At 41.3% G+C, this 62,991-nt stretch overlaps 1 protein-coding gene across 3 annotated transcripts; it reads left to right on the forward strand.

Moving 5' to 3' along the window:
* Positions 1-16,608: 16,608 nt before the first annotated feature.
* Positions 16,609-54,993, forward strand: ALG14 (ALG14 UDP-N-acetylglucosaminyltransferase subunit). Of its 3 annotated transcripts, none has more exons than XM_030573093.1 (4): positions 16,609-17,632; positions 19,373-19,524; positions 27,117-27,239; positions 47,810-54,993. In XM_030573093.1, the coding sequence occupies exons 1-4, from the start codon at positions 17,497-17,499 to the stop codon at positions 48,038-48,040; spliced, it is 642 nt and encodes a 213-aa protein (XP_030428953.1). In that variant the 5' UTR covers positions 16,609-17,496; the 3' UTR covers positions 48,041-54,993. The 3 variants fall into 3 exon arrangements, with proteins under 3 accessions (XP_030428953.1, XP_030428954.1, XP_030428955.1); XM_030573094.1 differs by having other exon boundaries at positions 19,451-19,524; XM_030573095.1 differs by lacking the exon at positions 47,810-54,993 and adding an exon at positions 33,648-35,108.
* The last annotated feature ends 7,998 nt before the right edge of the window (positions 54,994-62,991 follow it).

A 62,991-nucleotide genomic window follows, 5' to 3' on the forward strand; every position in this document is an offset into this window, starting at 1 on the left:
GATCGCTGTATGGGGAGACAAATCTGTTCTATCACAGCTCCGTTACAGAAGACGAAATGAGAAAGCATTTGAAAAAATCTCCAGGCTATGATAGACAGAGGCCTGTGTGACAGTGCTGTGTGACAAGCATAATGGAAAGCCAAAGAATCAAATGGACGCTCATGGAGGGAGGGAGGGGGTACTGAGGACTCCAGCTATCCCACAATCCCCGCAGTCTCCGAAAAGCATCTGCACTCTTGGAAGAGCTCCCAATGCCTGTAAGGTCAAACACATTGTCCGGGGTGTTTCAGGGTATATGTTGTCAATTTACACACACACCCCCGTGAAAGAAAAGGGAAAAAAATCGTTTCTTGACATGTTTCAATGTCACCCTATGTCTACTGCATGCTGCTGGTAGACACGGTGCTGTGGCAATGAATAGCAGCATCCTCTCCTCTCCCCTCCCCGGTGGCAGATGGTACAATATGACTGCTATCTATCAGCAGCAGCAGCCCATGAGTGCTCCTGGCTGGCCTCAGGTGAGGTCGGCCAGGGGAGCCTGGGTAAAAATAGGAATGACTCCCGGTCATTCCTGGTAGATGGTACAGAACAGCTGGTAACCGTCCTCATCATAGCAACTGGGGGCTGATTCCATCAGCCCCCTCCCCCCTTTCATGTCTAAAGGAAAGATTCTGTACTGCCTGGACTATCATAGCAATGGGATGCTGGGCTCCTCTCCCCCCCCACCATTTAATGTCCTGCCTGGAATATCATAGCAACTGGAGACTGCCTCCGCCTCATTTTATCTCACTAAAAAGTCAGTGTTTCTTATTCCTGCATTCTTTATTACTTCATCACACAAATTGGGGACATTGCCACGATAGCCCAGAAAGGTTGGGGGAGAAGGGAATCAACAGGTGGGGTAGTTGCAGGGGCACCCTCCGTGAATGGCATGAAGCTCATCATTTCTGCAGGATCTGACATGGAGCAGCTGTGCTCTCTGGTTCTCTGATACACTGGTTCTCTAGTACACTTGCCCCATATTCTAGGCAGGACTGACTCCATTTTTAGATAAACCATAAAGGAAGGATTGACTCGGGACTCATTCCCATTTTTGTCTTTGCGCCCCCAGCCAACCTCAGCTAAGGCCAGCCAGGAGCACCCATGACAGCAGCAGATGGTACAGAATGACTGATAACCGTCATCTCATTCCCAATTTACAATGGCACAGCAGACGGTACAGAACGACTGGTAACCATCTCTGCTACCTTGCAATGGCAAATGAATGCTGCTGTGTAGCACTGCAGTACCACCTCTGTCAGCAGCATCCAGTACACATACGGTGACAGTGACAAAAGGCAAAATGGGCTCCATGGTTGCCATGCTATGGCGTCTGCCAGGGCAATCCAGGGGAAAGGGGCGCGAAATGATTGTCTGCCGTTTCTTTCACGGAGGAAGGAATGAGTGACGACATTTACCCAGAATCACCTGCCCACACTGTTTTGCACCATCATGCATTGGGATCTCAACCCAGAATTCTAATGGGCAGGGGAGACTGCAGGAACCATGGGATAGCTACTGGATAGCTACCCACAGTGCAACGCTCCGGAAATCAACACTAGCCTCAGTACATGGAAGCACACAGCCGAATTAATGTGCTTAGAGTGGCCACGTGCACTTGACTTTATACAATCTGTTTTACAAAACCGATTTATGTAAAATCGGAATAATCCCGTAGTGTAGACATACCCTAAGATCATTTTTTAAGTTGTCACTCTTTATTAAGGGATATGTATGTAAAATCTTGTTCTTTCCTCCCTCCATATTCCCTACTCTTATGTTACTTTGTGTGCTCTTCCCTCAGACTGTGTGACATATGTAAATCAGAAACCTCACACTCCACTTTCCCTATTCTGCCTCTTTATACAATGCCCTTAGTCTCAAGACAGAAAACAAGTTATTTTCCTCTTTTAGAGGCGCATCTTTACAGGCATTAAAGAGGCAAAACAACCATTGAAGTCGGTATGAGTTTTACCTGAGTAAGGACTGCATGATGGAATCATGAAGTACTTCCAGGAAGAAACATACTACAGAAGTGCTAAGATAATTTTTTCTTCACTATTCCAACAGAGAGCAGCCCATCTACATTATTCAGCAGAAGACCACCAAACCCTCAACATTTCCTTCACCATACTCCTGCCCCTCCTCAAAGCTGTAAAGGCTGCCTTCTTTCTATATAAAGAACTGGTCTTCAGAATTCTGGAAGGCTTTGAAGTGACAGTTAAGACTGTAACTGTCATTGTCAGATCTGAAAGCTATTCAGGTTGTCTGTGGGCCCTACGTCACTAAGGAGAAGGCTTTCCAGGTCAGGTTTCTACCTCCTGGAAGTTGTAGACTGTCAGGATAGCCATAGTCCTGTCATTCAGGAGTTACAGACCTAGAAAACAGCAAGGGCATGAAAGATTGGACTTAATTCCAGCCTCTAGATCCTTCTCCCAGCTGAATGTGATTTTCAGTGTGGCACTACGTATGTTAAACGTTTGGGCCAAATTCTACTCTCATATGATCACCTGCAATTTCCATTAAAGACAGTGGGGAAGATTTGGCCATTAGTGGAAAACCATTCTATGCATTTGCAGTACACATTTTTCAAAGCTTTGTTATTTCATAACCAAAATTCTTCATCTCTGATACACTGCTCCTCAGTGAGGTTTTAAATCCATATCAAGTTGCTGTGTTAAAAAGTAGGGCATTTGTGAGTCTTCAACTGCATTTGAAATGGTTCCAGTTATGAAAAAAGCTTTTTCATGTTCATCTTACTGAGAAACAATCTAACAGAATTTTACCCAGCTTTCCACACAACATGCAAAATCACTTTTGGTCCAAGAACAAGAATGAGATGTTTCATTCTAGAGAGAATTTTTTCAATAAAACTATAATAATAAAAAACAAAGGCTTATAATGAGTGGGGTGCTATAGTTCACAGGGTCCAAATTTGTTGTCTGCCTAAGTAGAGTTCCTGGATCTCATTGTCAGCAACAGGAACCACTTCCCAAAAATCAGTAGGGCATGCAGGCAGAAATTTCATGAGGATGGAAAAGCACAGAAAAGGTTGAACATGAGTCTCCCGCCACAATGGTGTGGATCTGAAGTAACTCCAATGAAGCCAATGGAGTTACACTGGTGTAAGTGAAAAGAGAACCACACTCATAGTTTGGAAGCTGCTTAGGCCCCCAGTGGAGTCCAATCATAAATCTCTGGCAGGTAACTGTGGCAGCTAATATCACAGTAGCAGTGGATCCAGATAAACCAAGGGACAAAGGAAGAAGAGATGGCATGGGAAGGAGCTGAATTTGATATTGGTTGTAAATCCCATGTTGGTGGAGGCAGCAGAGGGAAGGAGGAGAAGAAAAAAAAGGGGGAGGTCTTAAAAAAGACCTCTGTAGAAAAAAATCCAACCTCCATGCCTTTTTTATATGGCTCATCTGCTTCGGATAGACTCCCAGTTAATGGTTGCCAAACTTCTTCTCTCCTCCAAAAGTCTAAATATTCTCCAGCTCCATAGACCTGAATGCTTCATGACATGATCTCATTCTGTGCTCTACCAAGTCTGACTTTAGGTTACAAAGTCTGTAGAAATATTAATCTTTTGTTTTTAGCACAGTTCACCTAGACCAGTGGCTCTCAAGCTTCCAGACTACTGTCCCCATTTCAGAAGTCTGATTTGTCTCGCATATCCCCAAACTACGTGCTTACAAATAAGATGTAAAAATACAAAAGTGTCACAGAACACTCTTACTGAAAAACTGCTTACTTTCTCATTTTACTGTATAATTATCAAATAAATAATTTAGAATATAAATATTATGCTTACATTTCAGTGTATAGAGCAGTATAAACAAGTCATTGTCTGTATGAAATTGGCTTGTACTGACTTTGCTAGTATTTTTTAATGTAGCCTGGTGTAAAACTGGGCAAATATTTAGATGAGCTGATGTACCCCTGGGAGTACGCAGTGGTCTTCCAGGGAACATGTACCCCTGGTTGAGAACCACTCATGTAGACCATGTATATGTATGGTGCTACATAATAATATAATAAGCATTTCAGTGTCCAGAGAGCTACACCATTCATGACTTTGTTCCTTCTTCACTGCATTTTCTCCCCTCCCCTCCCTTGATTTCTCATTTTTGATCAGACAAGTGGGGCTCTCCTGTGCTTCTGCCACCTTCCATTGCCTGAAATCATGTTTCTGGTATCAATGCTTCCTGTCAGTAAGTGACCAAAAGTGCTGTTTCTGGCAAGATGTACTCTTGGTCCTTAACCTTTTTCTCTGTCTCAGTGTCACCCCTTCATAGACTCACAGACTCATAGATTTTAAGACCTAAAGGGATAATTATGGTAATCTAGTCTGACATCCTGCAGGCCACAGAACTTCACCTGTCAACTCCTGCAACAGACCCTTTGGCTGAGTTACTGGAATCCTCAAATCTTGATGTAAATACTTGAAGTTACAGAGAATCCACCATTTACTCTAGTTCAAATCAGCAAGTGACCCATGCCACATGCTGCAGAGGAAGGCAAAAAAAGACCCAGGATCTCTGCCAATCTGTTCTGGGAGGAAATTTATTCCTGACCCCAAATATGGCAACCAGTTACACCCTGACATGTGGGCAAGACCCACCAGGCAGACACCTGGGAACTCAAGAGTCGTTGTCCTCTAGTGTGCCCTTGCCAGGCATTGGAAATATTTTCCAATAGCAGTAATAGCAGTCTTAAAACAAGTTAGGTTTTTTTGCCCCTACTACTCCCCTTGAAAAGCTGTTCCAGAACTTCACTCCTCTGATGGTCTCATTTCAAGTCTAAACTTATTGATGGCCAGTTTATATCCATGTGCTCTTGCATCAGCATTGGTGCTTACTTAAGTAACTCCTCTCTCACCCTGGTGTTTATCCTTCTGATATATTTATAGAGGACAATTGTATCCTCATCCTTTGTTGTTAGACCAAGCGCCTAAGTCTCCTCTCATAAGGTAGATTTTCCATTCCTCTGATCATCCCATAGTAGGCCCTTCTCTATACCCGGTCCTGTTTGAATTCAACTTTCTAAAACATGGGAAACCAGAATTGCACACAGTATTCCAGATGAGGTCTCATTGGTGCTTTGTATAATGGTAAAACCACTTTCCTATCTCTACTGGAAATGCTTTGCCTGATGCATCCTAGGACTGCATTAGCCATGGCTGTATCACATTCGTGGCTTATAATCATCCTGTGATTTACCAATACATCCAGGTCTTTCTCTTCCTCTTTTGCTTCCAACTGATTATCCTCAGCTTATAGCAAAATTCTTGTTAGTCCCTAAGTGCATGACCTTGCACTTTGTACTACTAAATTTCAGCCCATTTTTATTACTCCAGTTTTTAAGGTAGTCCAAATGTCTTTGTATGATATTCCACTCCTCCTCCATACTGGCAATGCCTCCCAACTTTGTATCATCCACAATTTATTAGCACATTCCCACTGTTTGTGCCAAGGTCGTTAATGAAATAGGTTAAATAACATTGGTCCAAGACTGATCCTTGAGGAACTCCACTAGTAACCTCCCTTCAGCAGGCAGTTCACCTTTCAGTATGACCCATTGTAGTCTCTCCTTTAACCAGCTCTATATCCACCTTGTGATTCTTATATTAATTCCTATCTTCTCCAACTTAACTAATAATTTATAACAGAACTATATCAAATGCTTTACTGAAATCCAGGTGGATTAGATCTACTGCATTTCTGTTGTCTAGAAAATCATTAGCTCCTCAAACAAAGAGATCAGGCTGATCTGGCATGATCTACCTTTTGTAAAACCATGCTGTATTTTATCCCAATTACCATTTACCTTTGTGTCTCTAATTACTCTTCTTTCACAATTTGTTCTAAGACCTTGCATACAACTAAGATGAAACTAATGGACCTGTAGTTTCCCGAGTCACTTTTTTTCTCCTTTCTTAAATACACCTCTACCTCGATATAACACGAGTTCTGATATAATGTGGTAAAGCAGTGCTCTGGGAGGGGCGGGGCTGCACACTCTGGTGGATCAAAGCAAGTTCGATATAACACGGTTTCACCTATAACAGGGTAAGATTTTTTGGCTCCCAAGGACAGTGTTCTATCGAGGTAGAGGTGTATATTTTATTCACAATTCTCCAGTCATAGAGTACACCCTCTGAGTTTACGGTTCATTAAAAATCCTTGCTATTAGGCGTGCAATTTCATGCGCCAGTTTCTTTAATATTCTTGGATGGAGATTATCTGGGCCCCCGATTTGGTCCCATTAACCTGTCTGAGTTTGGCTTCCACCTTGGATGTGGTCATTTCTACTTCATATCCTTATTCCTATTAGCCACCCTGCCATTGCCCCAAGCTCCTCATTACCCTTATTGAAAACTGAGGCAAAGTATTCACTTAGGTGTTGGGCTATACCTAGGTTATCTTTAATATCTACACCATCCTCAGTTTTAGCAGTTCCACTTCTTTCCTTGTTTTCTTTTTATTTATATGGCTAAAGAACCTTTTACTAGTAGTTTTAATTTCCTTTGCAAGGTCCAATTTTGCTTGGGTTTTGGCAGTTCTCACTTTTTTCCTACACTTTCTGATCTCTAAGAGGTGGCGTTCCTTACTGATCCATCCCTTCTCTCATTCCTTATAGGTTTTATGCTTTCTCTTAATGACCTGTTTGAGATGCTTGTTCAGCTTGCAGTTTAGTTTGCAACTCTGTCCTACAAATTTTTTCCTCTTGCTTGGGATGCGGTCTTCAGCTAGCTTCTGCAACTTTGACCTGAAAGTAATTCTAAGCTTCCACCATACAAAGATTCTTGACTTCTTCAGTCCAGTCTACTTCCCTAATACCCTTAATATTTTAAAGTTTGCCCTTTTGAAATCAAGGACCTAGCGCAGACCCTTTTGTTTATCCTATCCATTCAGTTTAATCTGAATTAACTCATGATCATTCAAACCAAGATTGTCCTCTACAACTAGTTCTTCTACGAGGTCCTTGCTACTTTACCAATACTAAACCTAAAATGACATCACCTCTTGTTGGTGTGGTGACTATTTGGTAAAGATATCAGTTTGCTACAATATCTGAGCCCTACCATTATTAGTAGCACTTTTTGTCCAATCTATATCTGGGAAATTAAAGTCTCCCATAGTCACACAATTCCCAGTGGTATTTATTTCATTAAAAACAATAAAGAGGTCTCGATCCATACCCAAATCAGATGTTGGGAGTCTAACAAATTCCAAGCTCTATCTGAGTCGAGCCTCTGTTACCTTTCTTCCTCAAAGTGATTTTGGCCCACACAGATTCAGTTTTATCCAATCCATCACTTCTAATTTTTTACAGTCTACTTCATCATTAATATGCAATACTACTCCAACAGCTTCCCCTGTATTTCTGTCTTTCCTAAACAGCACATACTCTTCAATACTTATATTCCAATCATGATAACTCTTCCACCATGTTTCTGTTATCCCTAGAATATCTGGTTTCACTTCCTGCACTAGTAGTTCCAGTTCCTTCATTCTGCTACCAAGATTCTTTCCATTGGTGAACAGACATTTTAATTACTAATTCTTGGTTTATCCAGTTTCCTCATCTGATTAGGTACAGTCATTTTACTGACTGTTACTGTCAGTGGTATTATCTTTCCTCTTGTTGCCCATTCTCCCACCCTCTGTTGTTCCATTCTCCATTGCTGTATCCTCTTTTACTTGATTCCCCTCTACCCCCATCAATATCAAAATCTGGCTTGGAAATTACATGAGCATCTCCCAACCATCTCCCCTGAATTCCTAGTTAAAGCTTTAGTCAGTTGTGTTACCTCCATCCCAGAAGTCTATTTCTCCCCCTATTCAGATAAAGTCCATCCCATGAGAACAGTCCTCAGTCCATGAATGCTTCGGAGTGGTCAAACAGACCCTTCATTACAATATCATTACCTCAGCCATCTGTTGATCATCATAATCTTGTTTCACCTTTGCTCTCCTCCCCTAAGATAGGTAAAAGATCACCTGAACCTCCATTTTCATTTAAGCTAGGGTTGCCAACTTTCTACTCACAAAAAATGAACACCCTTGTCCCACTCCCTGCCCCTCCCCTCTTCTGAGGGCCTTGCCCATGCCTCACCCCTTCAACTAAGGCCCCGCCTCCACTCACTCCATCCCCCTCCCTCTGTTGCTCGCTCTCCCCGCTCTCACTCATTTTCATCAGGCTGGCTCAGGGGGCTGGGGTGAAGGAGGGGGTGTGGGCTCTAGGGTAGGGCCAGAGATGTGGGGTTTAGGGTGCAGGAGGGGGCTCTGGTCTGGGGGGTAGTGCCAAGGGGTTTGGAGTATGGGAGGGCGCTCTGGGCTGAGGCAGGGGGTTGGGGTGCAGGGTGTGTGTGAGGACTCTGGCTGGCGGTGTAGGAGGGTGTTCCGGGCTGGGACCAAGGGATTCAAAGTATGGGTGGGGGCTCCGGGCTGAGGCAGGAGGTTGGAGTGTGGGGGGGATATGGACTCTGATCCACCTCCTGCACTCCGAATCCCTCATCCCCAGCCTGAATCCCCTGACCTTTTCTCCATTTACCTCCTGCCCCATCTCTCTTTCCCCTACTTACTACTAAGATTGCCTGGTATGATTGTCTTAGGCCATGTCTACATCTAAAATTTTGCAGCGCTGGTTGTTACAGCTGTATTAGTACAGCTGTATAGGGCCAGCGCTGCAGAGTGGCCACACTTACAGCAACCAGCGCTGCAAGTGGTGTTAGATGTGGCCACACTGCAGCGCTGTTGGGCGGCTTCAAGGGGGGTTCCGGGAGGAGAGAGCAAACCGGGAAAGGAAACCAGCTTCCCCGCTGGTTTGCTCTCATCGGTCCCGGAGCCAGCCAGCAAACCGCAGGGAAGGAGACCTTGCTTGCTCGGGGTTCCGGGACCGAGAGAGCAAACCGGGAAACGCCGCGGTTTGCTCTCTCGGTCCCGGAGCCAGCCAGCAAACCGCAGGGAAGGAGACCTGCTTGCTCGGGGTTCCGGACCGAGAGAGCAAACCGGGAACGCCGCGGTTTGCTCTCTCGGTCCCGGAGCCAGCCAGCAAACCGCAGGGAAGGAGACCTGCTTGCTCGGGGTTCCGGGACCGAGAGAGCAACCGGGAACGCCGCGGTTTGCTCTCTCGGTCCCGGAGCCACCCAGCAAAACCGCAGGGAAGGAGACCTGCTTGCTCGGAGGTTCCGGGACCGAGAGAGCAAACCTTCCCGGTTTGCTCTCTCGGTCCCGGAACGCCGAGCAAGCAGGTCTCCTTCCCTGCGGTTTGCTGGCTGGCTCCAGGACCGAGAGAGCAAACCGGGAAAGGAAACCAGCTTGATTACCAGAGGCTTCCTCCTTCCACGGAGGTCAAGAAAAGCGCTGGTAACTGTCTACATTGGATTACCAGCGCTGGATCACCAGCGCTGGATCCTCTACACCCGAGACAAAACGGGAGTACGGCCAGCGCTGCAAACAGGGAGTTGCAGCGCTGGTGGTGCCCTGCAGATGTGTACACCTTCAAAGTTGCAGCGCTGTAACTCCCTCACCAGCGCTGCAACTTTCTGATGTAGACAAGCCCTTAGTTATAAAAGAACAGGAGTACTTGTGGCGCCTTAGAGACTAACAAATTTATTTCAGCATAAGCTTTCGTAGGCTACAGCTCACTTCTTCAGATGCATAGAGTGGAACACACAGACAGAAGATATTTATACATACAGAGAACATAAAAATGTAGAAGTACCCATATTAACTGTAAGAATCCAATCAATTGAGATGAGCTATCATCAGCAGGAGAAAAAAAAAACTTTGAAGTGATAATCAAGATGACCCATACAAGGTATGAGGAGAACTTAACATGGGGAAATAGATTCAGTTAGTGTAATGACCCAACCATTCCCACTTCAAAGGCAATTAGCCTGCCTGCCTTAATTGGTTTCAGCAAGTTCCTGCTTGTTCTGGAACTGCCCCTGTTATCTTACCCAGGGAAAGGGGCCTGCTTAATCTGGGACTAATATATCTGCCTTCTATCACTCTTCTGTAGCCATCTGGCCTGACCCTGTCACAGGGCATAATTGCTTATGTAATCCCCCGCTTGCTTGGAGTTACACTTTGTCCCCTCTAGTGATGGCTAGGCCAGCTAGAGATTGATGAGCCTACTACAGCCCTGGCTAGCAGGGATGTGGCTTTTAGCTCATGCAGTAGAGGCTAATTGCATTTAGCTCCAGAGGTCCCAAGTTTGATCCCACTGCCAATGCCTCTGTGTGGTCAGCGTTACAGTTATAAATATAGGATTTTAGAAACTTGGATTTGTATCTGTTAAAAACTACCCATATTACAAAATTTTTGTGCTATGTAATGCTGAACACTAGCAATTGATGTTGTTGAACCAGTAGAGCAAATTGTCTGATGCAATCCAAAACACACACACACACACACAAATTAAGCTTTCCACTCCCTTTCCTGTGATAATATGGAGAGAGGTTCAGAGTAGACCATACACTGCTGTTCAAGTAAAGTTAGTCAACTATAACAAAAACAGTGACTGGGAAAGTGAGAGGAGAAACAAGGAGCTATACAAGCCGGAACTGGCGGGGAGAGGAGAGAGAGGGGGAAATATGATTGGGAAGAAGAGAGAAAAATCATAGGAACATCATAAAACATATTGACTCTCTACAGACATAAGAGCAATAATTAATTGTTCCTTGGGTACATGCTGTTCTCACCCTTCAGCTCAACTCCAGCAAATTATTTTGCACTCAGACAATAGAACACATACACTAAAGTATTTAGCAGCAAACAGAGTCTGACTAATTGTGCAGCCTAAAGTTGGTACATGGAAAACTGTTTGGATATAACTGAATACAAAATGTGCTATAACTATTAGTGTAATTAAACCTCTAGTATAAAAGTCTAGCTTTTTACTTCTTTTTTAATGTCAGTGCTTCACTTTATACCTTTATCTCTAATTATATTTTAAAATCTTATAATTTTAAAATCCCTTTCTTAAAAAGTGGATTTGTTCAGTGTTATAGAATCAAGTGCAAATACACATGTAATAAAAAATCAGCAGAGTTTGCTAATGCTTTATAACTCTTGTTACAGATGACCTACTATGGATTTTTTAAATAATTGGACTGGTTTCCTTTTTTTGCTTTATAATATAGACCAGAATGTGTCTCTGGCATGTGTTTTTACCTAAGAAATATCATAGAAATGTAGGACTAGAAGGGACCTTGAGACGTTATCTAATACTCTAGTCCATCCACCTCTCTCACTCCCTCAGCAAGGTCAAGTATAGTTAGACCATCTCTGACAGATGTTTTGTCTAACCTGTTCTTTAAAACATCTAGTGATGGGAATTCCACAACCTCCTTAGTTAAGTACTAGAATAGATTACCAATCCTTATGGTTGGACAATTTTTTTCCCTAATATCCAACCTAAATTTCCCTGGCTGTAGATTAAGCAGATTACTTCTTGTGCTACCTTCAGTGGACATGGAGAACTTCAGGTAGAAGAAAAGCTGGCTTGTCAAGTCTGTCTTCTCTAGTTTTGCTGGAGGACCTCTCAGGATCTCAGAGGATTTTCATTTCCATCTCTCACACATTAAATCAACAGAGTGGGGGCGCTGAATCATTAACAAAGAAGCCTTCCTCCCAGTTGTTAGTCACTGATGCTTAATAGGCGTTGCCAAAACAGAGTTTAACAGTTACATAAAAATCCTCCACCTTCTTTTAGTGTAGACACATGCATAATTAGACTGATGCAAAACAATTTTACATGGACCTAACTTTGTAGTGGAGACCAGACTTCGGCTGCTTAACATTCACTCACCTGACTTTTGTGATATTACCATTTCCACTAATTAGGACCTGAATTTCTAATGTTAAAGAAAAAATAATTAACCCAACCACCAGCTTTCAGATGTCTTCATAGAAAGAACAGAAAGGATACAAGCCCATTTTCCCTTTCCCTCTTGCTTGGCAGGTTGCCTTTAAGATTCTAAATCTACCATTGCCACACACAATTCATGAGAGAATTACTTTTTTAAAGAATTCAGGTTTACTGAAGTAGCCCAAATATCCTCCTGTACTTTTCAGACCACTTGTCCTCTACAATACTTATGTACAAAGTAAAGTTCCTGACAGGCCTTGGCTACACTCACACTTTACAGCGCTGCAACTGGGGTGTGAAAAAACACCTCCCTGGCGTCAGTGTAATCAGGGCAGCAGCGCTGGGAGTGCGGCTCCCAGCACTGCACGCTACACCCGTAAGGGATGTGGTTTACATGCAGCGCTGGGAGAGCTCTCTCCCAGCGCTGCCGCTCTGACTACACTCACACTTGAAAGCGCTGCCGCGGCAGCGCTCCCGGGGCAGCGCTTTGAAATTCCAAATGTAGACCACTAATTCTATTGCAGCGCCTCTTTTCCCAGGAATCCAGTATTAGCTCAGAAACAGTAATTTCCTCAATGGTATATTGCCCTTCACAGAGAAGTTTTACATGACGTGAAAAGAATCTAATAAGAAATGTTTTATTATACAGAAAAATATATTATCTATAGTTATATGGCTTAATATTAACACAAATCTGTTAAAAAGGAACACTCTCAAGTTAGTGCACACTAGTCAACCTACCATAAATCAGATCAATATATTTCAGCTTGAAATATAACAAAATCCAATGCAGCTAGAGAATATGACATTCCTAAGTATCTAGGAAGGTATTAGAAACAAAAAGGTACACAGACGTTCATTGTTCTTTCAACAGTTACTTATAATTATACATATTAAGCTCTCTCTTGTTCATACTTCTATAATGGAGGAACACTCAACAGTAGGTATTCAAAGCCCATTACAAGCAATCAACATTTAGCATGTTTCAGTTCCTTCAACAAACAAACCTTTTCATTTACCAATTAAACTGGTATCAGTAAAAACTACCTCAAATTGTCCTAAGAATGTCAGACAGTGGATTTGACCATTAGACAAGCAAAGTTATTTACAGCTCACTTTTTTTTTCTCCTAGGAGGGTGAAAATACTTTCAGCGTATTACATTTCTAGCTTTCCTCTTTAGAGTCATAGGGAATTGTATGTTGACTATGAAGACGCTGAACTTGCCTCAATTTAATTTAACACTTACATACCAGTATAGTTTTCCAGATAGATATTGAGTGTACTAGGAAGCTCTCTCAAGGAGTAGTCACATTTTAAAAAGACAACACTAGGTTTTCTTCTCCTGCTTTTCCCCCTTATCTTTGGACAACACTGCCTTAGGAGTGGGACATAAAACTAAGCCATCTTAGATTACAAGAGCATTTTTTCCATTCACTTGCTCTAAAGTGAACTGAATACATTAAGTATCACTTTCCTTAAAGACAATGCTGACTGACTTTAAGGTGGGAATGGTTTCTTTCTCCTAAATGAGAAGTAATTTCCTGCAGCCATGACAGAGACTTTAAATAGGTATCTGATAGCCATTTGAAGTGACAGCCCGATAATCTTAATATAAACTATACATAAAACTGGCACTTATAGATCTCTTAATTCCAAAGACAGTACAAATTATACTAATCAATAGACACGCTTCAGGATGAATTCACACTTTCTTTTCAGACATTGTCAGGGTGAGCAGATTTCCCATTCACCTGGACTACTAGTAACCATTTTGGTCCCAGTAAAGAGCCAACATCTTCCTTAATAAAACCTCCACAAGTTTTAGCTAAAGTACTACTTGGGATTTTGGAAGAGTTACTAGCTCTAGCCACACACACACTGTTATTTTCAAGCACTGCTAATAATTGACCAATACTGAGACCAAGTATTGTACAGGATCTGTAATGAAGGTGAGGGCTACAACCAAAGACAAGATAGAGTTTGTCAAGGGAAATACAGTGAAGTCTAAGAACTACAAGGAGACTTGCTTCCTGACTCCAGTGGCTCCGTCTCCTACAGCTATCTGTATGAAATCCCCATCTGATATTTGCTTGGATATGGAGTACCCTAGACTACTGCAAAATTGTCATAAGGAAACACAAATGCCACTAGGTTACCCTTTATTTAGAGCAGGAAAAGAGAGTGCTCTATCAGAAAGGGCTGCTAGAATAAGTCTTGACGTACCTCCTCCAGTCAGATGAAGACCTGCAGTTTTATCATTTATTTAGAATAAAATTTTTTTACCAAATTCTATTCCAGTAGAGATTTGCTGCAATTAGACTACAGGATTGTCCTTTCAAACTCAAAGGCCGTATTTTAAGCAGTTTTACTCAAACTCTGAGACTTCCCTGGTGCCAAGCAGTCTGCTGTATGTACTGGTTGAAATGCCATACTCCTTCCTCCAGCAAAAGTCCCAATAAGCACGGCCTGTAGCACTTGAGCTTCTGAGTTTATTCAGAAAGATCACCAGTTAACTTTCCAGACTTCTTACAATTCACTAGCTTTTCTCCCCCTTCAAGGCCAGAGATCTGGCAGATCCTCAATGTATCTCTTCAGCAAGAGCAGGTTTTTCAAAGCAGATCCCTCCCTGCATGCTTCTAATTTTACCCTTATTTTATTATTTAACTCACATTTTTGATGAGTAACACCAGTCTCCAATAGTGTTATCTAAAAGAGGAAGTATACAAAATAAGTAATGCGAGGATGGAGAAAAGAGGGAATCTGATAACCAAATCTGTCATGCTCTCACAGCTATTTACAGATTTCAAGATTGTTTCATCCTTAAGTAGCGGCTGCTCAATAGGCCAAATGATGAAAAAAAAAAACAAGGGAGGAAACTGTGTTAAAAAAAAATTAAATTAAATTAAAATAAAACAAATCCTATATACCCTCTCTCCCAGTGACCTGCAACATGAAGACGTTTATTTTCAAACATGTGCATTGTCTACATATAAAATTAACACTTAAATTGCTTTTGGTGCTAATCATTTTATTTTAAAGGGTTAACATGCAAATATGGCATTTCTTGCTGAACACATCTGTTCCCCTTGCCTTACGTTAGGGACAAAAAAATAAGTTTCTACTACTCTGTACTCCTGCTGGTGCTACATAGACAACAAAGCTATGGAGAAGTGAGCAAGATTTTTTTTTTAATCTAGCTCATGTGTCATCAATGGAATTTTTAAGTAAGAACCAGGTTGCTTCCTCCCATTGAAAAGCCATCAGCAAATGACAAGAGACGAAGAAATCTTTGTGAGGTCTTCATAGAAGTCTCCCCCCAAATATTCAGTTGGGATGGTGGAGGATCCATGCCTTTGTGCTCACTGTGTATTCCTGATTTCTCGTACTCCAGCAGAATGCCTGCAAGACGATTGGTTGCATTTGTGTATACATGGACAGGATTTTGCCTGTAGAATGATGGTGCATTAGCCAGAAAGACTCAACTTATTTCAGATCCTGCAATGTAGACTGGCAATCAGAAAGCATATTTTTATTTGTAAATTGCAGATTTTATAAGGAATTCATAACTGATATGAATCTTAATTAAAAATGAGGATGAATTAATCTTCCAAGATTGACAGACTGGGAGCACAACCCACAAAGATTCTACAGGGATGAACAGGTGAGGGAGCCAGCCAAGAAGTAGAGTTGACAGGCAAGTGCAGGACTCTTTGGTCAATAGGAAGGCTGGGCCTACAACAGGGTATCTGCAGTGAATTACTGGAGGAACCCTGTAGGAACTTACGCTTCTGCATTAATAAAATATCACCTACTGAAGTGCTACTAAAGTAAATACCTTTCTAATACTAAAATCATGAAATATGTGATCTTAGTTTTATACATTGTTGGTAAATTCAAGGGGCATGTTAATTGCATGTACATATACACCGTGTGATAGTGTGGTTTGTGAAACCCTGAGGAATCTGGACACTTCAGTGTAACTATATGGATACTTCAGAAATGATGGATCGATGTCACCATTCAATTTCTCACAATTTGAGCAAATGGACACTCCTTTCAGATGACGGCAATACACATGCCGAAAAAAAAGAAACTCACAAGATGAATGGACAAACTACATCTCTCATAATAAATTCAGTAACATGTATTTATTCACATTGCAGAATTTGTCACTGACATAGTGTAGGAATTCCAGGAATTTACATAGCTTACTGTGGCAGTGAAAGCAGATGCCAATCGCTGTTGTTCTCATTAACAAATGAAAATACTTGTAATTTTGTATAGGTACAAACCTGCTCTGCCTTTTCTTTAAGCAAAGTCTATTTTATTGGCTTTTATTTAAAAAGTCTCTGACATTTGTTTAGGAATGTGTATGTACTACCTCTGTCTGTGCACTAATTAAAAACAGAATTACAGTAAGTATGGACATTGCTAAAACATTTTTTTGATTACTAAATTTCAGTGAAACTACTGCTTGAGCAGCAACTACACCCACAGAGTTTGCTGAATCAGTTAGGGTATGGACATTGCCAGGGCTGGGTCTAGCCATTTCGCCGCCCCAAGCATGGCAGCACGCCGCAGGGGGCGCTCTGCCGCTCGCCGGTCCTGCGGCTCTGGTGGATCTCCCACAGACATGCCTGCGGATGCTCCACCAGAGCCGCCTGCCACCTTCCTGGCAACCGGCAGAGCGCCCCCCGCGGCGTGCCACCCCAAGCACGCACTTGGCCTGCTGGGGCCTGGAGCCAGCCCTGGACATTGCTATGCAAATATGAAGAGCCAGATAGACATTATTATTCCTCCCCCTGAGCACCCGCTAGCTAAAAAAGACTCCAACTTTCTTCTTAACCAAGTGTGCTATCTAGGGTGACAGATATCCCGATTTTATAGGAAGAGTCCCGATATATGGGGCTTTTTCTTATATAGGCTCCTATTACCCCTGACTCCCTGAACCGATTTTTCACACTGGTCAGCCTAGTCAGACAGCAAATATGAAAAATCGGGACAGGGGGTGGAGGGTAATAGGAAAAGACCCAAAAATCGAGACTGTCCCTATAAAACCAGGACATCTGATCACCCTATATCGGCCCCTGTGTTCAGTGAATACCTGCTGCTCCCATCCCTGATGGTCCCACTTGTTCACATACATCCGTCACACGCTGACTCCTTGTCAACCAGGGGCAGGTTCACAGAGCTTTTCACCCGCCTGTGGCGGCGCTGCACGGCCCCCGGCGCCCCACACCGAACCCTGGGCTCTAGCTTCAGCTTCCTACTAGTTCACTGCATGGGAGCCCGGCGCCCGCTTCCCCGGGGCGCGCCGGAGCCTGAGGGGAGGGCGGCGACCCTGCGCGTTGCGGCGGTCAGGCGCGGGAGGGCAGCGGAGGCACCCCCTGGGGCGCGCGCGGAACGACTTGCGTTGACTTTCCGCGGGGGCGGGGAGAAGTGAGTCGCTCGATCGCCACGTAACGAAGCGCATGTACAGAAGCGAGTAAGTTTGAGCTGCCACAGCCTCCGTAGTTTTCGCGACGTGTTTTCCTCGTTCTGTGGAATTCCGTGTCCGTTCCTGTCAGGTTTTTATGGACGCCCTCCCGGCCGTGCTGGGCGCCGCTGCCCTGTTGCTACTGCTGCTCCTCACTGCGCGGCTTCTCCTAGCGAGGCGGAACAGCAGCCCCCGGACAGCTCCCCTCAGCCTCTTGGTGGTGGCCGGCTCCGGTGAGTAGAAACAGGCCCGATCGCTGTCCGGCCGGCAGAGGGCAGCACAGCGCACCGGCAAACTCCCCCGGGAGCGGCGCATGCTGGGAAGTGTAGTCCTGTAGGTGGCTGCTCGGCAGCGGGTAGGCTGGTGCATGCTGGGAAGCTTGCTCGAGTCTTGCACGGCGGCGCGGTTTGGTCCTGTGGTGTCCCCACAACAGCTGAGCCGCCTCCTATAGTGCCACTATAATAGATTTAAATATAAAGATTTTAAACTTTTAATCCCACTCCTGATCTAAGGAGATCTCCTTTAGAACACTTCCAAAAATATTGTGCAAAAATATATGTAAAATTGACAATTACATGTTTTTGCTTAGGTGCTGAAATATGGCAGTCTAGATACCATGGTTTTTTTCTGTCAGTCTCTTGCCACGTATGCATGCCATAGGCGCTTATGGCATATTTTGGTGTTAGAGTCTTCCAGATGATATTTGCCACCAGTGAAAATGGACAGCAGCTGGCAGAGCACAGCTGGTTTTATTTACTTTAGTTTGGTCTACCTCTGCAACTCCATGGCAGAGTGAAAGTAACTAGGGCCCCAGTCCTGCAAACACATGTACTCAAAATGAAGCATGTGCATAATTGCAAGATCAGAGCATAAAATAATACAGTCCTAGAATCTGATCCTGCATACCCTAAGGACAGGGAATTCCCATAAGCTTTAATGAGTGTTGCACTTGCAGCTTACAGGAGTGGAGTCACATTCAGTTTCACTATTCAACTGGCTTCCTGTGTTGTGTGTGTTTGCACATGAACATAATGTAGCTGTGTGCCTGCTCCTTCTAAAAAAAGAGAAAAAACGTAGAGGAGGAAGAAAGGAATAAAAATGAGAGATGCCTACATTTTAAGACTGGCCCACCAAAATTTTGGTACCCAAAGTTTTCAAGTTGTCATGTTATTATATAGAGTTCCATGAGGTTCTATTAACAGGCAAATTGACTATTTCAGGGATGATATGACAGTCCTTCAACTGTTAATAGTTGTCTTACCTTGACATACAGGACCAAACTTTGTTTTAACCATATTATTAAAATCACTTTACAGCCCAGTGAAGATCAGGCGCTAGATTAGTTACACTGGTAGAAGCTAGGGAAAAGCAGGTGGCAGGGCAGAGTTGGAGTGATGCAAGGACATTTGTAATCACAGTATCCCACGTTGCTTCCAGAGGGCCAGCATAGACCCAAAAGTGTTGGTGCTGGCTGGTGAGGGGATCATGACCAGGAATGGCTTGCATATAGTTATAACATGTCCAAGGCTTTAAGTCTGACCATAGGATATAGTTAAGACAGGTGTCAAACTCCATCTTCTTTGCCAATTGCAAGTGTGCTGTAAACAAGTAGAGATTCAACTGTGCTATAACCAGAACAGTTGTATATGCCACAAATACAGCGAAGACAGGATGTTGGAAAACAAAGACTCTACAGTATGTCCTCTGTATGGGTCTGGTCCAACTCCCATTTAAAATCAGTGAGTCTTTCAGTTCACTTCAGTGAGAGTTGAACAGTCTCCATATTACCTTAACCATCACAAACAGCCCCTAATTAAATTCCCAGCTCTCAGAGGAGGGTGAGTGATGCTAATATTAACAATGTCTCTCAAAGGAAGAAGTGACCCACAGCAGCATGTTTTCAAATGGCAGCTGCTAAATATTTCATAAACTAACTAGCTTTGATGGTGTTTTCCACCCCACCCCACCTCCAGGAGGACACACAACAGAGATCCTGAGGTTACTCAGCAGTTTGTCCCAGTCATACTCTCCTCGACATTACATTTTTGCAGATTCAGATAAGATGAGTGAAGATAAAATACGTACTTTTGAACAAAAAAGAGCTGAAACTTTCTCCAATTCCCAGGTAAGTTAAATACGTACTCATAAGAAAGCTTGATCATTTGTACATAATATAATACAGTAGACCCTCAGAATTATGAACATCAGAGTTACAAACTGACTGGTCAACCACACACCTCATACGGAATGGGAAATACGGAGTCAGGCAGCAGCAGAGACCAAAAAAAAAAAGCAAATACAGTATGATACTATGTTAAATGTAAACTATGAAAAAATAAAGGGGAAGTAGCATTTTTCTTCTGCATAGTAAAGTTTTAAAGCTGTAGTAAGTCAATGTTCAGTTGTAAAACTTTTGAAAGAACAACCATAATGTTTTGTTTAGTGTTACGAACATTTCAGAGTTATGAAGAACTTCCATTCTTGAGATGTTTGTAACTGAGGTTCTACTGTAGTTTAAATCACCTTTTAAAGGATTACTGAAACCAGTAATGTTACTCTTTTAATATTGAATCAATTTGAAAAAATGTTTTCAGCTAAAATTCTTAAGGTGTCTTAATTTGCTACACTTGTGCTTTCTTGATACTTCAGGTAACATCTGTCATTTCTGAAAAGTTAAGTGAGGAGGGATAGCTCAGTGGTTTCAGCATTGGCCTGCTAAATCCAGGGTTGTGAGTTCAATCCTTGAGGGGGCCACTTAGGAATCTGGGGCAAAATCAGAACTTGGTCCTGCTAGTGAAGGCAGGGTGGGCTGGACTCAATGAACTTTCAGGATCCCTTCCTGTTCTGTGAGATAGGTATATCTCCATATATTATTATTATTATTGAAATGAACAGAACTGATTACATTTATATTATAGGGACACTGCAAACTTAATATAGTAGATTAAAAAAAATTAAAAATAGTTTCAGATGCCAGACTTGTTCCCAAGTCTCCCTACCAGTTTTGGTGAATTTCTCACACGTATCTATCTTTTATTTTTTTTTCTCATTACCTTGTGAAAGACCCACATATACAGTAAGGAAAATAACTATTGGGGGGATAGCAACTATACATAACTCGCTATCTAATACACAAAATAACCAAACAACAATATTTTCTTTAGTTTCTTAAAGTTGTAGTAATTGTTGTTACTTCTAACAGTAAAAAAATAAGTATTCAGGCAAAGGTACGGTTTGAGTTGATGGTTAATATACACTACTTTTCTCAAATATCTGAAGTGTTTTGTATTAGAAAAAATAGAACAATAATAAATTTGATTTAAGTATGTTTGATTTTTTATTGTTGTTGTTTTTTTACATTTTGGGCTTTCAAACTGAACGCACATTGCATATCTCTTGAGTTTGGTATTTTTGTAGCATTTATTAGCATTGAATTGCGTTCCGATTTGTAGCCTGATCCATCTAATTGAATTCTCCAGATTAAGTGCTAATTCTCTTATGCTCCATATCGCATTTGTCTACTTAGAGGTATGTTATTGCATAACAATAGCATGACTCGCTGCTTACATAAGGCCTGATCCAATTCCCAGTGAAGTAAGTATGAAGATTCTTATTGACCTCACTTGAAATTGGATTGGGTCCATAAAGTACAAAGCAATAAAATAAAGCTACTTGTTTATATAATCTGTCTCATCTTGAGCAAATGGTCCAATTTACTTGAATTGAACTACTTTTATGGTTAGGGTTTGCAGAATCCATTTTGATGACACTTTTGTTGACTTCAGTAATACTAGTCACAGTATTAAGCACTATATTTATTATTAAGCATTTGCAGAATTGGCCTCTTAATATTCAAAGCAAGAGTTGCTGAAGTGTTAAGTGTGGAATATGGAATTCTGGAGTGCTACTTGCAGCACTGTCATCTTTGAAGATAACTGCAAGGTCTTGGACACCACAGGACAGTCTTGGTCCAAATGGGGACTACTCAGTTTTAAGATTGAGCTTGGGATATAGGACCTGTAGCCTCTTCAACCACACTATTGTATTAAAGGTGAAAGCACCTGCACTCCTTTTAAAGTAAGCTAGGTGCAGCCGCAAGGTTCCAGCCAGCTGCCAGTGTGATTGTATCACTACAGTAGGAGCCTCCAAATGTACATAAAAAATGTTTTTCATAAGTCTGTGGTGAACCTAAATGAGAATAATTTTGCATCTTGTTTCATTAGCATATTTTTGCTGGGAATTTATATTAAAGATTAAGGGAAGAGTCATTCTGTCTTAGCAATTGCCTTTTTCCTTCTACTTATCTAATGCAGAAGTGAGGTGGAAGAAAGTTTTTCCTTCTTTAGAACAAAATACAGTGTCTAGATAATGTACAGTGGGATGAAGAGAAGATTTTGGTGTAAACTTTGTTTAAAGTCCCTCTCATAGCCACTCAACTGATAAAATAGTTGGATAATTAGCATTCTTAATAAAAATAGTTCTGACATCTTTATATTATGCAGTATTTTGCAAGGGTGTTTTTAGCCAAACATATATAAATAAAATATAGTTTTCTCTAAACAAGTTTGGTGTTTGGCATTCTTTTTTTGGGGGTGGGGAGGAGGGAGGTTGAGTCCCCATCTGTCTCCCTCAACACACACACACATTATTGTGTTTTCCTTAAAGGTTGAAAGTAGGAAGAACCCATTGTGAGGGTCTGAGGCTGACCTTTTGGTAACAGATGTTTTTTCCTTTGGAAAAAGAGTCTCAAATCTTCTGAGAAATGTAGGTTGCCCACTCTATAAACATATTCAGTGTGGAGAGATGGTAGAAAGACCACCCTTACCTGCAGCATAGATGACTCATCTTCAGCCAGCTGAGGAGCACACCAGCATAGAGTATGGTTTCAGCCTGTCACTTGTTCCAGCATGTGCAGAGGGGGCAGGAAAAGCTTGAGGGATTTAACATGTTCTCTTTTGAGTGTACACATATTAAAGCTCTCCTGCTCCTTTGCATATGATTGGAAACACAGTGAGTTGTATCTTGCAGAGCTTCCCCGTCATTCTTCTGTCAAGTGGGTCATTTTTCCTCTTCCCAAGGAAAGCTGGGAATTGAATCACTGTCGCAGGGTGTGTCTGCCCTATACTACACCTTTCCAGCTGAGTGGTACTGTAGATGTTTCCTCGTGTCATCAATAAGTTCACGAAGACTTTATATAGGTAACAAAGACCAAATAAAAATATAAATAAGCTGTGACAGTATCTCCCATAAGGCTCTCTGGAAATATGCTTAGAATGTGTTTTATGCTACATATGCCATGTAACACATCTCCATAAAGGTTATGATCTACTGAATGTATTAATCCTATTCGCATGTATGTATCATTTTTGTATTCGACATTATGAATGTTGGCTGGCTTGATTTCTAAATAACCTTAGTAGAGCATTTGGTCAGTTCCTGGAGAAAGGAATGTTGAAATTAAGTACCTAATGAAGAAACACTTAAAGGACAATAGTATCAGAGGGTAGCCGTGTTAGTCTGGATCTGTAAAAGCAGCAAAGAATCCTGTGGCACCTTATAGACTAACAGACGTTTTGGAGCATGAGCTTTCGTGGGTGAATACCCACTTCCTCAGATGCATGTAATGGAAATATCCAGGGGCAGGTATATATATGTGTGCTAGCAAGCAAGCTAGAGATAATGAGGTCAGTTCAATCAGGGAGGATGAGGCCCTGTTCTAGCAGTTGAGGTGTGAAAACCAAGAGAGGAGAAACTGGTTCTGTAATTGGCAAGCCATTCACAGTCTTTGTTCAATCCTGAGCTGATGGTGTCAAATTTGCAGATGAACTGAAGCTCAGCAGTTTCTCTTTGAAGTCTGGTCCTGAAGTTTTTTTGCTGCAGGATGGCCACCTTAAGGTCTGTTATAGTGTGGCCAGGGAGGTTGAAGTGCTAGAACAGGGCCTTATCCTCCCTGATTGAACTGACCTCATTATCTCTAGCTTGCTTGCTAGCATACATATATATACCTGCCCCTGGATATTTCCATTACATGCATCTGAGGAAGTGGGTATTCACCCATGAAAGCTCATGCTCCAAAACGTCTGTTAGTCTATAAGGTGCCACAAGATTCTTTGCTACTTAAAGGACAATGGATCTTGGAATGCTCCAATCCACATAGGAAGTCTACTTGAGGACATTCAAGGTAGCATGTAAACAATGGATGCCACCTGTAAAACTGAGAGTCATGCATGGACATGTGACTTTCCCAGGTGACTCCTAAACTCTATCTCAGAGCTGGGCTTTGCATAGGAGTGAGGAGAGGGTCTCCACCCACAAGAGGGAGTCTATTTAAACCCCTTGGAGACCCCCCCATTTTGTCTTCAGCTGCCTAAAGAGAGAGCATCTCCACCCCTCAGGATACTTGGAAGAAACTGGAACAAAGGGCAGTGACTGCAGTGGATGTGAGTGATTGCTGGACCCAGGCTAAAAGGAGATTAGTCTGTAAGAGGGAGCATTCTGGAACTGTATGCAGTTTGATTAGACATAGATTTGTACATTTTATTTTATTTTGCTTGGTGACTTACTTTGTTCTGTCTGTTACTACTTGGAACCACTTTAATCCTACTTTCTATATTTAATAAAATCATTTATTAATTAACTCAAGGGTATGTATTAATACCTGGGGGAGCAAACAACTGTGCATATCTCTCTATCAATGTTATAGAGGGTGAACAATTTGAGTTTACTCTGTATAAGCTTTATATGGGGTAAAATGGATTTATTTGGGTTTAGACCCCATTGGGAGTTGGGCATCTGCCTGTTAAAGACAGGAACACTTCTGTTAGCTGCTTTCAGGTAAACCTGCAGCTTTGGGGCAAGTAATTCAGACCCTCGGTCTGTGTTGGAGCAGACAGGAGTGTCTGGCTCAGCAAGACAGGGTGCTGGAGTCCTGAGCTGGTAGGGAAAGCAGGGGTAGAAGTAGTCTTGGCACATCAGGTGGCAGCTCTCAGGAAGGTTTCTGTGATCCAACCCGTCACACAAGCTTTCACCCCTATGTCTTAGCTAGGAGACTAATTTCAGTCTCAGTTTTTGTTCCCACCTAGGTTTACCATTACTTTCCAGCAGGGTTCTTTCAGCTCAGGTCCCTTTCCTGGAGTTAGGCCTCTTGCCACTACTTGGCAAGAGTCCTTCTGAACTGTAACTCTTCTCTGGGACAGCATATATTTTCTGACAGGCTTGGCTTCCTTCCATCATTTAGGAATTCCCTGTTCTTCAGAGCACACCTTCCCAGACCCCTCATCCAGTGAGCTTTCCTGGACACTCCTCATCAGGAACTTCCTGTCTAGAATCCACCTCAGCTAAGCCCTGGTAACCGTTTTTATCAGGCTTACTAGCTAATCAGCTGACAGACAGCCAGAGCATTTAATTACTTCCCAGTGGGTTTGAGTTGGCTAGTTCTTCCTTACAGGAGTGTGTCAAGTAGGCTAGTCCCTGACTCTTTTTAAAGGGCAGGTCCCCATGACAGTTTACATGGATTGAACAGAAATAAAACAGCAGTAATCAACAGGTTCTTAACAGAAAATCTCCTTAGTCATTAAGTAAACAAGTTATTTTGCACAAAAGCAACTTTAACCAAAATCCCTTCCCCTGTATCTAATTTCTTTGAAAGGATTACAGTGTGTTCAGTTGAACACACTGCAATGGGCCATGGCAATGGCAAGCTTTCACTACCTCTTCTTGCATGCTTCAGCAAAATAATAAAAAAGTCACTAGATAATACGGGGCTACAGCGTTGATGTTTTAACTTACAGTTCACTAGTCTCATCTGTTGTTGAACTTCCGGTTTCAACAATTTGATGTCTGACTAACAATGAAAAAGCAATTATAAATAAACACAACCTAATAAAATCATATCAGAGATGAAAAAGACCAATTGATCCATATCTGGTATATGAGCATGATATGTTGCCTTCCATTAAAAGATATATCAGATTTAAGTGCTTACTGTTAGCCTTGGTATCATAGTAGAGATGGAACATGTTACTGCAAGAATTAAATTTCTAAAAAAAAAATAGGTCGGGGCTGGTGGAAATCATAAGTTTAAAGCTTTCTTAGTTATCTATGTGTAGATAAGCTTTCTACGGTTTTTCTTAAGGAATGTCATTTCTGAAAGGCATTCCATACAGCCATTGTGTCAAGTTCCCTCATACACTATGATAACTTTCATTTATTTACATGACACTGTGCAGTTCAGTGCTTTCGGCGCAAGCCTCCCTTCTATACAATTCCATGTCAAGATTTAATACAGTCTATAGTTGTTAAACAGAATGTTTTCACAAAATGTCATAACACAGATGACTCAAAATAACAGTATTTAAAGAAAAAAGTTTTTGTGACAATAATGCAAGTTTGTATTTACAATGTGTAGCCACATTAGAAAGTCTATTGGAATAATGCTATATTCTGTCACTTCTGCTGCTTTTTAACGATTCTTTCCAACCCTCTGTACAACTTATCTCTTTATCTTTAGTTTACTTTTTTTAAACAAGTAACTGGCTTAAAACTTGGTTTCTCCTAACTTCAAACCACCACTCCTCAGGGAAACATGATTTTAGCTAAGACTGGTATATTTAGATTGAGTGGAGACTATGGTTTTGATGATCAGATTAGGAACATTTTACTTCCAGGTCATCAGTTGGAATTCTGCTAAGCTGATGGTGACTGAGACTCATTACCATTTGATGACTGTTTGGTGGCCTTCATGAAATGAGTTAGCAGCTTCTGGCCAGTTCTTAGGAAATAGTTGTCCACCTCACTAAACTGCTATCACACATGGCACGTTTGTTTGGAGTTTCACTGAAGGTCAACTTTTCAGTGTGCATAGACACTGACTTTTGACCCATCTGTGTGTTCTAGAATTGTTTCCATCAGGTCCAAAAGCCTACTAGCAAGGATGTGTGGAATCTTAGTACTGTTATTCATGTGCTATCTGTGGTGGGGGTGGGGAGCGGAATACATTTCAAATTCTGCGATTTGGTATCTTTCTTGATTATTGAATGTTCTCTCTCTCCCCCTCCCTTGAATTTACTCGTTTCTAAAGAAATTGACAATATTGCTTTTCTCAATTATTAATTTCTTTATTCAAACACTTTTCCTGTCAGTTTTGTTGCTGATCCATTCATTTAAAGGATAGGAATATCATTTATTTAATAATTTTTTTTTGAAATAATGATTAAAACAACGGAGTATCCTGGCCACTGATGCATTAGATTCTCTTCTTGCTTACCTCAGTTTTTTACACTACTATAACTCAACTCCCAGTTTACACTTGCAAAAGTCAAAAAATTGTATCTGATGAGTATAAACATAAAAATGTCTAAACAATGCTTTATGTTGTCCACTAGGTGGGGCACTAAGTTAACATATTGAAGATGAGATTGCTCCTTATGTGTATTTTTATTGAGCTAGAAGTGTTTTAAAGAGTTCTGGTATTGTAGTTCTGGTATTCTGGTATACAAGACACACAATTTTTTTACAACACCCCAAAGTGTGCTATTCACTTTATACAACAAAGTTCTTGACCAAAGGGTTTGCACTCCAGATTTTAGAAATAACAAGTGCATGTAAGGAAACATATAAAATGAAAGACAAATTTTTTATAGTAACATAGATATATATGCTGTCACATATCCTGCAGAAGGAATGTAATTTAATTCAGTTTATCCTACTCTCTTCCAGTTCACCCTTAATCGTATTCCCAGATGTCGGGAGGTGTGCCAGTCTTGGAGCTCTTCAGTACTGACAACACTGTACTCCATACTTTACTCCTTTCCTTTGACTTTCAGACTAAAGCCAGATTTGGTATGTAAAACAAACCTTGTTAATGGTGAAATGCTAATCTGTTCTAAAAGGGAATAGCTGTTTGGATTATCAAACCATTAATGAATATACAATGTGTGTACACTTAGGCTTACGGTCCTTACTTGAGTAAAACTCCCATTAAGAAAGGACCTCAGGATCAGGCTAGAATGGTATGCTAGAACAAAATCCATGCTCCTCCTTACCAATCCAAAATTCTGTGTTTCTACTTAACAGTAGACTAAATTCTTAAACAGATGAAGCTGTGCAGTGCTTTCACTCTCTGCTATGCCTATGATATCATCTACAGAGGCAACAGAATTTTGAACTGATGTCAGGGAAGATATTTCTCTGTAGTAGGATATCTGAGTAATAACCTGACTATGCGTAATAGAGAACCTTTGGCATTATAGTAAGTAGTGCAGTTGTCAAATATGACTGTGTGGCTTCACAGTCAGGAACTGCATGTTGGAAAGGATTTCTTAGTAGCCACTAAAAAGAAGGGAAGTGTTTAAATCTATAGTTGGTCTCCATGGCTGGGGCCCTGTAAAATGTCTGTAGTCCTGTGGCTGTGGAAGATAATAATTATTAACTTTAGCCTGAAATGTGGCCTAATTACTTACTGAGTGATGTATGGCAGAGAATATTTTATGAAATTTGCCAAATTTTAATTGACATACTGTATGTAATTTTATATATTTTAAAGTAAAGTAGAATCTTTGTAATTGGCACTTTCAGATGTCAAGTAAATGATTGTCCCAGTTGAGTAAGTTTCTTAGCAGTATATCATGCATATTCACTTTAAATAATTACTTAGTATACTAAGCACCTAAGAGAATATTAAAGTAAGTTTAAATCTTGTCATCCGTATTAGAATAGGGATGCAGCAGGAAACAAACATAGGGTTGCACATTAGAAATCTAGGATACCAATGTATCCCTTTAGGTTTGCAAGGTAACTTTGGTAACAAGGTCATTTGTAAGGTAACTCCCTTCTCTTCATGTGTCAGTATATTTGTCCCTGCATCTGTAATTTTCACTCCATGCATCTGAAGAAGTGGGGGTTTTTGCCCACGAAAGCTTATGCCCAAATAAATCTATTAGTCTTTAAGGTGCTACCGAACTCCTCCTTGTTTTTGTGGATACAGACGAACACAGCTACCCCTCTGATACCTTAGGTTTGCAAGTAACTTAGCAAACTTCATTGAAGCTCATTGCATTTCCTCCATCACGCTGGTAGAAGCTGACACACTCCAGATAGCAGGTACTTGTTGATGGTTATCTCTGCATGGAGTAGGAATGCAGTAGCACAAGCTACCTGCAATCCCTGTTCTTTAGCCTTGAGAGTGGGTGTGGCCCATCTAGGCAGGGCAGGTTCAGACCAAACAGTACTTCACTTGAGCAGTACATGTCAATAGGGTTCTGACTAAATTTTAAAACTGCCCTGTTTCTGTATTTCTCTCTTTAGCACAGAGCCTTGGGGCTCTTACTGGCCAATCTAGCTTCAGGTGTCCATTTTCATGGACTTTTCAACTACATGTCAATTTATTAAATTTTAGAGTCACTGAAATTAATTACTTAGCCTGTTCCCTGGCAATGATCTCATTTAAGTAGATATGCCACTTACCAAAATGTAGATTAGATGTAACCTAATGTAGTAATTTTTTTCATTTGTCCTCAAATATATAAATTCATGCTTTTTAAAGCCAACATTTTTCTGTTACTATCACCCAGTGCATTTTAATAAATCATAAGCATTCAAAATTTTGTCATTCTTCCATTTAGTAAAGATGCACTCACCACAAAAATTTGAATTGGAACGTAACTTTACCAAAGTTAGTGTGCTTGGATTCAGGATTTTGGTTCTGACCCATCTCTAATATAATCTTCAGTTATCTAATATACTAATTCTAAATAGCATCAAGATTAACTACATATGCAGTACACTGCAACAAGATAGTTTCTGTAAATCAGTGGTTCTCAACCTCTCCAGACTACCGTACCCCTTTCAGGAGTCTGATTTGTCTTTTGTACACCCAAGTTTCACCACTTAAGAACTACTTGCTTACAATATCAGACATAAAAATACAAAAGTGTCACAGCACACTATTTCTGAGAAATTGCTTACTTTCTCATTTTTACCATATAATTATCAAATAAATCAATTGGAATATAAATATTGTATGTACATTTCAGTTATATAGAACAGTATAAAAAAGACATTGTCTGTCTATATGAAATTTTAGCTTGAACTGACTTCTAGTGCTTTTCATGTATCAGATTATTTGGGTTGGAAGGGACCTCAGGAGGTCATCTAGTCCAGCCCCCTGCTCAAAGCAGGACCAATCCCCAACTAAATCCCTAAATGGCCCCCTCAAGGATTGAACTCAGAACCCAATGTTCAAACCACTGAGCTATCCTCTTCCCCCCCTTATGAAATTAGGCAAATATCTAGATGAGTTAATATATACCCCCTGGAAGACCTCTGCATATCCCTAGGGGTACATGTATCCCTGGTTGAGAACAACTACTGTAAATGATCTGTTTATGGGCCTGATTCTAGTCTCATTGGCTTAATTGGTGCAGAGAAGTTTGTGCACAGCAAACCTCACACACAGTTTAAATAAAACAGAAGATCAAGGAGAAGTCATTGTGGAGCCCCCTGCTATACCCTCCACACATTACCTTTTCTTTGCTTTTCTTTTTTAACTAAAGCGCCTTTTATCCAAATTAAATGGACAGTCTGTAGGAGATCAGAGTAATGAGTGCATTAGGAAATTGCCTTGCTACAGTTGTGGTTTCATTTAATGAGTATCAATTTTACTGAGTTATCATTATGAGTGAAATTGACTGGAAAATCTAACTGAGCAGCTTAATATGCTATCAAAGGAGCGGACATGGAAAATCATATGAGAAGAACGCTGTGAAGTAACTAACTGTTATATAATTCAATTGATCCTTTGTTTGTAAGAGGAACTTAAAATGACTGTGACATTTGCAGCAGACTCAGAATTGTCAGAACTTATGTTAAAATTGCTAATCTATTGATAGTTTAGTACTCATGTAATGCTTTTGACATTATAAAAAAAAAGTCTGTCTTGATAAATAAAGAACAATAGTTTAAAGAAAGACTACATCTTTGCCAAGGTCCATAAGCCCTTTGCACTGAAATCTTCCGCACTTTTATTTATTAAGAAAATTTAAGAGCATTGTAAATTTGTAAATGTCATAGATCCGTGATCACTTCAAAATACGTGAGAATAAAAGTCAGAGTGCTCGTAAAGATTATAGAATAGTTACAAGGGCAAAAATAGAGACCAAAATGCCTTTTTTGCCAATAAAAAGATTCTAGATGTGTAGTACGTGAAACAATTGCTTATATTTAACTTTCCTTGGGTGAAAGTGTGGTTAGTGGACCGCAGCTCCCTACATCCTTGGCAGAATATCATGTTCCTTAGTTTATAAGACTTAGGAGTGGGGAAAATGAATACTAGAATTGAGTTGACAGCGTTTGTGTAAGATTTCTGATATAAAAATCAGCACCCAAATATTACTTTGCTTAGTGTTCCTAAATTTATCAGATCAAGTCAAGAACTGAGTATTTGTAACACTGGAAGCTATAGAGACTCTAGGTTTTATAGGTGTAGGCAAATATTTTTCTGCTGTACTTTTTCTTGGGAAAGAGGAGGAGTTTGGAATACTTCTAAATCATTTATACGTAGGAATGACTTATCCTACAAATCCTTGTACACCTAAAACCCCTGTTGACTTTAGTGGATGTTTTTAGGAGTATGAGGAATGCAAAATCTGACTTTCAGGAAGTGAAACGTCCTGGGCATCAGAAAGCCCCAAATGCAGCAGAACTGATGCAGTTCCACTCTTCAGTAGGTGGAGGACAAGGAGAGTCCTGCAGTGAGCTCCCTGTATACCACAAGGGCAAGCTTTGCCGTGGGTAGACTTACGATGACATAACTAGTGGGTCTATGGACCAAAAAAAAGGGTATAAGGGAAGCAGCAGACTCAGCTGCACTGGTGTTACGTGCCTTGTGTCTTAGTTGTGAGGAGGATAACGTCTCCTTTCATACCTTGCCTTGGGCTCATGGCAAAGCCCTTTAGCTTGTGCTTTATGTCAGGGAGCAGAGTTCAGTAACCTATCCTGAAGTCCTTAGGAGTTGAGTATGCTGAACAACTCTCAGGAGGCACTCAGTACCTTTCCAGCTCAGGTGCTTGGTTTAAAAAAAAAAAAAAAGGCATTTTTGGTAGATTAAATCTAATCCTTTCCAGACAGATTCTGTGGCTAAGATTTTCAAAAGTGACTAGTGATTTTTGTTGTCAAACTTGAGACGTCTTAGAGGGGCCTGATTTTTAGAGCTCAGTGCTCATCAGTTTTTGAAAATTACATCCCTTTAAAGCAGTGGTTCTTAAGTTAGGGTGCATGCACCCCCAGGGGGTGCGAGATGCCCTTTCTGGGGGTTCAAATGTGCCAGATTTTTTTTAGAGGGTAAATCATCAAAAATTAAGCACAGGCATGTGAGTACAACTACTTTGTTTCATCAAACCTATGTATTAACATTATACGTTTTTAACGATTACTGTGATATACAAACAAAAAATATATCTAGGTTTAAAGAACTGACCTACTTCAAAGATTTTTTATAAGGAGTGCGAGAACATATTTTGAGAACCAAAGGGGTGCAGGCTGCAGTAAAGGTTAAGAACCACTGCTTTAAAATGTTATATCAACCAAAATCACAAGTCACTTCTCAAAATCTTGACCTATATTTTTATATCCAAGTACAGTACATTAGAAATAATTAAGCATTGTAAAATGCCCAGTTCTTAAGCTAGTTAAGTTCACCATAACAAACGTAGATAAATGCTCACACAATGAAACTGTATGAAAGGAGACCTTTGTTTCGCTTAGCTAAGATTTTCCATTCTCTGTACCATGTTCAAAATGTCTTAAGTTCACAGCACTTGAGCAAGTTGCTATGATGGACAATAAGTTATTGTTCCTTTATGTCATAATTCTCATTAGATCTTTGTGGTAAGCCTTTACTATTTTTCATTTTTTGAACAAGTGCACTGTGTGTGATGCTGCTACTAAGGGGAATCTGGTAACTTGTTTTGTGTGCCAAAACATCCCCCCCCAATAGTTTGTCTGGTACTGTACTGTTTTTATATTATGTCTTATCTAGTATTATCCTTTTTTAGATTAAAAACACTTAACATGTACAAGAGAAACCAAAGTAGGAAAAGGAAAAAGGTCGGCTGTGTAAGTTGCACAATGTAAAAAAGGAAGGAAAGTTTAATCACACAAAATTAAGACTAAGTTCTCTCCCAGGATTTACTAAAACATGGAGGAGTCTTCTGTTCTTTTTTTTTTTAATATTGTACACATAATATAGACCTTTTCATCTTCAAAGCACTGAGGAGTAGTGGGGGCAGAAAACCTAACTGGCTTCAAGACTGAGCTTGGTAAGTTTATGGAAGGGATGGTATGATGGGGCTGCCTACAATGTCATGTGGTCCATTAGCAGCTGCCAGTAGCAAAAATCCCCAATGCCCGGAGATGAGACACTAGATGGAGAGGGCTCTTGAGTTACCTGGGAAAGAATTCTCTGTAGTATCTGCCTGTTGGGTGTTGCCCACATGCTCAGGGTCTAACTGATCACCATATATGGGGTTGGGAAGGAATTTTCCCCCAGGTCAGATTGACAGAGACTGAGGGGTTTTTTTTGCCTTCCTCTGCAGCATGGGGCACAAGTCACTTGCAGGTTTAAACTAGTGTAAATGGTGAATTCTCTTTACTTGAAGTCTTTAAACCATGATTTGAGGATGTCAGTAACTCAACCAGAGCTTAGGGGTCTATTACAGGAGTGGGTTGGTGAGGTTCTGTAGCCTGAACTGTGCAGGAGGGCAGACTAAATGATCATGATGGTCCCTTCTGACCTTAAAGTCTTTGAGTCACTTTACCATTGTTGACCAATTCTTACAACAACATTACCAATGGCATAACTCAGGTCTCCAGAAGGAAACAATGTTGGGGTTAAGGTTAGAGCTGAGTTCCTGGCTCCCTGTCCTATGGTCAGCCTCTAGATTTAACTTCTTTCTAGGTTTAAATCTAACTCACTTATCCTCTACCTCATGAAAATAATTAGTGGTTTACTTTTCCTCACATCATATAGTTTTTATATGTAGCATATCAATTGCTATCTTATGAGCATGTTTATATGCATATAACAAAACATATAACTACCTCAAAAATACCTTCTTCAAAGTCTCTGATCCATACTAATGAAAGCCACATTGAGAATTGTAGTTTTTAAAGTTCAGTGGTAGGGTATTTGTCAAGCAAGCATACGTATATACAGTTTTTAGGTTTTATTATTCTTTTTTCTCTTTGGAATAGGAGGCTAGGGAGCAGTCCAATACGATAATGTTTACTTTGAGGGAAGACAGGACCTCATCCTCTAAACTAGGTCTACAAACTGATCTAGAATTTCCTGGGATTTCTAAGCAGGAGATCATTCACATATAGGCTCGGCTAAGATGCCATTCAGAACCTTGGGGACATGCTGAAGGATGACTTAGAGAACATGACAAAGAAAAGACATGTCCCTGTCTGCACTGAAGATTGCCACTAAAAATCAGCATTCGAGCAATTGGTGTCTTATAGCAGACCACACACACTTACCCGGAAATAATCATTGAGATTTGTTGAATTCCTGGAGCACTCTAATTAACCTCTGCAATCTTTCTGCCATTTATTAATCATCCTTCTGATGATAATGTGACCGGATCCACACACACTGTTCTGAATGCAGTTTCATTTGTGCCATAATGTCTTCTGATCCATATTCATTTTCTCTATGTATGTATTATGGAATTTTGTTTGTTTACTGTTATTCGAGTACATGCTTTATGAAATGTTTACTTTTTCCCACCATAGTCAAAAGTACTTCCTAATGCTATTTTTTGTAAGCTCCATATATTGTAATTTGCTGTTACGTGTTATAAAACTTTTTATTTAAGTATTTTTATACAGCTCCCAACAGTACAGCATATGGGTGCCTCATTAGTTAAAAACATGCAGTTAAAATAAACTGAACACAATAATACTGCACACAAATGGCCAACTGCAGCTGCTTTAGGACAGTGGCTGCCTTCTCTGGTGGATATCTGTCTTTTGAAAATTAATTCCGGAGTCTAGCTAGCCAGTTGCACCTTACTGTGTGCCCTAAAGGCCACTAAACTGTGGCGCTGGTGATCTGTTTGAAGTAGTGAGTTCCATAAGTGAATGTGAAAGCCCTCCACTGAAAAATGCTGTGGGCTAAGAGGTTTGGTCACTTTCAGTCATTCTAGTTTCTTGATCTCATTGAGGATCCTGGTTTATTTTGGTATTTCTCTTCTTGGGAGGATGGGAGGATCTCAGAAGTTTGTGAGCTTTCACACTGTAACTGAAGTGGCTGTGGTGTTAAAGATTCAGCAAACACTTTGTCGTCGTCCCCCCGCCCCCCGCAGGACATCAGTTTGTTATTGAACAGTGTCAACAAAATCAAGGAATTTTTAAATAGTCTAACAAAGTCAGTTCTTTGCACAGATTCTCAGCTTTCATTCTTCTGGTTCTTCAGAGATAGTCTGGGTTTTTTTTCCAGTAATTCTACAGTTTTCCAATCTAAATAGGCCCTACAGAAATTTCTAATACAAAAACCAAAACACAGCAGATAAAAAAAAACCTTTCAGGCCTCCACTGTTAATTATAATGAAGCAGTAGAGCCAGGCCTATTATTTTTCCCTTTGCAGGTTACCTTTAAATTCTTGTTAAATTGTCCTTTTATTTTTTATTTTCCAGTGATAAGGTTTCACTGCAGATGAGTGTGTCATGTCAAAATTAGCATTAAAACAAAGAACCAATTGACAGGCATTTTTCATTTATAATAAAATGATAGAGCATGACATTGCTTTATCCATCCATGAGGATACTGTTTCTCAAGGTTAAAAAGTAGTATTTTGTCTTGATCTCTTGCTATTTTGTTGCACCAGCATGATGTAATGTGTTGTGATAGTTACATATTTTACAGTATTTAATAAGCAGTGATCACATATCCAATTTATAGAAGTGAATATCTGACTTGTCATTAAGATTTAACTCTTTCACCCTAGGCTGTATCTTTTTTATAATAATCACTATAACATTAAAACTATATTAGGTACTTTACAGACAAATTTGAAGACAAAGGGTAAAATTTTCATAAGAGCCTCAGTCTCATTTTCAAAAGTGACTTAGGAATACAAGTCTTATTGACTTTCAGTGACAGTTCAGCTCTTAGGGTTAGATTTTTTTAAAAGATATTTAGGCACTTATACATTGAGTTAGCTTTGTGTCACCCTGGTGGCACAAAGAAGTCTGGAATCTTTGGGTGACACAGAGCCACTATAGCACTCTTCTGCCACCTCACTCCTGTCCTTGTTAGTTGTGCAAGCAGTGAATTGGGAAAAGGAGGCATGGCCAATGCTTTCTTAGGACTGGCTTATCCACAGTTGCTATAACATCCCTTAGGGTCCTGTCATGGGTATAATTCCCCACTCTGAACCTTAGCGTTCAAAAGATGGGGTACCAGCATGAATTCCTCTAAGCTTAATTACCAGCTTAGAATCTGTAGCGCTGCCACCAACCAGGAATTCCAGTGCCTGGTACACTCTGGTCCCCCCAAGACCTTGCCCGGGGAACCTCAAGACACAGACCCTCTGGATCTTACCACAAGGAAAGTAAACCCTTTCCCTCACCATTCCCTCTCCAAGGCTTCCCTTCCCTGGGTTACCCTGCAAGATCACTGTGATTCAAACTCCTTGAATCTTTAAACAGAGAGGAAAATCCACCTTCCCCCCTCCTTCTCTCTCTCCCTGAGAGAGAAAGTAATCCTAACACAGAGAGAAATTAACCTCTCTCTCTCCCTTCCCTCCTTTCTCCCCACCAATTCCCTGGTGAATCCAGACCCAGTCCCCTGGAGTCTCACCAGAATAAAAAAACAATCAGGTTCTCAAACAAGAAAAGATTTTAATTAAAGAAAGAAGAAACAGTAAAAATTATCTTTGTAAATTTAAAATGGAATAGGTACAGGGTCTTTCAGCTATAGACACTGGGAATACCCTCCCAGCCTAAGTATTCAAGTACAAATTAAAATCCTTTCAGCAAAATACACATTTGAACTCCTTCCAGCCAAATACACATTTGCAAATAAAGAAAACAAACATAACCTAACTCGCCTTATCTACCTAGTACTTACTATTCTGGACTTATAAGAGCCTGGAGAGAAACCTGGTTGCACATCTGGTCCCTCTGAGCCCCCAGAGTGAACAACAACCAAAAACTAACAGCACACACACAAACTTCCCTCTCTCAAGATTTGAAAGTATCCTGTCCCCTGATTGGTCCTCTGGTCAGGTGACAGCCTGGCTCACTGATCTTGTTAACCCTTTACAGGCAAAAGAGAGATGAAGTACTTCTGTTCTATTAACTCTTACTTATCTGTTTATGACACGCCCCCCAAATCGCTGACAGTGTGGAACCACACTGGCAGTGATTTCTCCCTAGAACTCTAGAATAAACAGATCAATAAACACATGCACCCTTACATATGCTACTAATTATGTACAACTACAAGATTTTTCACATTGTAAGGACAATTTTTAACCAGTTGATTTTGGGAAACTTTCACGAGAGAGTGCATCAGCTCCTTTGTTTGAAGTTCCTGAAATGTGTTGAACTTCCAAATCAAAATCTTGGAGAGTTAGACTCCATCGAAGAAGTTTTTTGTTGTTTCCCTTGGCAATATGAAGCCATTTTAGTGCAGCATGGTCGGTCTGTAGCTGGAACCGCTGTCCCCAAACGTAGGGGCGCAGCTTTTCCAGGGCGTACACAATGGCATAGCACTCCTTTTCACTGACTGACCAGTGACTTTCCCTCTCAGACAGTTTTTTGCTGAGAAATACAACAGGATGGAAGTTATGATCTGGTCCTTCCTGCATGAGAACTGCTCCCACACCACGCTCAGATGCGTCAGTGGTCACCAGGAATGGTCTGTCAAAGTCCGGGGCCCTTAGCACAGGTCAGACATGAGCATCGCCTTAGTTGGGTAAAGGCCTTCTGACACTCATCAGTCCACTTAACTGCATTCGGCTGGGTCTTTTTGGTCAGGTCGGTCAGCGGGGCAGCGATTTGGCTGTAGTGTGGTACAAATCGCCTGTAATACCCAGCCAAGCCTAAGAAGGATTGGACCTGTTTTTTGGACTTTGGGACAGGCCACTTTTGGATAGCCTCCACCTTGGCTTGTAGGGGGTTTATGGTTCCTCGACCCACCTGGTGTCCCAGGTAAGTCACCCTGTTTTGGCCTATTTGACACTTTTTGGACTTAACAGTTAGTCCTGCCTGCCTGATGCGTCCAAAGACCTTTTCCATGTGTTCTAGGTGTTCGGGCCATGAATCAGAAAAAATGGCCACATCATCGAGGTAGGCAACGGCATATTCTCCCAATCCTGCTAGTAGACCATCTACCAGCCTTTGGAAGGTGGCAGGTGCATTTCGCAGCCCGAAAGGAAGCACATTAAATTCATACACCCCTGCGTGGGTGATGAAGGCTGACTTTTCCTTGGCAGGTTCATCTAGCTGTACTTGCCAGTACCCCTTGGTTAAGTCTATTGTAGATATGAATTGGGCACGTCCCAACTTTTCCAATAGCTCATCTGTGCGTGGCATTAGATAGTTGTCTGGATGAGTTATCGAATTTAGCTTACAGTAGTCCACACAAAAGCGTATTTCCCCATCTGGTTTGGGTACCAGAACCACTGGAGATGCCCATGCCCTGGTAGAAAAGCCGATTATCCCCATCTGTAGCATGTTTTGGATCTCCCGTCCTATAGCAGCTTGGGCATGAGGAGACACCCGGTAGGGTGGGGTTCTAATTGGGTGAGCATTACCTGTGTCAATGGAGTGGTATGCCCGTTCAGTCCGTCCTGGGGCGGCTGAGAACAATGGGGCGAAGCTAGTGCACAGCTCCTTGATCTGTTGCCGCTGCAGACATTCCAGGGTTGTGGAGAGGTTCACCTGTTCCACGCCACTGTCACTTTTCCCCTTGTAGTAGACACCATCAGGCCACTCACCGTCATCTCCTCCCTGGGCTGTAAACTGACAAACCTGTAAGTCTCTGGAATAAAAGGGCTTGAGAGAATTAACGTGGTACACTCTGGGCTTTAGCGGGGAATTGGGAAATGCTATGAGGTAGTTAGCTCCCAAGCGCTCTTGGACCGCGAATGCCCCTTCCCATGATGCTTCCATCTTATGGGCCTGTTGCGCCTTCAAGACCATAACCTGGTCTCCTACCTTGAAGGAACGCTCTCTGGTACATCTATCATACCAGTCCTTTTGCTCTTTTTGAGCATCCTTTAGGTTTTCTTTAGCGAGGGCTAAAGAGTGTCGGAGAGTGTTTTGTAGGTTGCTTACAAAATCCAGAATGTTAGTTCCTGGAGAGGGTGTAAACCCCTCCCATTGCTGCTTTACCAACTGTAATGGCCCTTTAACCTCATGGCCATACACAAGCTCAAATGGTGAGAACCCTAAACTGGGATGTGGTACAGCCCTGTAAGCAAAAGCAACTGCTGCAACACTAGGTTCCAGTCATTTGAGTGTTCATTCACGAATTTACGTATCATGGCCCCCAAAGTTCCATTAAACCTTTCCACCAGGCCATTGGTTTGATGGTGGTACGGGGTGGCAACCAAGTGATTCACCCCATGAGTTTCCCACAGTTCTTTCATGGTCCCTGCCAGGAAATTTGTCCCTGAATCCGTAAGGATATCGGAGGGCCAACCTACCCTGGCAAAAATGTCTGTTAGGGCCTGGCACACAGTTTTAGCCCTAGTGTTGCCTAGAGCTACTGCTTCTGGCCATTGGGTAGCAAAGTCCACGAAAATCAGTATGTACTGCTTTCCTCTGGGGGGTCTTTTCTGGGAAAGGACCCAGAATATCCACAGCTACTCGCTGAAATGGGACCTCAATTATGGGGAGTGGCTGTAGAGGGGCCTTGATCTGGTCTTGGGGCTTTCCCACTCTTTGGCACACCTCACAAGACCGGACATACTTGGCAACATCCTTGCCCATCCCCTCCCAGTGGAAGGACTTCCCCAACCGATCTTTGGTTCTGTTCACCCCAGCATGGCCACTGGGATGATCATGGGCTAAGCTTAAGAGCTTCCCCCGGTATTTAGTTGGAACCACCAACTATTTTTGTGGATGCCAGTCTTCCCGGTGTCCACCAGAAAGAGTCTCCTTATATAAAAGCCCTTGTTCTATAACAAACTGGGATCGGTTAGAAGAGCTGAGAGGCGGTGGGGTGCTCCGTGCCACTGCCCAAGCTTTCTGAAGGCTGTCATTTGCTTCCTGCTCAGTCTGGAACTGTTTCCTGGAGGCTGGAGACACCAGTTCTTTCTTAGACTGTGGACTTGGGCTTGGTCCATCGGGAAGTGATGTAGGTGATGGGGTTGTTTTTGTGGCTGGTGAATTGCTCTCGGCTGGTGCACCAGGTGGTATTTTAGGCTCTGGCTGAGCCTCTTGGGTATGGTTGTCTGCTGCTTCTGGCAGTTCAGGCTCGCTGGCGCTCTCTGGCATTGGGGTTGAAGATGCATTTGCAAGCGTTGGTGTCAGTGCTGGGAATGGTTCTGGTGCTGGTTGTGTTTCCAGGTCCGGGTCTGGGACTGGAAGTACTGTGGCTGTTGCAGTCGTTGGCAGGAAATCCGGGTCCACTACCTCTGTCTGGGTCTCTGCTAACACAGACGGGGCCTCTGTGGACGGTTCAGGAACAGGGATGGGTCTGGAAGCTTGCCTGGCTTGGCTGCGTGTAACCATTCCCACCCTCTTGGCCCACTTTACCTGGTTGGCCAAGTCTTCCCTCAGTAGCATGGGGATGGGATAATAGTCATAGATTGCAAAAGTCCACATTCCTGACCAGCCTTTGTACTGGACAGGCAGTTTAGCTGTAGGCAAGTTTACCGCTTGTGACATGAAGTGGTAAATTGTCACTTGAGCCTTTGGGTTGATGAATTTGGGGTCCACTAAGGATTAGTGGATAGCTGACACTTGTGCCCCCGTTTCTGTCCACGCGATAACCTTCTTTCCGCCTACTCAAAATTTCCCTTCGCTCCGAGGGTATTTGAGAGGCATCTGGGCCTGGGGATCTTTGGAGTGATAGAGATATAATGAACTGCACTTGGTTGGGGTTCATGGGGCAGTTGGCCTTTACATGTCCCAGTTCATTACACTTGAAGCATCGCCCAGCTGACTGGTCACTGGGCCGAGGTGGGTTACTGGAGATTGGTGAGGTGAGAGAATAGGGAGTCGGTGGCTTTCCTTGGGTTGTAGGTGGGGTCTTGGGTTGCCCTCGGGTATAGGGTTTATCGTTGGTGTGACTCTTGTGATATTCGCTCCCCTTGATAGTAGCTTTTTTCTTTTCTGCCACTTCCACCCATCTGGCTCCAATCTCCCAGGCCTCAGTTACAGTTTTGGGCTTCCCATCTAGGATGTACCTTCCTATTTCTTCAGGAACATCCTCTAAGAACTGCTCCAGTTGTATGAGGAGGTGCATGTCGTCCAAAGATTTAACATTGGCTCCTGATATCCAGGCATTATAATTCTTTCCAATGTGGTAGGTGTGTCGGGTGAATGACACATCTGGTTTCCACCTTAGGGCTCTGAACCTCCGATGGGCATGCTCAAGTGTTAGCCCCATTCTGATTCTGGCCTTTGAAAAAGTTTATAATCATTCATGTTCTCCTTAGGCATTTCAGCTGCCACCTCTGCTAGGGGTCCACTGAGCAGTGGCCTCGGCTCTATCATGTACTGGTCTTCAGAGATGCTGTACCCAAGGCAGTCCTTTCAGAATTTTCTAGGAAGGCCTCAGTGTCATCACCTGCCTTGTAGGTGGGAAATTACGTGGGATGTGGAACAACAACTAGCGAAGGGTTGTTAGGGTTGGCTGTGTTATTCTGCTAAGCCCGTGCTAATTCCAGTTCATACTTTCTGTCTCTTTCCCTCTCTTTTTCCCTCTCTCTTTCCCTTATCTCCAGCTCTCTTTTGTGGGCAGCCTCTTTTTCTCTTTCTCTCAGCTCCATCTCTTTTTCTCTCAGTTCTATTTCTCTTTGTTTTATTTCTAGTTCCTTTTGTTTCTTTTCCATGTCTCGCCTGTGGTGTGTTTCTTTGATTTATCCCTCTGCATCCAGTCTTGCCCGTTCCTGTTTCAGGGTGCCCTTGGTAGTCATGGTTTCTGCTTTCTTGTGTTGGGTTGCCCTCTGCTGTTGAGTGCCTGAAATGCTGCTTCTCTGTTGCCTCCTTAGGGTTGCTTAGCAACAGAGTCTTTTTTTAACTCCTTCTACCTAGCTATTCCCGACAGAGTTGGAAAGAAAAAAAACCATTCATTTGCAAATGTGTTTTGCTGGTGTATGGTGACTTACAACCGGAGTCCCTTTGTTTAACAAAGATCCTTGTTAAACCCTAATGCCTTTGCCTTCAGAGTACTCAGAAGGGAGAGACCAAAAAAACTTGCAGACCTTTGCTTTTTAAAACAAACAAATAATCTCCTCTAGCCTGCTTTACACACAGCTAGCAGGGAAAGAGTAAGAAAAAATCCTACTGTCTTTTGCTCCTAAACCCAAACCTCTCAGTCTGCCTGCAGATAGCTAGCAGGGAGAGAAATAAAAACCTCACTGGCTTATGGATTCTGTCTTATCCCACCATGTATAATTCCCCACTCTGAACCTTAGCATTCAAAAGATGGGGTACCAGCATGAATTCCTCTAAGCTTAATTACCAGCTTAGAATCTGTAGCGCTGCCACCAACCAGGAATTCCAGTGCCTGGTACACTTTGGTCCCCCCCAAGACCTTGCCCGGGGAACCCCAAGACCCAGACCCTCTGGATCTTACCACAAGGAAAGTAAACCCTTTCCCTCACCATTGCCTCTCCCAGGCTTCCCCTCCCTGGGTTACCCTGCAAGATCACTGTGATTCAAACTCCTTGAATCTTTAAACAGAGAGGAAAATCCACCTTCCCCCCTCCTTCTCTCTCTCCCTCCCAGACTCTCCCTGAGAGAGAAAGTAATCCTAACACAGAGAGAAATTAACCTCTCTCTCTCCCTTCCCTCCTTTCTCCCCACCAAGTCCCTGGTGAATCCAGACCCAGTCCCCTGGAGTCTCACCAGAATAAAAAAACAATCAGGTTCTCAAACAAGAAAAGATTTTAATTAAAGAAAGAAGAAACAGTAAAAATTATCTTTGTAAATTTAAAATGGAATAGGTACAGGGTCTTTCAGCTATAGACACTGGGAATACCCTCCCAGCCTAAGTATTCAAGTACAAATTAAAATCCTTTCAGCAAAATACACATTTGACTCCTTCCAGCCAAATATGCATTTGAACTCCTTCCAACCAAATACACATTTGCAAATAAAGAAAACAAACATAACCTAACTCGCCTTATCTACCTAGTACTTACTATTCTGGACTTATAAGAGCCTGCATCAGAGAGATTGGAGAGAAACCTGGTTGCACGTCTTGTCCCTCTGAGCCCCCAGAGTGAACAACAACCAAAAACTAACAGCACACACACAAGCTTCCCTCCCTCAAGATTTGAAAGTATCCTGTCCCCTGATTGGTCCTCTGGTCAGGTGACAGCCTGGCTCACTGATCTTGTTAACCCTTTATAGGCAAAAGAGAGATGAAGTACTTCTGTTCTATTAACTCTTACTATCTGTTTATGACAGGTCCATTATCACTTAGCATAAATGGGAAAAGCCTGACACCTACTCTAAGTCATATAGGCCCTTATGGAGAAGCTAAATGGATTCTTGGCATCAGTCTCCACTGCAGAAGATGTGGGGGAGATGCCTAAAAAGAATAATTCTGATGTGGGTAATAAATCTGAAGTACTGTCACAAACTGATGTGTCAATAGAAGAGATTTTAGAACAAATAAATAAACTGAATAGTAATAAGTTACCAGTACCAGATGGTATTCACCCAAGATTTCTGAAGGAACTGAAATATGAAATTGCAAAACTACTAATTGTAGTATGTAACCTAGCTCTGAAGTTAGCGTTTGTACCAGATGTCTGAAAGGTAGCTAGCATAATGCCAATTTTAAAAAATGGGCTTCAGGGGAGATCCTGGCACTTACAGTCCAGAGAGCTTAGCCTCAGTACTGGGCAGATTGGTCAAAACAATAGTAAAGAACAGAATTGTTAGATGCTTAGACACGATTTGTTGGGGAAGACGCAACACGACTTTTGTAAAGGGAAATCCTGCCTCACCAATCTATTAGAATTCTCTGAGGGAATCAACAGGCCGTAGAAAAGAGTGATCCAATCAATATAATGTACTTGGATTTTCAGAAAGCCTTTGACAAGGTACCAAAGGCTCTTAAGGAAATTAAGAAGCTATGGGATAAGAAGGGAGGTATTACCTCACCACCTTGTCTCTCTAATATCCTGGAACCAAAATGCTAAAAACACCACTGCAAATGAATGAAATTATTCAAGATAGTTAACTCCGTGCATTCTGCTTTGGACTTACAGAGGGATATCTCAAAACTAGGTGAGCAGGCAACAAAATGGCAAATGAAATTCAGTGTTAAGTGCAAAGAAATGCACTGTGTGGTGTGGGGGGAGAATCCCAGCTAGATAAATAGATAGATAGATAGATAGATAGATAGATAGATAGATACACACAATGATGGGTTCTAAATTATCTGTTACCACCCAAAAAAGAGCTCTTGGAGTCACAGTGGATAGTTTTCTGAGAACTTCTGCTCAATGCTCAGCAGTAGTCAAAAAGGCTACCTGAAGGTTAGGAACTGTTAGGAAAGGGATAGAAAATATAATGCCACTACATAAATCCGTAGTGTGCCCACACCTTTAACATTGTGTCTAGTTCTGATTGCTCCCTCTCAAAAAAATATAGTGGAAATGGAAGAAGTTTGAAGAAGAGCAACAAAGGTGATCAAGAGTATGGAGTGGCATCCATTTGAGGAGATACTAAAAAGATTAGGGCTGTTTAGTTTAGAAAAGAGCTGACTAAGGGTGGGATATGATAGAGGTCTATAAAATCATGAATGGCGTGGGAAAAGGTATTACTTACATTTTCATGCAATACAAAAAATGAGTCACTTAATTAAATTAACAGGCAGCAGGTTTAATACAAACAAGAGGAAGTACTTTTTCACACAGTGCACAGCTAATCTGGGGCACTCATTGCCATGAGATGTAACGGCGAAAAGTATAACTAGGTTCAGAAAAGAACTGGATATGTTCAATGACTATTAGCCAAGATGGTCAGGGATGCAACTCTGAGCTGGGGCAATCCTAAACGTCTGACGTCCCAGAAGCAGGGAGTGGAAGGAAGATGGGTGGATCACTCCATAATTGCCATGTTCTGTACACTTCCCCTGAAGCTGTGTTGGTGACAGGATACTGTGCAAGATGGACCATGGTCTGACCCAGTATAGCAGCTTTTATGTTCTTATGCCAGGAGCTAATCAAGCAACTAGACAGCCTCAGAGCTGAGTGCACAGTTGTCTTCAATTCACCTTTGTACACTGCCTCCAAGTTATGATGAGTGTTTCCCTGCCATGGAGCAGACTCTATCTCAGAATACAGAAAAGCAATGAATTTCTCTGATGTTGTCAGGCTCACAAAGAGCAAACTCTGTGGAATTTTCTAACAGAAATAAGAGACCAGTAGCTATTGACAGGCCTTATGCAAAACAATCTTGCAGTAATTTTTCAAATTTCTACTAAGGTTGTAGGGACTTTGTTGTCCTTCTTTTGATTACTGAATTTTATGAACATCAGAAGTACTGAAATATGTAATTAGAGGTATAAATTAGAAAAAATAAACTAAATATAATAACTCGCGAGTTCTCTGCTTTTGTTGGTTTTTGTTTTAGCCCTTTGTCTGACATTTAATCCTTATATGGTTGTGAGCTGTTTTCTGTGTTTTAGTTAGTAAATGTCATTCATTCTAATACATTGTTGCATTCACTTACACTAAAGCAGCTTTCATTTGCAGTGGCTGCCATGTGTCAGAGGTCACTCTGCACTAGTTGGGGGGGAGGGGAAGACTACAGGTCCAGCTTGATGCCTTTCAACAGCCATAGAAAATGTCTAAAAACAGGTAAAGCAGTATTAAGCCGAAGTGATCTTGGACTGTTTCACTGCTGTTCTTAGAATTCTGAATAGCAGAAATGAACTTTACCAGATTATGCTCCTGCTGTGATGCTGTGGGCTAGTCTACATGGCAACACTAACGCGGCTTGGTGTAGTCATGACAGAGTGCTGGGAGAGAGCTCTCCCAGCGCTCTAAAAAAAACCCATCTCCATGAGAGGTGTAGCTACCAGTGCGGGGGCACTGTTTACACTGGCGCTTTACAGCGCTGAAACTTGCTGCACTTAGGAGGGTGTTTTTTTCACACCCATGCGTGAGAAAGTTGCAGCGCTGTAAAGTGCCAATGTAGACAAGCCTTGTGTCTGTGTGCAGACTTAGGGAGAGAGTATCAGTTTACACTTTATTCACATTTGGAAGATTTTCTTTGTAACCATTAGGGGGTAGAATTTTTTTTTTAAATGAAAGCTTAAATTCTGTAGAAATTATACTTCAACATTCATTCTCAACAATTTGGAGAGTGGATTTTCAATTCCTGGCATAAGTGCTCGATATTTAGCACAGCAGCAGCTTTGAAAGTACGGCATATTATTTTGATTTAAAAAATCAGATGTGCAGAATTGTTCTCAACTGAATCTCATCTTAACCAAATATGGGCTGGTATGAAAAGAATTGCAGTTTAATTTTATTATACAAATATGTTGGTATTTTGTTACTGCTGACATGTAACGAAAATATTTCATGGTGAATTGGGGCACTGCATAATACTCAGTACTTCTGACTTATTATTTCAAAGATTTACAGACTATGAAAAGTGTTACCCATTAAACTGTCTTTCCCCACTATAAATAAAGTTTAATGAAACTCAAATGTGAATAATTAATTTCTGCAAGAACCACACTAAAAAGTGACATTCATTTATTTTGCATATAAGCTTGGTGGCTGAGTACCACGAGAAAGTGTTGTCCTAAATTATGTCATCCAAAGACTACCAGATGTCTATCAAATTTACTATATGTAACTTTCTACCCAGAACAGTCTTTAAGAGTTGGAGAGCTGGGAAAACAAACTTTAAGTGCCTATTTCACACAAACTTTAAGGATCTGATCCTGAGAGTGCTGAATTAATGGGAGTTGCATGTGCTTTTTAATTAGTTTTGCTGACTGGAGCAGGGGATGGGGAGCCAAGACTCCCAGGTTCCATGTTCCTGGCTGTGGGACAGCTGTCTGATCTTAGCCAAGTCACTTTGGGCCAAAATTTTCACACCTGAGTGCCTAAAGTTTGGCACCTATATTGATATTTAGGTGCCAAACTTTAAGTACTTAAATAAAAGTGGCCTGTTTCTAAGATGTACCCTGCACCCATAGGTGTGTGAAATGCAGGACTGAGTCTATAACACAGATTGTGAGACCCTATTATCTAAAATTATTCCTATTTTATATTACATCCCAGGGAAATAAAGCTGTTTTAGCCATAATAAAACACAGTGTCTCCATTATTTACCAAACAATCTGCAACTGTTCCAAATGTGCTGATAACAGCCTCATTCAGTTTCGTAACCCTGACCCCCACCCCTGGAATCAGGCTACTTGGGAAACTAAATGTGAGTTAGATGCCTAAAGGCATCCTAGTTTGAAAATGTTGGCTTTAACTTCCCTATTCCTCATTTTACCAATCTGTAAAATAGAAATAATCTTTACTTCACTAGCGTAATTAATGTTTGTAAGGCACTGAAATCTTCTGATAACAAGTGCAAAGTATTATTAATTATATGCATGTAGCTACAAAAGAGCATAATGGTAACAAGTTTTGGTAAAAACTCCCACGTGCTTACTAGAAAACCCCCAATAATTCAGCAGATCAGCTAAAAAGCCTTGATAAAAGCCCCACTTCAGCAAAGCATTTAAGCATTTACTAAGTGTTTTGCTGACTCAGGGCAAAAATTCAGGAGGTTTGTAACTGTATTGCCAGTCTTAAAAAATCCTAATTAAACTCTTCAGGCTTTATTGTGCCCTAAGCCCATGCATGGAACTCATGTGGTCATCAATGAAAGCTCTGCCTGAGGCCAGTATTTGATGGCTATGCTTTGCTAGTAGTGTTCCTGAAAGCTATTGAATTTTGATCCCTACGCAAAAAAGCCCCTTCTAGGAAAGAAGCGACACCTCCCACCTCACCGCATTTGACATTTAAAATATGTTTTTTGGCAGCTGTTTGTTTTGTTGTAAACCTTATGTAAATTTGCCTTTGCTTTTTTGTTTAGTTTTAATAAATGTCTATTTTTATAAACATTGTTTATGGAAATATATAAGGTCTCTATACAGTATAAGAAAATCTGATATTTGACTTTTGTTCTAAAATATTTTATTTTAGATATTATGCAATGGACCAGGAACATGTGTTCCCATCTGTATATCTGCCCTTCTTCTTGAGATACTGGCACTAAAGAAAGTTATCATTGTGTATGTGGAGAGCATCTGCCGAGTGGAAACTTTATCCCTGTCTGGAAAAATTCTTTACTACTTTTCAGATTACTTCATTGTTCAGTGGCCTGCTCTGAAAGAAAAATATCCCAAGTCTATATATCTTGGTCGAATAGTATGACAACAAAAGGCAATTTTTATTTATAATGAATTCACATTTCTACAGGTAGCTCCTCTTTACAGTTAAAGGATATTTATTTTTTCCACAGGTTCTTGATTTGAAATTTACTGGTTGTTGCAAACCAAATGTGTAAGTCAAACAGCCAAGACTTGAAAGCAGACTGCAATAAAGAGTTACATTAAGAAAAAAACATTTCTGCATACATATTTATTGCCATCATGTGAATTTATTCACCAGCTTCCCTTCACACTTGTAAGGGAATAGCATTGAATCTTCCCAGTGCCTGGTTTCACCTAATTGTCTTGTGACACAAACAGGAAGATGTGTCTACAAATAAATATGAGAGTTTGTCAATTGTGACATTTCCTATAAAGGATACTTTCTGTAGTATTCTAAAGGGTAAGAAACATGGTCTTGTTTTAATACAACAGACTGTTTCCTGTATGCAAGCAGCAAAGTCCCTAGCGAATCTTTGGAATATAAAGAAAATGGTTATATTAAGTAGGTTTTATTACAATTAGCACTCTACAGTCTTCCAAAACCTTGGACATTAAACCAGCATAATTTTTCCTCTTGATTTGTCAAAGCTGCTCCTACTATCCAAAAACATACCTCTTGTTTAAATTAAGATAAATAAAGTGACAAACATCATGAGACAGATGCAGTATTTGTATAGTCAAAAGATACATGCTTCAAAATGTACATAAAAATATCCTTCGCAGCTTTACATCACAGACAAAACTGTCACCGTGGAACATTGAGCTGTTTTGGCCCAGTTTGCTGCCACATGTGTAAAGACTAAAATGAGTATTAATGATGGTGACAGAAGTGGGGGGGAATACCTCTCTCGCTTGGCGAATTTGATTTCTGTATATTTTGTTTTGTCTGTTTAAGAAAAGAATCTCTATTTCAGCAGTACAATGCACATTTAATAAAGAAGGGTTTTTTTGTGGAAAATGGCACTTCATATCAGGCAAAATTTAAAAATTTATTTTGTGGGAGAAGGAAGTATGTGTAAGTGTACTTTAGTCTTTCAAGTTCATCTGACAAAATGTAGTCTTATACAAAGTTCCATGCATAAAGCAATATAAACATCCGTCATCTGTGTATATACACACACGTATGTTTCTGGCTAGAGAAACACATACAGGGAAGAAAGCTCATAGAAGAGTGGAAACAGCTTCATGGAGACTGTATGAACTGACTACAAGGAGGCTAAGCAGCAGCTCCTCAAGCAACCATGTGAGGATAAAATTCTGAGGCCTTTTCCACTACACCAGAGGTCAAAAATGTCATGGAGGTTATTTTGGTAACTGGAGCAGGAATTGGTTTGTTTCCACAGAAATAGTGGTGCTACTTTTTGGAAATAAAGGTGCGAAGGGACATTTAACCTGTTCCCTGAAAAAATGGTATCCTGGTATGCCAAGTCCTGTATGAGTGCCAGGTGTTGTATCCCATCAGCAGGGTTAATAATTCTTAGCTGGGGTAGGAATATACTTGCAAAGATTCCATTAATTTGGTCACAAATGTGTTTCAGAACCCTCTATATTTTACAGGGTCTTAACATGGACAATGACTAACATGAAAGGAATGCCAATGGATTAGAGATTTGTATGAAGACATCTTTATGCAGTTTGTATGAATCACCACTTAGGTCCTTGAAAATGACCTGATGTGAATTATGCTGATATGTGTAAGTTTTTCCCTTACTAACTGGAATGAGGACCATGTTATCAGGACTTTCTGCACAGTTGTAGATTAGTAAGAAGGGAGATGCTGTTTTATTATGGCTAAAACCACTTTGTTTTATAGACGCAACACCTAACTTATTCTGTGAGCTGGATGGCACCCTCCACTGTAGTAAGGCACTCAAGTGGAGGGGGGAAAAGAGGGCATAGGGACCCTCTTCCTCTACTCTCTCTAAAAACAGCAGTGCAGGCTCTCTCCCTAGAGCAGCAGTCCCCAAACTTTTGATGGTTATGCCCCCCCCCATCCATATCAACCACCCCCCCAGGGCCAGGAGCAGGCCACAGCTCTAGGGTGAATGGGGGGAAGACATGGATAGAGACTGGTAGTGGGGCTGGGGTCAGGCCAGGATTGGAGCCATTCCCAGGCTGGGGATAGGGCCAGGTGTTGCGGTGGGAGTGAGGGATGTGTCAGAGTGGGACAGGAGCAGAGCTGGGGGCAGGGAGTGGCTCGGTGATACTCTTCCATCCCCCCTCCCCCCGTGGGGGCTGGCCTAGGTCTTGCTATGCCCCCAAACATTCCTCCATGGCCCCCAGGACTGTGTGCTCCAAACTTTGGGGACTTCTGCCCTAGAGCTTAAAAGCCCACAAAAGGACTCAATGAATGTTCCCTCTTATGCACCATGTCCTCAAGGCAGTATGGTCTGATGACCAGAGGATAGGTTGTGTGCATGTGTGTGCACACCACACACACGATCATGTACTGCTGGGGTCACATGCTGTTCCTATTTAGAGCAGCAGAAAACTGAACCCCACCACACCTCTGACAAGCTCACCCCATGGAATCCTCTGGTGAGTAGGAGTTGTGAATTGGTGGGTGTATTATGAACAACCTTGTTCCGTTTCCAGCACTGCCCAGGGCAGGATTTTGCCCTCTGTGTGGGTCATCAAATCCTGTTTGGATGAACTGTGAGAGTCTGCCTTTAAACAGGACCATAGTTTCAAACAATGGTATTCATCTGCACTTTAAATGAGAGTTCTTGGAATTAAAGAAAATCACTAGCCTCTCTCTACTTGAAAATTCCCCTCTAAATGCTCTGGTGTATAAGAGGTTCACTCCAGGTTTTCATGAAAAATGAACTGCTTCAGTCTCTAGGCCAGATGTTGAGGAACATCATCTTCTTCAAACTGCTTAAGACAAGTCCTTGCTTCCAGTTCAGTTGCCCAGCTTACAGGAGAGTCATGCCTCCAGCTATCTTGAAAAGAACAACAAAGGCTTTAGTAAAACCCTGCTGCACAGTATCAGGAATGTCCCAGAAGTCTAAAGCTAGAACTGCATGAAGATGACAGCCAGGAGGGGAAAGATCCCAGCTTAACTTTGAAGCCTTCAACAGAGATTGCTTTAGTAATCATACCAGCTCCAGCAAAGAGTAGTGTACAAATCTTTTCAAAGAAAGACAAAAAACAAACCAAACACAAAACATCAAATGACTGTTCTAGTTCTCAGAAAACCCTGCAGAGCTGAAGTATATGAGCATTCTCACCTTTTGTTTGTAGTACATGGGTATAACCAAACAATTGTTTTTAAAGAGCTTGTATCAGTTGTCCTACTTCCATTAGTGCTGCCCCATGACTTCAGTGGAGTTGAATGAAGGTAACAGAGGAAAGTGTGCCCTATTTGATCTCATCTTTATAGAAAAGTAGTATTCTTTTCAGAAAAGTAGTATTCTTTTCAATTACTGTCTTAAATAGCTGTCTCTTTTTAAAATTACTTATCTGCCTATATGCTTGCTGGTTAGTAATCATCCATGTAAGACCTCTGCATCTTCTCTTATGGATGGGAGGGAACAGTAAATTACTATATTCTGGTTTAGCTAATGGGTTACAGAGAAGCAGACACAGCACAATTTACATTCTGTTTAAATTAAGTATGGGTGATGACATATGCTTAGTGGCTGAAGCCAGTATGTATGATAAACCAAAGTTAATAATATGAATAGCAGGTTTTGGATTGAAGTAATAAAAAGAGGGAGAGAGAGCAAACTATAACAACAACATTTAACCAAACTGGAAAAAGCCTATTTCAGATCCTAATTATACTTACAGTAAGCTCAAGGACAGATTTCAATAGAGAGTTTGGTATATTTGTAAAATGGGTGTCACTTTCCCACCATAAACCCTATTTAAAAAAGAGTTTATCAGGTCTTTGCGGGGGGGGGGGGGGGGGGAAGAGAAGCGGGAGAAAGGGAGCTCTATATGAGCTTAGCCTTCATTCCTCAGTCAAGTCCCTTTGTGCTATTTGCAAAATTCATCCAGAACTAAAGGCTTGATTCTACTGTCCTTAGGCAAAAATCCAACCAAAAAATTGAATTGAGGAGCTTCAGAAGTTTATTCAAAACTGTGACCAAGATGCAGTCTCAGGAAAGACTCCAATGGAAGCCAGTGGGAATTTTGCAGAAGTAAGGGCCTCATAATCAAGCCCTCAGTTTGATCATCAAAAACTGATATGCCATCTGCATGTGTACATTACTGATTATCAATCAGTGGGATGTTTGATTTAAATTTCCAAGGCAAGATTGAAAAATGGCCACTTTAAGAAACTCAGTGTTTCAGATTACAGTTCTGTTTCTAGTATTGTTTAGCAAATCATTGGAAGAAAGTACAAATACTTCAAACTTATTACAGGGATTATTTGTGTGTGTGTGTGTGTACTTGTACGTACACGCATGTGCAATTGCCTAGATTTGTACCTTGAGGTAAGCCGGAAGGTCAAAATGGAGGCACCTGAGAAAAATTAAGCGAATATGAAATAGTGAATGAACTTTCACAGAGTCTCTTAAATTGAAGTGCTGTACACAGTAAATGCCTGACAGACATTAAAATCAGATTACACACTTCATAAGTGTTAGGAGGAGTCAAATCTGTGTTACATTTTGTAACAATCCAATAAAAATTAAAAGACTATCAAATTATTCCTTTGTTTGGAGCGCTGTTGCATATTTTAAAATGAATGGATATATGCAGTAAACATTTCTCAGTTGTTTTTAGCAGCACTATAATTGTTCAATAGCATAGATTATGTTAGTGTTTTTTCAGTGATGAGCTACTAATCTGGACAAATGGATGAGTCTTCTTCATCTGAGGGAGAGGCAAATGGTAACCAATCCAGATGCAGGATTTTTACATTCAGGCAGTTTTCCTCTCTTTATGCCCGTTTAATCTTTCTCTGCTAAAATGCCAGTCATGATGCCAATTTATTGCTCTGAATTTTGGGATGCAAATACAGAATAGATGAGTTCACTAGAAATTAGAGGCCACTGCACCAGTGGCACCAAACAGCAGTATCAAATGGTAATGATCTTCAGTCACGACTGTCTTGGACTGGATTTGAATTTAAGACCTAGAGATAAAAGGCTGTATCCCCATTCTGAGTTCTGTAAGACATCAATTCTTTAGGGTAATCTTAATGAAAATTTTTCACAATTCAGAGCAAGTAGTATTTAAATTGTGGAAAAGTTGTGACATCAAGGATGTATTGTATGAAGTGACTACAACAGGATCACTCAAGTTTAGCTAATTAATGGAACAGGATCTGCACATCGTGTTACGGGGGAAAAAAGACACCAATTCAGATACTTCACTATGGAAAACAAAAGGGTTTTCAAAATTGTGTGTTCAAATAAAATTTTATTCTTTGATGGTTTTGGCACTCATGAAAATTAAGAACTTCTATACTGGTTAAAGCAAGTCAGCACAAACTGCAAGCTCACCTAATGCAGCTCTGACTAACTGTTTCTCATTCATGGTCTTCAAGATCCTTGATATCACAGTTCTGGCCCAGTTCTGCGTTGAGACTGGTGTTTGAGGTGGGTAAAGACAGCAAAATGGAAGTGATTTTGATTGTCAGACATAAGGATTTGAACCCAGATCAATTCTGCTCTTCATCAGCTTGCTTTGCTTCCTCACAATAAGAATGATAATCTTCTGACAGGAAGTGTGAGCTCAAGCTGTACTTTGCTCTAAGATGAATTCTGATTCAGCACACCCTCGTCTTGAATTCTTGTGCAACATCCAGTTTCTTGTGAGCCAAATCCATGATTTGTTTCTTACAATAATTTTATGGGTGGTACAGAAGTTATTATTCATCCCCAGCAACACAGTTTATACACTGCAGTGAGTATTGAAGGGCCAAGAGCAGCCAAAATGCAGTATAGATTTACAACAGCTCTTAGCTTAGGAAAAAAAACAAAACAAAAACACAACACCTACAACCCACAACAACCCCCCCATGCCTTTTCCAACTCAAACAATGTAAACATCACACTATACATTCCATAATCCTTATAGTGCAAATATGATTCAGTGTAATATTATTTGTTCCATAAAGAACTAAACTCTAAGAAAAATTTATATATATATTATGCAGACACCCCTTTCTCTTGGTATATTCACCTGTATTTGTTATTAGTAAATTTTTTATTCTTAATGATGTCAAACAGACATTAGATATCCACTGATTTAGGGTAAGCTTTTTTTTACTCAGTGAAAACATGGGATCATATCAGTTTCCTGATAGCGTTATTATCTTTGCTCATACACAAACTTAGAGCTGGAATGAAAGTGCCTGAGGTACCCATCATTTCTTTAAATGAATTTGGAATGTGGAGCCAGAAGTGATATTTTGCGAGCCATTCTGAATAAATAGTGTTACTTTGGTGTGTAATATTTTGAACAGTGAGTTGGTAGTACTGCTCATATCGTTTGGCATTTCAGAGGAATCATAATACAATCCTCATGGGTAATATAATATGCATTTCAGTGAATCTATTGCAGATTGCTATCAAAGGCTCTAGCCAGTCTGCTTCTGATATTTCTGTATCCATGTCCTTGTGCCAAGCTTGAGGCAGATGATAGATTTCATCCATAGCATTTCATAGGGAAGATATAAGAGTTGGAAATCAAATGTTTGTGATATTTTGTATGTTGAAGGTGTAACTCTGTCTGTTGTATGAAATGAGAATAAACAGCTGGATCAAGATCTGGTGTAGAGTCTCTTAATTGTAGGGACATGTGAAATGGCTTTGTTTCTGTATTTGTTTCTTATGCTCTCTGATCTTCTGATCAGAGAGCATAAGAATATTGAGGCATCATTCAAAAGGATTATAATCCTTTTATCTCAGATTTTTTAAAGTGTATTTTCAGCTGCAGGGTGAAATTGAGAAAGAGTCTAAAGCATTTTAAAGACTCATTCCATAAAGGACAGAAGGAGAAGAGTAGATATGAATATATAGTCTGATCAGTCTGTCTCAGATGCACATGTTCCAGCTACACATTATTATGTTCACTAGATGTTAAACACCCATGTGAAGTACTGAAGCATTAGGACATCTGTATATTTTCAAGTCATGTTGCACCTGACTTCATTAAATCTACATGGTATTTATATTATAATTAAAAGAAGAGATGGATCTCTGCTTGTTTGATACTCATTAAGACTCTACAGTAATGTGTTTTAAATTCTAATTTTTTGCTCACAGTGGTTCAATGATTAATACTTCCAGCTTTATTGTTATACTTTCCAACAAACTTCTGTTGCCTTGAATTTTATTACCTAGTTTGGGATACTAATTGACAGTGAAAATTGAACAAGTGTCCTAATCTCAAATTCAGTGACTGCTGCTAAATTACTCCTGGGGGTTATCTAGGGGAGGAACTTATTCACCAAATTTGTTTGATGAAAAAGAAGAATAATGAATCAGGTGTAAGCATATACAGTCTTTGGGACAAATTCAGCTCTGGTTAAACTCCACCAACTTCAGTGGAGTTACATGAAGTAGGCCTTGGTCCATTCTTTTAGTCATTTAAGCTTCTTACTTGATATTTTCTTAAGGTTCACTGTTGAAGGTAAGGAAGTCCAGAAATGAGACCACAAGTAAGTTAGTGCAAAGAGGATAAATATAAACATTAAGGCATGGATTCTACAAACACTTGCAACCCTTTAAGAATACAAAAGTTAAGTACATTGTGGCAAAATACCTTCTTCTTCTCAGCAGGCTCAGTCCTTTTTAGCCTTGGAGACACATGCTTACCAGTAGCACAGGGTCCAGCTATTCCTTTCCCCCAGTCAGTCCCTTGTGCTTGTTTTCCTTCCCTTCTGGAGAGGGAGTGCCACCTTCCTTCCTGGAAGGGTTCAGTGTCTTGCTGCACCTAGTCTACTGACAACTTCTCTCACCTTGAGACACTTCCACACAGGGGAGGGTTTAAAAAGGTCACAAGCAGTTGGAGCCAGCTGAACCTAATTAGTTCCCTAGTAATTCCTTTTCCAGCTGAACCTTATTTCCCAGTGGTTCCCTCTCCTCAGTGGATTGGGACAGGCCTTTTAACCCCCTGGGACTAATTACTGCCCCCTCCCCTTGTTTGTCCTGGGTTTACCACAACATGCATAAGTAGCTGTACTTGGACTTTAGCTAATATAATCCTCTACATAAAGAGCATATAAATGCCCATACTGGACCAGACCAACAGTCCATCTTCTCTTTCAACAGTGGCTGATGCCAAATGCTTCAGAGGAAGTGAACAAAACAGGATATTTTAATCAGGTGATCCATCCCCTGTTGTTCAGTCCCAGCTTTTAGCAGTCAGAGGTTTAGGGACACCTGGAGCATGGGGTTGGATCCCTGACCTTCTAGGCCAATAGCCATTGATAGACCTATCCTCCAGGAATGTATCTCATTCTTTTTTAACCCAGTTATACTTTTGGCCTTCACAATGTCCCCAGGCAACAAAGTTTTGTTTTTTAATATATTACATATTAAAACTAGGGCTGTCAATTACTTGCAGTTAACTCGTGATTAACTCACTATTAATTGTGATTAATCACACTTATAACAATAGACTACCAACTGAAATTAAATATTTTTGGATGTTTTTCTACATTTTCAATATTGATTTCAATTACAACACAGAATACAAAGTGTACTGTGCTCATTTTATATTATTTTTTATTATAAATATATGCACTGTAAAAATGATAACAAAAGAAATAGTATTTTTCAATTCACCTCATACAAATACCATAAAGCAATCTATTTATTGTGAAAGTGTAACTTACAAATGCAGATTTTTTTTGGTTACATAACTGCACTCAAAAACAAAACAGCATAAAACTTAGAGCCTACAAGTCCATTCAGTCCTACTTCTTATTCTGCCAATTGCTGAGACAAACATGTTTGTTTACATTTACAGGAGATAATGCTACCTGCAATGTCACCTGAAAGTTAGACAGGTATTTGCATGGTACTTTTGTAGCCAGTGTGACAAGCTATTTACATGCCAGATATTCTAAACGTTCATATGCCCCTTCTATTCCGGAGGACATGCTTCCATGCTGATGATGCTCATTAAAAAAAAATGCATCAATTAAATTTGTGACTGTACTCCTTGGGGAGGAGAATTGTATGTCTCCTGCTATTTTACCCACATTCTGCATATATTTCATGTTATAGCTGTCTCGGATTATGTCCCAGCAAATATTCATTTTAAGAACACATTCACAGCAGATTTAACAAAATGCAAAGAAGGTACCAATGTGAGATTTCTAAAAATAGCTACAGCATTCGACCCAAGGTTAAAGAATCTGAAGTGCCATCCAAAATCTGAGAGGGACAAAGTGTGGAGCTTGTTTTTAGAAGTCTTAAAAGAGCAACACTCTGATGTGGATACTACAGAACCCAACCCACCAAAAAAGAAAATCAACCTTCTTTTGGTGGCATCTGACTCAGAGAATGAAAACGCACTGCTTTGGATCGTTATCAAGCAGAACCCATCATCAGCATGGACGCATGGCCTCTGGTTGAAGCATGAAGGGACATATGAATCTTTAGCACATCTGACACATAAATATCTTGCAACGCCAGCTACAACAGTGCAATGCAAACACCTGTTCTCATTTGCAGGTGACACTGTAAATAAGAAGCAGGCTGCATTATCTCCCACAAATTGTAACCAACCTTGCTTGTGTTAGGCACTGGCAGAATAAGATGTAGGACTGAGTGGATTTGTAGGTGCTAAAGTTTTACACAGTTTTGTTTTTGAGTACTGTTATGTAACTCCCCCTCCCCCTAAAAAAATCTGCATTTGCAAGTTACACTTTCACGATAAAGAGATTGTACTTTAATACTTGTATGAGGTGAATTGAAAAATACTATTTATTTTGTTTATCATTTTTACAGTGCATATATTTGTAATCAAAAAGTGAGCACTGTACACTTTGTATTCTGTGTTGTAATTTAAATTAATATATTTTTAAAAAATCGTGATTAAACAACAATAGAATACCATTTATTTAAATATTTTTGAATGTTTACTAAATTTTCAATAACTTAACAGCCCTAATTAAAACCAAGGTTTTAAATCAATCAGTTGTTGTACAGAGATTGCATCACAGTTAACATTGACTAATCTATTGTTAATTGTTTCTGGCATAAGCTTTGAGAATCTGGCTGAGAAGAGGTACTAAGGACCACATTTAAAAAAAAAAGGTATGTAGACACTTCAAGTTACAGATAGACACTTTTGAAAATGCCAGTGGGGTGGGATCCATAGAAGTACTTAGGCATCTATGTCCCTGTTTTGGCTGCATTGTAAATCACAGAACTCCTGCCAAACCCTGTAGGTGCCTAAACTTTCTTGGCACATAGGTTTTTCAGGGTAAAAGTTCCTGCAGCATCCATGTTATTGCCTCTGCAGATGAATAGTGTTGCCTCCCTCTAGGCATCCAGACACCTATCTCCTGCCTTAGAGATTAACTATGAAGAAGATTGATGAGATGCAGACACTGAGTTTTATTAATACCATGATCAATATAAGTAATCAAAAAAAGTCACAGTATTAGAAAGACAACAGCAGAACCCGCATCACATACTCACCAATCCACAGGGCTGTGGGTTCCCCTTTAGGTGAGGTAAGTATTAAGGCTGCAACTGTGCTGCCATCCCCAGGTTTCCCCAGGTATATATGTGTGTGTGTGTCAGGTTTAATTACTTTTACACTCCCATTCCCAACACTGTATTTGATGAAGTCTTGGCCTCTGGTCCATATTTGTCATTCCTGCTACCCATTTTGGGGGTTCCAACTACTGTTATAAACATTTACACAGACAGCTGGTTTATTAGTTAAAGAAGAATGGTTAAATAAAGCTTTTGTGGTTTAAACAGTCTATCACAAGATATATATTCCCAATTCTTCTGATCCAAAGTTATTTATTTATGCTTTTATTAGATCTAATATAGCCTTATGCTAACCATTACTACCACTAGGCTTCAGGCTAGCATTTTAAAGTAATCTTTAATGGCATTATAGCTTTAGTTTCTTTTGCACTACTCAGCAAGCACTGGAATTCTAAGACATAAGTGACTGCTTACCTGATGACAAGTAATGAGTAAGACTACATTTTAGTCATGGGTATTTTTAGTACAAGTCATGGACAGGTCATGGGCAGTAAACAAAAATTCATGGCCCGGGACCTGTCCATGACTTTTACTTTATACCCCAAACTAAAACTTGAGCAGGGAGCTGTGGGTGCTGGCCCAGGACCCCACAGATGCTTGGGGGCGGCACACAACTCAGGACCCCTGCTGGTGCTGGGAGGGTGGGGTTGGTGGGGCTGGCAGGCTCCCTACCTGGCTCCATCTGTCCCTGCAGCTCCTAGGAGGGGTCAAGGGCTCAGCGCACTGCTCCCACCACAACTGCCAGATGCGCATCTCTCATTTGCTGGGAACTGCAGCCAATGGGAGCTGTGGGGACAGGGGCTGTGGGCACAGGCAGCATGCAGAGCTCCCTGACTCCTCTGAGGAGCTGCAGGGCCATCCCAGTGGGAGCCGGGGAGCCCCCCACTCTGAGGTAAGCACCTCCCCACACCCCAGCCACCTGCCCCTGAGCCCCCTCCCACACACCCAAACTGCTGCTGCTGGCCCTGGGGCTACCCAGCTCAGGCAGCCCCTGAGCCAGCACAGGCCACTGAAGAAGTCACAGAAAGTCATGGAATCCATAACCTCTGTGAGACTCTCAGCCTTAGTCATGAGTCATTCTCTCTTGCTCAGTACTGTTCCACTATAGAAAAATACCTGAATAGTGATTGTGGGTGAGAAAGACACACACAAAAACCCTTTTATTACTTTAAAAAAATCACATTTAAAAACTATTTAAAATGTTATAAAGTTACAATACATACATAAAAATAGGAATAAAGTAAAACACAATATTAAACATGGACCACTAAAGCACTAGCGCCACCGAGTTCACTCAAAATATTGTTAACACATCAAGTCAACCAAAAAGCATGCAAGTCACAAGTCCATTTATAAAGATGTGCTCAGTCTGCAGCCAGGCCCCAGAAGTATGCTAAACAGCCCTAGTACATCACACCCCTCTACCCAGCCACTCTGGTCTTGTGAGAGTCAAAGCTGCCAATTTTGCCTGACTCAGCAAAGAGATAGGCAGGAAGACGGCCAACTGCAAGCATTGCATCTCACTCCTAGAGCAAATAGGAATGTGGAGAAAACCAGTCCCAAACTGAAAAGCTACCAAAAAAAACCACCCCAAAAAACAAAAAAAAAAACCCAAACACCCCCCTCCCCCCAAATGGGGGCAACATAGGTGAAAAGGAAACACCATGTCTGAAGCCAAACAGAAAGGGCACTGTGCAGACACCTCAAGAGTAATATAGTTCACTAAACGATTGGTTGCTATGACAATATGCAGCATCCTCCACTGTAAGTCAGCAGAGCACCTAGGAAGAGGCTTGTACAATGTCCTCTAGGCCAGGGACAGTCACTCAGAAACATAAGCATCCTCCAGGCTGTCTCAGGGAGATCAGAGAGGGTCGGTCAGCTGGCCAAGGATGATGGATCCTCCTCACCCCCTTCTGGAGGATGTTGAGAGGGGACCATGGCATAATGCCACACATGCCATAGAGCTGCTTCTTGGTCATGGTTTCAAAAAGAACATTTACCAAATTTTCAGGACAACAATCTGCCTAGTTACACAAGGTTCTCATCCACAGAAGAGAAGCAACCAAGGAAAGCAACACAGGATTCTCCCCTGGAAGAACAGTCCCTGCCTGTTCTGCAAATACTGATCAGCCCTATGAGGGAGCAATGTCTGGACTTCAGCAAGGACCTTATCCAAAAAGTCCACAGACTAGATTCTAATCTGAACAGCAAGAGCTGTTGCCAACTTCTATCTTGACCAACTGGAAACAATCAGGTGGGACAGCTTGGTCAACCTGGCCTGGAAAAAGACCATTATAGAATGGAGGCAAATTAAGACCCTGTAATCAATCAGGTACCAACAAAAATAGGTGAGAATCAAGCCTATCCCCCAGCACAATGAAGGAGAGAGGAGGCAGGAAGTCAGAGTACAACTGCTGAACAGACCAAAAGCAAAAGGCTGCTACCCTGCTGACTAAGGCCACATCTACACTTACAGCTGTGCCATTGTGAGATTACTCATGTAGCTGTGTTGTGCCGACAGGAGAGAGCTCTCCTCTCAACATAATAAAACCAGCTCAATGAGTGGCAGTAGCTATGCTGGCAGGAGAGCAGCTCCCTCTGACATAGCACTGTGCACATATGCCAGGAAAATTTAAGTTGCTCAGGGGTGTCTTTTTTCACACCTCTGAGCAACAAAGTTTTGCTGACATAAATGGTAGTGTAGACATGGCCTTAATCAATGAGCCCCTGAGCCCTCTCATCTAATGGCAGGAACAGCAAAGCAGGGCACAATAAGTGGTAACTATTTTTAAAAAATGGTTAATGTGCCTCTAAATCTGATCCAACATGCCTGGGGGAAACTCCAGACACACTAGCCAGTGCCACAACATTGAAGTCACATGGTTGTTAGCAATCAGAGTCACCCCCCGAAAAGAGAATCCAGGAAGGAGCCAATGTCACTTCTGCAGATGACCTTGCACCTTCTCCTCAGCCCTCTCCCAGTTGACATATGTTGTTCAGATCTGAAAGAGACACAAACCCCAATCCCAGAAGTGCCCCATTGCACCTGTTGGGGCAACAAAAGGGTGCTGCTACACTGCCAAGAGCTCAGTAGGATTGACTTGCCTAACCTTAGCCCAGTTAATGCAAGCAGAAGATGCCTGTTCAGACACTTTTAAGCAAGCACAACGTGCCGACACATTACTGTCAGATGTGATAAAACTGAGATATCAGCATAGGCCAAAAGACACATCAGTCAGCACCCCTGCCACAGAAAGGCCAGTCAAGCTGCTTCTTCGGGGGTGCAGGACAGGCTCCAAGATCAGAGCATAATCCCAGACAAAAGACATCCCTCACGAATGCCTCTGTGGACTGGGAAGCAGCAGCTAAGACCACCATTAATCTTTAGGATGCTAAAAAAACCTTACGGTACAATAAATAAATATATGAAGAGAAAACAGGCCCAATCCCAAAAGCTGACGATGTTTTTAAAAGATAACTGTGATTAATGCTATCAAAGGCCTTATCCTAGTCCACTGAAATAAGCCCAATATCCAGATCACAAAGTTTGCTAACAGTAACATCACAAATTAAAGTTATACAAACTATAAAAAAAAACCACAGTACCAGGGAATAAAATATTTTTGATCGGGGCGTATCAGAGTCCAGCTCCCTCAGGTGGTTAGCTAAGACGCTGGATAAAATCTTAGAACAGAGAGGAAAAATAGGCCTCCAGTTCCATAAATCACAGTCCTGGTCTACACTACGAGTTTAGGTCAAATTTAGCAGCATTAGATCGACTTAACCCTGCACCCGTCCACACGACGAAGCCATTTTTGTCGACTTAAAGGGCTCTTAAAATCGATTTTGGTACTCCTCCCCAACAAGGGGATTAGTGCTGAAATCACCCCTGCTGGGTCGAATTTGGGGTTGTGTGGATGCAATTTGACAGTATTGGCCTCCGGGAGCTATCCCAGAGTGCTCCATTGTGACCGCTCTGGACAGCACTTTCAACTCCAATGCACTGGCCAGGTAGACAGGAAAAGCCCCGCAAACTTTTGAATTTCATTTCCTGTTTGGCCAGTGCGGCGAGGTGATCAGCTCATCAGCACAGGTGATCAGCTCATCAGCACAGGTGACCATGCAGTCCCAGAATTGCAAAAGAGCTCCAGCATGGACCAAACGGGAGGTAATGGATCTGATCGCTGTATGGGGAGACGAATCCGTGCTATCCAAACTCCGTTCCAAAAGACGAAATGCTGGAATATTTGAAAAA

The sequence above is a fragment of the Gopherus evgoodei genome, chromosome 8 (assembly GCF_007399415.2).
Source record: "Gopherus evgoodei ecotype Sinaloan lineage chromosome 8, rGopEvg1_v1.p, whole genome shotgun sequence".
NCBI classification, from domain to species: Eukaryota; Metazoa; Chordata; order Testudines; family Testudinidae; genus Gopherus; species Gopherus evgoodei.

Coding starts and splice junctions, on each gene's coding strand:
- ALG14 (XM_030573093.1), top strand. CDS start 17,497: ATGGACGCCCTCCCGGCCGTGCTGGGCGCCGCTGCCCTGTTGCTACTG. Junction 17,633..19,372: donor CTTGGTGGTGGCCGGCTCCG/GTGAGTAGAAAC, acceptor CCCCACCTCCAG/GAGGACACACAACAGAGATC. Junction 19,525..27,116: donor AAACTTTCTCCAATTCCCAG/GTAAGTTAAATA, acceptor ACTCTCTTCCAG/TTCACCCTTAATCGTATTCC.